Raw genomic sequence first — 71,843 nt, forward strand, 5'->3', positions numbered from 1 at the left:
TGAAACACCGACAGTTGGCGCGCCAGGTAGGGGATTTGCGCGTTCCAAATCAGGTCTCGGATGGCCACCCACGCAATCACCTGGGCCCCGGGCGCACACCTGCGTTTCGGCGACCTGGATTTCATCATCACATTAGGAGGAGAGCTGGCGCTGACTCACTCAGCCGCTCCGTCTCTCCCTTCCATCAACCTGAACCGTCTCAGGCTTGAGGGTCCACCGGGCAACTCCCGGGGAGACCCGTCACCCAAGGAGGCCTCTCACAACGTCACCATGTGTCCGGAAGGGTCCGTATGGAGCGCCCCGACAGCGTTTCCGTTTGGTCTCCGCAACGTTGCGGCAACCGCTGGCCGCCTTCTGGCGCTACGTGTGGTTCAACCACCCACGGACATCGAGTTCGTGGGGGCGATTGAGCAGGATACGGAGACCCTCTACGAGCTCCTCAACGAGGAGCCCGTATCGCTCTCCAGCTCAGATTCCAGTAGGGGGAGTCACCACCCTTCCCGGGAATGCTACATGACGCAGACCCCCGAGGGTCACGCTGAAAGCGCCTCCAGGGAAGTGGCCACCCCTACAAACAATCTTGACAGCAGATCCGGGGAGGAGGGGACAGCCCCATCTCACTTGAGGATGGAGCAGCTAAAGGCTCGTCAACAGGAAATCAATGAGGCCGGGCAAGGGCTCGCACGGGAATACGCGGACATCAATCGCGAGATTGAACGCCGCAAAGACGGGGGGCGCACGCGCGCCACAGCCCGCACCGTACATCAAAGGATCCTCACCGACGATGGGGCCTTTCCTCACTTTGCTCGAGCCAGCCAGAACATCGCCGCAGCAACCGCCTTGCTGCATGGCCTCTCGGAGGCCGCGACGTCCGAGGATCGACGCGCTCATCGGGAGATTCGCACGTTGCTCGAGCGTGCAGCAGCGCAGCAGGCGGAAAGTTCGTTGTCTCGACGACGCGAACCCGACACCAGCCAGCACGCGCCCTCAGTGCGTCCCACCAAAGACGCATCCGTACACCAAACACCGCCAGCCGGCGGGCAGCCCTCCGTTGTCCCTGTACATCAACGCCTCGGCTGTGGCCGCGATGTACGTAGCATCATCGACGCCCGGAGACGTGCCCACGGCGACGATGGAGAAGCAGCGTGCCACGGCTACCATCCCCGACGTGGCGGGCGCTACGACAGCAACGAGGACCGAAGCCCGAGCCCCGTTCTGCCAGGCCCTTAGGCCTTTGGCCGGCACATCCTCAACGCTGCGTTCCCTCTAAGGTATCGACCGCCTACGAACATTCCTAAATATTCTGGCGAAACAAATCCCAGGCTTTGGCTCGAAGACTATCGGCTTGCATGTCAGGCCGGTGGTGCGAGTGATGATAATTTTATTATTCGCAATCTCCCGCTGTTCTTGGCCGACTCGGCACGAGTATGGCTGGAGCACCTACCGTCCAATGCTATTCAGAGTTGGGCGGATCTGACTGAGATCTTCGTGGGTAATTTCCAGGGCACATACAAACGCCCTGGAAACCCATGGGACCTCAAGAACTGCCGTCAGAAGGCCGATGAAACCCTCCGCGGGTACATCCGGCGCTTCTCCCGACAGTGCAACGAGCTCCCGAACGTCGCCGACGCCGACGTGATAGGAGCCTTTTTGTCCGGAACAACCTGCGAATCCCTGGTCCAAAAGCTAGGACGCAGGGGCCCGCGAACTACCAAGGAACTTCTGGACATCGCCACCAGTCACGCCTCTGGAGAGGAGGCGGTCGGAGCCATCTTTGATCGCTTCGACGGAAAGACAAGGCGGGACGAGGACGCCAGCGAAGGCGCCTCCAACCGTCCCGCCAAAGGGAAAAATAAGAAGCAACGGCGCGACAACTCGCTCGCGGCCGCTGCCGACCGCAAAGGTGGCCGGAAGCCCGCGGAGGGCACTCCGAACCACTTCGAAAAAATGCTCGAGGGGCCATGCCCAAACCACGCCTTTCCGGCCAAGCACCTATACAAGGAATGCGGCCTTATGCGCAAATACTTGGCCGGGGGTCTAAACAAGGAGGAGCAGGGGAAGGAGCCTGTTCCCACCACTAACGACACGGAGGAGAAGGACGACACCTTCCCAACTCCGACCGGTGCCCTCATGATCTTCGGAGGATCAACGGCCTACGACTCCCGGCGCCGCCAGAAGGTCGCACATCGAGAGGTCTATACCGCTGGACTGGCTATACCAGCCTATCTCCGGTGGTCAGAATCCGCCATAACCTTCGACCGAACCGACCATCCAGATACCATCCCACACCCGGGAAGGTATCCGCTTGTCGTCGACCCGATCGTCGGTCCAAAGCGGCTCACCAAGGTACTGATGGATGGGGGCAGCGGCCTCAACATCATGTACGCCAAGACGCTCGACGAGATGGGCGTCGACCGAACGCGCCTCCGCCCCGTCCGAGCGCCTTTCCATGGCGTCGTGCCAGGAAAGCAAGCCGTGCCGCTAGGGCAGATTGACCTGCCCGTCACTTTTGGGGATCAATCCAATTACCGGACTGAGACCCTCACCTTCGATGTAGTGGGGTTCCCGAGGACTTTCCACGCCATATTGGGGCGACCATGTTACGCGAAGTTCATGGCCGTACCCAATTACACATACCTGAAGCTGAAGATGCCGGGCCCCCATGGGATCATCACCATCGGCACCTCCTTCCAGCGCGCTTACGAGTGCGAGGTCGAATGCTGCGGACACGCATCCGCGGTCATCGCATCCGAAGAGCTCGCCACCCTCAGGGAGGAGGTCATTGAGGGGACACCCGACGCAAAAAAGTCGTCTGGATCGTTCGAATCGGCAGAGGGCTCCAGGGGCGTCCTCTTGGATCCCAGTAGCTCCGAGGGCAAAGAAGTCTGAATCAGGACCGCGCTCTCCTCCGCATAGGAAAGCGCGCTCATCGACTTCCTCCGCGCCAACAAGGACATCTTTGCGTGGAAACCCTCGGATATGCCGGGCATCCCGAGGGAGGTTGTCGAGCATACTCTCCAGATCCTCCTGGGCTCCAAGCCAGTAAAACAACGCCTGCGCCGCTTCGACGAGGAGAAACGCAGGGCCATCGGCGAGGAGATAGCCAAACTACTGGCCGCAGGATTCATTAAGGAAGTATACCACCCAGAGTGGTTAGCAAATCCTGTTCTTGTCCAGAAAAAGAGCGGGAAATGGAGAATGTGTGTTGATTATACTAGCCTCAACAAAGCGTGTCCAAAGGATCCTTTTCCTTTGCCACGAATAGACCAAATAGTCGATTCCACCTCGGGGTGCGAAACCCTCTGTTTCCTTGACGCATACTCAGGCTACCATCAAATCGCGATGAAAGAGTCCGACCAGCTTGCGACATCTTTTATCACGCCCTTCGGATCATTTTGCTACACCTCAATGCCGTTTGGTCTGAAGAACGCTGGGGCAACGTACCAGCGCTGTATGCTTAGTTGCTTCGGAGACCTCATCGGGCGAACCGTTGAGGCCTATGTCGACGACATCGTAGTCAAATCTAAGCGGGCTGACCACCTTGTCGCCGACCTTGAACGCACCTTTGCGAAACTCCGGGCGAACGGCATCAAGCTCAATCCCGAAAAATGTGTTTTCGGGGTCCCGAGGGGCATGCTGCTCGGCTTCATCGTCTCTGAGCGTGGCATCGAAGCCAACCCAGAGAAGATATCAGCCATCACGAGGATGGGCCCGATCCAAAACATAAAGGGGGTTCAGCGGATCACCGGGTGCCTTGCCGCCCTCAGCCGATTCATTTCACGCCTCGGCGAACGAGGACTCCCCCTTTATCGACTCCTGAAAAAAACTGACCGCTTCGAGTGGACGGCCAAGGCTCAGGAGGCACTTGACATGGTTAAACAATTTTTAACTAAGCCATCGGTCCTAGTTCCTCCATGCGATGGAGAATCTCTCCTGCTATATATATCGGCCACCACCCAAGTGGTTAGCTCCGCCTTAATAGTAGAGCGAGAAGAGGAGGGGCACGCCTTCAAGGTGCAGCACCCTGTATATTTCATCAGCGAGGTGTTATCCGACTCCAAAACCCGCTACTCCCAGATCCAGAAACTCCTCTACACCGTCCTCATCACCAAAAGGAAGCTACGCCACTACTTCGAGTCACACCCCATGACAGTAGTAACGTCGTTCCCCCTCGGCGAGGTCGTTCGTAGCCATGACGCTACGGGAAGAACCGCAAAATGGGCACTCGAGCTGATGGATCAGGGCATTTCTTATGTCCCCCAAACGGCGATCAAATCTCAGGCATTAGCTGACTTCATCGCAGAGTGGACCAAGGTCCAGATGCCACCCGCAGCCGTCGATCAAGAGTGCTGGATAATGTACTTCGACGGATCGCTGATGAAGAAGGGCGCCGGAGCAGGACTAGTCTTTGTATCCCCCCTCGGGGTCCACATGAGGTACATGGTTCGGCTTCATTTTCCCTCATCAAACAATACTGCAGAATACAAAGCGCTCATCAACGGCCTACGAATCGCCATCGAGTTGGGCATCCGACGCCTTGACGTCAGGGGCGACTCTCAGCTGGTCGTCAACCAGGTCATGAAAGAGTCGGGCTGCCACGATACCAAGATGGAGGCATACTGTCAAGAGGTCCGACGTCTGGAGGACAAATTCGACGGCCTCGAACTCAATCATATCCCCAGGCGCCTCAACGAAGCGGCCGACACACTCGCAAAAGCGGCATCCAGCCGAGAGCCGGTTCCAACAGGCGTCTTTGCCAGTGATCAACACAAACCCTCGGTATGCTACGCAGGGTCAGAATAGGCCGACGATGGCCCTTCTAGTCCGACCCCCAAGGCCGATCCGCCAACTGTTCCTCCTGACCCCGAGGTCATGGAGCTTGAAGAAGACCCAGCAATGGAGTCCGATCCTCCCAACGACTGGAGAACGCTTTACATCGACTATCTCCTCCACGACGTACTACCAACCAACAAGACAGAAGCCCGACGGCTCGCGCGATGCGCCAAATCCTTCGTTCTTGTAGAGGGCGAACTCTACAAACGAAGTCACATCGGAATTCTTCAGCTTTGCATCCCTGGCGAACAGGGAAAACTCCTACTGAGCGACATCCACGGTGGGGCATGCGGACACCATGCCGCACCAAGAACCTTGGTTGGGAAGGCATTCCAACAGGGTTTCTATTGGCCCACCGCAGTAGCCGATGCCGAGCAAATTGTATGCACCTGCGAAGGGTGCCAATACTACGCTCGGCAAACACACCTCCCGGTCCAGGCTCTCCAGATGATCCCCATCACATGGCCCTTCGCGGTCTGGGGGCTTGACCTGGTCGGGCCACTTAAAAAAGCGCCCGGAGGCTTTATCCACCTGCTTGTCACCATAGACAAGTTCACAAAATGGATTGAAGCTCGGCCAATATCCACAATCAAATCCGAGCAAGCTGTGTTGTTCTTTCTCGACATCATCCATCGCTTTGGAGTACCGAACTCCATCATCACAGACAACGGCACGTAGTTCACCGGTAGGAAATTCATTCGTTTCTGTGATGAACAACACATCCGAATCGATTGGGCAGCCATCGCGCACCCCCGGACGAACGGACAGGTCGAGCGCGCAAACGGCATGCTTCTTCAAGGCCTCAAACCCAGAATTTTCAACCGGTTGAACAAGTTCGGCGTGCGTTGGCTCGCTGAGCTCCCGGCTGTGCTCTGGAGCCTAAGGACGACTCCTAGCCGGACCACCGGCTACACACCCTTCTTCATGATCTACGGCTCCGAGGCCGTTCTCCCGACGGACCTCAACTATGGAGCACCAAGAATCAGAGCATATGACGCTAAGGGAGCCGAGGCATCTCACCAAGACGCCATGGACCAGCTGGACGAGGCCCGCGACATCGCCCTCCTCCGTTCAGCCAAGTACCAGCAAGCGTTGCGGCGGTACCACAGCCGACGGGTGCGGGGTCGAGCCTTCAACGTCGGAGACCTCGTCCTCCGCCTTGTACAGAGCAACAAGGATCGTCACAAACTCTCCCCGCCCTGGGAAGGGCCCTACATCGTCGCGGAAATACTTCGCCCAGGCGCCTACCGGTTGAAAACCATCAAAGGGGAGGTCTTCACCAACGCCTGGAACATTGAGCAGCTACGTCGTTTCTATCCTTAAAATAAGCTTACACTTTTCTTTATCAGTTTTTGTCTTAACAGAACCCCGATCCTTAGTGATTTCCGACCCCTACAAATCGCGAGGGGTCAGACCTCACTTGGGGGCTGGCATGTGATCGTAACATATGTTATGTGTAATACAAGTATCGCGCTTGCAAAAAATCCCTGTGTTATACTTACAAACATTCTATAAGTTTTCCATTCACCTCGTAAATGAGTCTCGAGGGCTAAGATCTTGGGAACCAATTCTGAATACAACTGGTAGGACTGCGAGACACACACGCCCCAGCGGCTGCAACCTCTTTGCTCACCAGTTCAATCAGAATTAGTTTGCCCACGTTCCTAGCTTCCTATGACTTAGACCATGAGAAGAGTTGGAAAGCGCTAAAATGACTTGCCATAAGCAAAGGATGTAATTTTGTTCATTTTTTGCACGAATTCACCACTTACAAAGCGATGTCATTACAAAAAAGGAACAATATACTCTGAAGACTGTTTACTCGGGGGCTTCCCCACAACGTTATTTCATCACAGTCTCGGCTCAGCTCTACCACAAGTGCTACTACGATCGCCGCGCCACGCTCTCCATCGGCGACGTCGAGGGCATGTACACGGGCCAGTTCGTCCACTGCGGCCGCCGCGCCACGCTCTCCATCGGCGACGTCGAGGGCATGTACACGGGCCAGTTCGTCCACTGCGGCCGCCGTGCCACGCTCTCCATCGGCGACGTCGAGGGCATGTACACGGGCCAGCTCGTCTACTGCGGGCGCCGTGCCACGCTCTCCATCGGCGACATCTTCGCTGGATCCTCGAAGGCGCCACCATCTATGACGCCTCCGCCGGAGCGTCCGGGGACTACGCCATCGTCGTCAGCCGCAACCCCGGCAGCAACGCCACCGTCATGGCGTCTGGGGACTACGCCATCATCCCCAGCCATAACCCTGACAACGGCGTATGGGCAGGAAACGCCTCCCGCCAAGGGAGGAGCGCAGCGAACGACGGCGCAGTCAACGACGTACGACGCCCACCGACGCCTTTTCTCCTTCAGCAGCAGCGACTCCTCACCAAGGGCCGCGCGCACCATCTCATCTACGTTGGATAACCTCCGGCTCGACATCACGCACCAGACTCACGAGCAAGGTCGTAAGTTCTCTATCTCCCTCTGGCATTACTCTTCCTCACTCAGGAACCACCGCGACGCACGGACGCGTTTGGCGGAAAGGAAGAAGAAGGAGAGATAGCGGCTCGGAGGCAGAAGGGGAGGTGGGAGGAGAGCTCCTCTCCCCCTCCCTATTTAAAGAAGAAGCGCTGTAACTGAGGAAAGGCGAAAGGTCGGACGAAAAACCCTCTCCCTTCCCTCTTTTTTAATATGCAATCAATGCTAATTGATATCTGAGGGGACGCGCCAGAAGTGACGGGACGAACCCCGGTCTGCGAGGCGTCCCTCTTCGGTCAAACTAAACACTGCCTGGGTATGGCCCGCCACTGACCCGCTCCGGACGCGGCGATTAAGGCACCCACATAGGCAGACAACTTTTCGCCTCCCCATGCAGGACCACAGACGACCCGACGACGGGACCTTTCAGATCTCCTGGGTCGACCGTTCGGCCCAGAGGACACGACAAACGAACGACCGAAGAAAGATAAGCCTCTCAGCTTTCTCACTTTATGCGTTAAAATTCGTTCGCAAGATTCCGACCCCGTCAAATAGCAGGGACGCGAGCATCACTCGGGGGCTGCCGAGGATGACTACCAGTCTAGACATCCTCTTCACCCGACCCCTCCGTACGTCTGAAACTAAGAGCGCGACATACAGGCACAAAGCCTTGAGTAAAACTGGACGAACTAACAAACCCTACGCCCCAATAGCTACGGTGTTTCTGTTTACTAGAAAAATCCTACTCAACGCCCCTCGCGTCTCTAGTTTCGACGTCTGCCTTCTCAAAGAAGGGATCGGAGGGGTCCGCCTACAGAGTCTCCCCCAAAGGAGAAGCTGTCAGGCTGCCCAAGTTAACCGAACGGCTCGAATCGTCACCGAGACACGAAAACAAAGAATATCAATTCTTACGCAGGTTTTTTCAACCTCGTCACAAACGTCAGGGCCCGAACCCATCTGGTAGGAGCTTTTCCGCCACTCATATCACCAAGGTAACGTTACCGACCCCGCCTTTATTTTCAATTAAATGTTGCATTCAAAACATTTCATATGCAAAAAATTGCATCCCAACGATTCGTGTCACACCACGAAACGGCTGTCGCCTCATTCGATATAGGAAACCATAGGCTGAGGTTCGAAGGTCGGCCCGCGAAGGGCTCGAGGCCGCCTCACGCCGAACAGGGCCAGGGAGAGATAACCAAGACGAGCCCCAGCGGCCCTGCCCGATCCCGCTCATAAGCGAACCGGGACGTCTCGACCTTCTCTCGTTCGATTCTAACCTCGAGCCAAACCCACAGAATCTCCATCGAGGAGAGGCCATCGGCCCCCTGAGCTTATCGAACGACTCAGGCATCTGCCGGGAGGCGGGTTAAGAAGTTGTGGAGTGCCACCAGAGGGCTCTGCCGACCCCATCAGCAAATGATGGACCCGGATTCCGCACGAACGTACCCGTTAGCGAGCTCGTTGAGCGCGGTACTCAAGCCGTCGAGGCAAGTGTCGTTCACGCAGCCCCTCCGATTGCGAAAACCGAGGACGGGGTAACACGCAAATAACGGCCGACCCCTATCAGACCCTAACAAGGCTCGGGGGCTCGGGCCAAACAAATGCAGGGACACAGGTTCAGAGGCCCCACCTTGCCGAGCCCATAGAGTCCCCAGTTGGGATTTCTGTTGGAAGACAGGATGGGGATTATTGCGACGACATCCATTGTCACCAAAACCACGATTCCGATCTCCAGTAACACCCGACCCCAGCAGGTGCGGGGGTCGGACCTTACTCGGGGGTTGTTAAGGTACGGCTACCTCCTCAATCTCCTCGCATTATAATCAGCGGCATAATTCAGGGGAACATATTGGTAAGACCGTAAAAAATCAAATCGCAAAAAAATCAAACAAAACGAAATTAAGACGCAAAAGCACGAAAGGCGTCCAGACTCGAAAAGTACCGACACTTGTCCACATATTACATATAAGCTGTTCTCAAAATTGTTCGATTAATTACTCCCGCGAAGGGAGAACCATTTCTTTCAGACTGTCTGCCAGGTTCTTCGCAAGGGGAGCGACCATCTTCTCCATTTCCTCCAGCTCTTCATCCTCGTAGGTGGACGGAAAGCCTTCGCTCATCACCCTCAGGTTTATTTCCTTCTCATAATGGGCGTGGGCGACGGTGAAGGCCTGGGTAATCCCGGCGTGAAAGGCACTCTCCTCAAGTTGGCCCACCCGAGCCGTGATACCTCCGACACGAGCTGCGAGCGGGCCGATCTCCACCGGCTCCGTCACATTCAGGGCGTTGAGGACCACCCCGACCGCGGCTTGTAGACGATCGTGCTCATCGCTCTCAGCCTGAAGGGCCCTTCGCGTATAGGCAGCCTCTTTCTCCAGCTTGGTGGCGACGTTCTCAGCACTCAACCTTCCTTCCACCGCGTCACCAAGCTCCGCCCAGAGAGAGCGGACCACCTCGACGTCCTCGTCCACCTTCTGCTGGAGGGCTGTGGCCCTACTCTCGGCCTTCCGCCGGAGGTCCCGCTCCATCTCTAGCTCCTTCAGGACTTCGCTGGCCTTCTCATTGGCCGCGGTATTCCTCTGCAACAGCTCCTCTCCATCCAGCTTAGACCTCGCCGATAGGTCCTCAAACATCCCGTGCGCCTCCTCCGCATCCTGACGCGCCTGGGCCTCCTGCTCCTGGACGATAGCAAGCTGGGCGGCCATGTTTGCTCGCAGCCAGGCCTCCTCGGAGAGGCGATCCCGCTCCGCCTTCTACTCACGGAGGAATTGGGATTTTTTCCGGCTACGAGCAACAAGAATCTGAAGAAGAAGAAGACTAATATCAGAAATGCGAGAACACATAAACATACGAAGAAAGAAGAAAGCCCAGAAAATACCTGAGTGGTAGGGATAACGATTTCACGGAGGGCCCCTCTGGCCTGGTCCAGGGCGTTCAGCATGGTCGAGATCCCGACGTCAAGACCCTCCCGCTCCATGCTCTCGGAATGATCATCGAGCGAGAAAAGAGCCGACGACGGGTCCTGAGCGGCCATCCATTGGAGCGGTGGCTCCCCCCGTGCAGGGGAGCGGCTTCCTCCCGACAAAGGGGCCGGTGGCGGCTCTCTTCTGACCCTGTGCGGCACCACCGCCGCACTCAAGGACCCTCCGGCTGGACCCTCCTCCGTCTGGACCGCTTCGGGCGCCACGGGCGGATCCACATGGGCACCTGGCGGCGCGGATTGCACCACGCCCTCGGGTGCCACCACGACCGCGCCCGGCTGATCCTAGCTCGGCGCAGTCACGATCACCTTCACCGGCGGTATGCGGTCCTCGGCCGACTCTTCCACGCCCGCCACGGAAGAAGCCGCTCGCTCAGTAGCCTCCGCGGGCGTGGGAGCCACCATGGACGCCGTCGGTTCGGCCAACGCGGCCCCAACGTCGGCACCACCCCTGCCCGAAACAGGGGTGACCCCAGGCGACGCCGTCTGTCCCACTTGAAGGGCGAGACTCTTCTTGGGCGCCAGCCCCAGGGGGTGACCCGTCCGCAAGAACCTACGCAAAGGTAATAACCGATAAGTCAAAATAAAAAAAAGAGAAGAAGAAAACAGAGGAGTCAAGAGCTTACGTTGACGTCCTCGGCCGGCGGAAGCGTTTTGGGGACGGATCCCCAGACCCCTGCCCTGACTCGTCCGGACGGGACCGTTTCATGCCTGCCCCCTGCTCTGGGGCAGGGGGGTTCGTTTCGTCGGGCGCGGCGCCGGAGTCGCTCCCCTCCATCGTCTTGTCGGGCGCGGCACCGGAGCCATCCCCCTCCCTCGTCTCACGGGGCGCAGCACCGGAGCTGCTCCCCTCCATCACCTCACGAGGCGCGGCACCAAAGCCGGGCGCGGCTCTAGTACCACCCCTCTCCACGATCGCCTCAGGGTCGGCGACAGCAAGCCCGGCGTCCCCCATCCATCGATCCTCGGCCGGCACGCCGTGCGAAGCGGCGGACTCGCCGGCCTCCACTGACCTCATTGATTCACTTCCCTCTGCGTGAAAAGCGAAGGGCCCCTGCACGGGTGGGTGGCCACTTGTCAGCGTTTCCTCATCCTCCAGGACGCCCCAATCCACGTCGACGGCTACCTCGTCGTCGTCGTTGTCATCATCATCATCGTCGTCATCCTCACTGCTCACGTCCTCTCCCCGATCCCGTGCCTCCTGCTTCAGTCGTTTCGCCTTCTTCATCTCCTCCTTTGCTTTCTTGTCCCGCTCGGCCGCGAGTCGATTCGCCGCCGCCACAGCCCTGTCCTTCGGCAGTGGAGCCGGACTATCCATGAAGACTAGCCCCCTCGGCTAGCCCCAACATCACAAAAGCAAGTATTAAAAAAGGGAGATTCAGGAGAAAGAAAAGAGTACAGGGAGAAGAGGGCTTACGAATTCGAAGAACCCAGGCTCCGGCCGCATTGGGGGATGCCCGGGCACCGGATACACGATGTCGAGGACCATGCCGGCAGAATCCTTCGTCGGCTCCGTCGCCTCCTTGACACGCTGCGCCACTTCCGAATAAGGGAGTGCCTCGTCAACGAGCACCGTCCCCTCGAACGATATCCCTGGCATCATCCGATGCAGGGGAAGCACACGCGCCATCAGTGGCGCCACCCTCCTCGCGTGGTAGGCACCGATAATCCCCGACCCCTTTACACCCCGACCCTTCAGGGCATGGAGGGCGGAGAGAAGGTCGGAGATGTGCTTCTTGTCTTTAGCCTGGACGCCCCAGCCCCATGACGCCGGAGCATCCACAATAAGACGTCCGGTGTACTTCGGTAGGGGGGCACTCGCATCATCCCTAACATAAAACCACTGCGAATGCCATCCCTTGTTGGATGTAGCCAGACGCATGTACAGGTAACCCTTCAACCGGGTATGGCGCAGATGAATGCTGGCACACCCCATCGGCGCGTTCACTTCTGTCCCCCCAATCTTCCTCTTCGACAGACTAACGCTAAAGAAATACCGCCACAGATCAAAGTGGGGATCGATCCCCAGGAAACCCTCGCACAGGGCAACAAACGCTGCCATATGTTGTATCCCATTGGGAGTTAGATGCTGCAGCTCTACCTCATAGTAATCTAATAGCCCCCGAAGGAATCTATGCGCGGGAACCCCGAACCCCCGCTCATGGAAGAGGGCAAAAGAGACGACATACCCTTCAGGCGGTACCGGCTCACCCTCGTCGCCAGGAAGCAACCACTCCTGGACGGCGGACAGTGGGCGGAGAAGGCCACGGCGGACGAGGCCCTCCAGACGCCGGGAGGTGATGCTTGATCTGCCCCACAACTCCATTGAGGCAGTAGGGGGGAAGGGCAGGCGCGAGCTTAACGGCGGCTGGAGCACGAACGCAGGCCGGTCGACGGAAGCGATGCGGGCGCGAGAGGCTGGAAAGATTGGCGGCGGATGTTTTAGAACGCAAAGGAAGGGGAGCGAAATACGGGATCCTGGGGGCGAACCCCGTGGTTTTATAGGGGGCGACGGATGCAAGAAGGGCAACCATCCGCCTCGATCTCCGGGCCTGCCACGCGCGCCACCGCGTCACGTCGCGGGACACGCGCCCGCAGTTCCTATCCTCTCACCCCAAAAATCTCGGCGGATGGTTCGCCTTCCCCAAGTGAATCCGGACTCTCTACCCACTAGGGAAGCGCCAGCCACAAAGGCCTGTTCTTTTTCTTTGGACCACCAAGGGCCCAGACACTCGCCGACCGGCCCAACTAAAAAGGAATCCACGAACGATCCACCTTCAAGGGCAGAAGCACCAGTTATGATAGCTCCAATTCAATCCCCAGCGAACGGGACGACACGACCCACTCGAAAAAACACCCGGTTGAAGAAAAACTAGGTCCTTCAGCCTTACCCACGAAGGGGCCGATACAACCCCCCAGGCGACTCAACTCGAGTCACCCGGGGGCTCGGGGGCTACACCCATCGGGTGCGCTCGCGCGCACCCTCCGGCAAATTAGCTTCGGCGAAATCAAAAACACCCTCCAGGCGGTTCTACCCGAATCACCTAGAGTCTCGGGGGCTACTGTCGGGGACCTAATACCGGGGTACCCCAGAAGGCGGAACCGATAAACACCAAACGTGAAAAACTTCCGGACGCATAAAGGCGTCATGTCATCCCTTGTTCGAGTAACAGGAGTTCGGTTCCGCCTCGCCCGACGCTTATAGGGCGGGCTCGGTCTCGCCCGAGGGCCGAGGGATAAACTCCGTCTCGCCCGACACCTCGAGGGCGGGCTCGGTCTCGCCCGAGGGCTAAGGGATGAGTTCCGTCTCGCCCGATCCCGGAGGGGCAGGGTCGGCCTCACCCGACGCCTTTGTGGGGTAACCCTGTCTCGCCCAAAGGCTCAAAGCCAAACTCCGTCTCGCCCGACGCTTATAGGGCGGGCTCGGTCTCGCCCGAGGGCTAAGGGATGGATTCCGCCTCGCCCGATCCCAGAGGGATAGGGTTAGTCTCGCCCAAGAGATAGGGATTGATCTCCGCCTCACCCGACGGCCCAGAACGAGCCTCGCCCTGATCGATATCTATCCCTCATAATGATGGGTACAGGACGAGACAAGACATTCGGGTCAACCATGGCTCCAACGACCATACCCTGCGCCCTGGCAGGAAAAGGACTGCCAGGGAACGACAGGACTGATGCTTTAGACCCTTCCGGGCGCCGCAGAGCCCAAAAGGTATTACAGGTGTGTACGCCTCACCCTGTAGAGTTGTAGGCGCCGCCTTCAGCTCTGGGACACGGAACCCAACAAAGATATACGACAACCGCTACGCTCCAAGAACGGATTTGCTATCTCCACGGACGACGGGTATTCCGTCACCACGCTGTGGACCCGAGGGAGCGGCGCCCGCTTCCCGACCCCTCAGGTCCTCCCAGTCGGAAGGCCTTGGCCACGGTGCCACACCGGACCCCGACCCCGAACTCTCCCAACAAGGAATCATGGGAACCAGAAGGCACACGGAGCGGGGCTGGGAGAGGCTCATAAGTCAAAACCACCGTACTACAGCCCATACCCTGCGCAGGGCAGCGTTCTGTGACTAGCCTGACATCCTACAGAGACATCGACAATATCGTAAGCACTTATCTTCCTTCGCACTCATCAGGATGGAGGACCTGATCGGATAGACGTAAGCCACAAGACTAAGTAGAATACGCATCCTGGAGTCCTCACCCTTGTAAAGCCACCCCCTTCATCTATAAAAGGGGATGCGCATCCTCCATCGAAGGGACGGAAAAAATAGGACCGAACAATAGAACGCACTCATACACACGAGCAGCTACGAAGCTCTCGACCATCTTTCAATCCTTCGATCAGAGACTTGGGACCAGTCCCTCTCTCGGCAGTTTGTATCCCTTACTACAGACCGTTCACGGTGCTAATAACACAAGCAGCAACAAACTGGACGTAGGGACGTTCCGCCCGAACCAGTATAAATCCTGTGTCCTTTAGCGCACCATCCGAGCCTAACGCGCATTACTATAAATTTACTTGCCGGTGCTTGTACGAAACACCGACAGTACATACCTCGATCCCTCCGGTACAAGTTAGGCGGTCACACCACACACGATTATTATGATCTCATAAGATTACAAGTAGTCCCTAGTATATAACAATGGTACGCTCGAACACCAAGTGGCAAGAGATGCAAATCTCACTAAACATTAAGCTTAAGCCTAGAGCAAAACACCAATTTGATGGTCAAACAAGCCTAAGCACTCGGCACTAATCGTCTAATATTTCCACTTCACATATATGCTAACCATCAAAGAGTGGAAATTTGTTCGCACACTTGAGACTTGTATCAGCAAAGCACCTATGTAATGATGTGGTCATTGTAGGAACATGCAGAATAAAAAGACGTGGAGATAACCGATTAGATTTGACCTATATCTAGTCACCTCAGTACCTCACCAATGTGCAATGGTGATGGTCTTAACAAAATTTAACCCATTGAGCGAGATGACATGTCTAGACAACGCTCACACACACACAAGGCTTCGATAAAAAGCACTCGTAAATGAGACTTCTCACTTCCAAGTAGTGTTCAAAGATATTCTGGAATTCACATGATGCACAAAACACAACAGAAGTTATAGGATCAGAGACCAACAATAGGGATCAGTCTAGCCTACAGTATTGTGCATCAATATACAAAACAAACAAATAAATAGTACGCCTCAATCTCCTTGGCTTTTATCCCAAAATCGTCAAATGATTATGGCATGCCAGAAACAAGATATAGTTTTGCTTTCAATCATAATACTGATAAGAACCAAGAAAGCAATTGTCATGGCGCTGAATGTTTCCAACCTATTCAACCAAAATCCATGACTCCAAAACTCATGGTGCCTCAGAAATGGGGTGGCCAGACAATAGTTGCATGAATCCCTCCAGCATGAATGCGTGATGCATCAGTTTTGTCCAGATTTTATAAATGAAGTTCTTCAACTTGGCGATTGCTTCAATCGCTCGTAGTTACACTAGTATGTTCCCATTCTCATTGGAGACAAAATTGATACCTAGGGCAAATTGGAATATTGGATATAGCCCTATACAACTACCCTGTTGCCCCTATCCACTATTGCATTGATGTGGGCTGTGACAATTTGGACAACAAAAAATTAAAGTTCTCTACCAGCAAATAGCTTTCTACTAGAAAGCAGTTTGCTTGCTAGCAAGATTGGAATTTACAGGTAACTCTCAAGCTCATTTCTTAAAAACCTCAGAAATTGGGATCAAGGTCCACTGTTGCGGAAAGGCAAGTGCCATTGGTAACAGGTACATACCACTGGTGCGGAAAGGCAAGCTCCATTGGTAACAGGTACATACCATTGGTGCGGAAAGGCAAGCTCCATTGGTGACTGGTACATACCACTGCTGCATGCTGCTCTATAGGACCACATGAGACGCTCGATGTGGAGGTTAGCAATTAGGGGAGGATGTGTAAATGCCATTTGTGCTGTCCCCGCTGACTCCATGGATTTTTGACAGGCCAGTTGCATGTTCAGTAAGGCTGTAGCCCTTCTCAATCTTATCAGCTTCAAAGGGGAATTCCTCGAGTGTCTACAAAACAAAGCTGTCAAAAACTGCAGGAAATATGAAAATACAAACAGTTAAGAAACTGTAAATACCCTATGTGCCTGTTTAAGAATTTCAAGCATTTCTTGAATACACTGCCTTCTGATAAGTACTTCGTCAGTTTCCCTCATCAATTCATTGAGCAGGTTCTCTCTGCACAACATATCATTGTTTCAGAACAATTATAATCAGAACACTTAAAGAGAACTGTCCATAAGAAAATAGACAACCAAATGTTGACTTATGCACCTGTATAGTTTGCGAATTAAAAAGTTGTGCAGATCCCGCTTCGTATGGTTCACCTGCCAAAAAACAATGCTGTCAAACATCAGTGTCCTGATTAGACAGTAATTATGAGTGCTAATAGTATACATCTACCATAAAACAAAATCCTCTAAGTAGGGTAGCTTCTAAGTCAGGCAATAAAGCTTTATCCAGACATTTGGTGGAGATTAAATATCATAACCCTCTAGAATTATTGCGTGAGGAAGTTGGAAGTACATAGTACCAAAGCAGCCTTTACTGATATCACAGCAACTGTGTAAGGTAAACTTACCAGAAAGTGCATTACAGCCTTTGGGATTGCATCCTCAATACTTTTTCTCACAATGTCATAGTAGGATTTGATCAATAGTTTCACAATGGCTACCTCTGTTGCATCCTGCTCAGTTTCTGATGGCTTCAAGGTAATGGGTGGCTAGTACAGACATGGAGAACAATCAGATATTGAGTATTAAAACTAGATGAGTTCCAATTTCCTATGCTCACTTGTGACAGTAAACTTTTACCTCTTTTAGAGGAATGATTGAGGGTAATTTGCTTGATGAATTCCCACCAACCTGTGAATTACCTATCTGACTACCACCAGTCAGACTTGTTTCTATATTTCCAAACGAAGACAATAGAATAAAAGTCAAACTCTTAGTCTTGAGCTGCAACACTCAAACCAGTTTATACATTGTAATTTGCAACTACAAAAGAAGATAGCATGGTAACTGTGAATAGAAACATACTCATTCCAAAAATATAATTTGTCCTAAGTTAAATTTCTCTAACATTGAACAAGTTTCTGGAAAAAAAATGCACAAACATCTACAGCATCAAATTAGTTTCAGTAACTCCATCTTGGGATGTCTTGATACTGCATTTATTTGGTGTTGTAGATGTTAACACATTTTTCTTCCATGTACCACTGTAACTGATTGAAACTCATTTTAGACCAGCATGGGGCTATGGAAATTTCAACTTCTTGGTAAAGAAATATGACTTACTAGCAATTGGCTGTTTCCTTCAGACACTATGAAAATCAGGAAAAAAAAAGTAGAATGCATACTCTCTAGTTAATAGCTTTAGAAATTTCCAGTAATGTGTAGGTCTTGATTTTTGCCATGTGGACATCCACAAGATTAGCTCTATCCAGTTTAGGCCCATTTATAGAGTGCTAAACAAGTGAACATAGTGCTTTGTTATTCAAAGAATATGAGGTATTTACAATTGAGTTGACCACAAATATCATTACATCTAAATTAGCACAAGAGTGGCTCCAGAGCAAACACTACTACTTTGAAAAGAACACTACGCTCAAACAGCTGCCATGTCTAGTGCAACAAAATAAACAATCAATTAAATGCAACCGCAAAACAACATTGCAATCCATAAAGAAAAACGAATGCAGGTGAAGCATGCGATTAGCATAATCACAGGTGAGCAATTTACCTGCTTCCATAGAAGCCTGCAATCCCAATCAAGCAGAAACAGGATGGACGAAGAAATCAAGCAGAAAAAAAGAAACTGTAAATACCTTCATATACGAAATCTTTCAAGAAAAACTAGTATTTCAAACTCTGCTAGCCTGTTCAGATGTTGCTCTTCTGGTTGCATCTCTTGCGAAAACAGCACGTGACTTTTGGCTTCTTTCGGCTGTTTTTTGTATCTCAGAACCAACCATAGTACCATCCTACAGTGAAGGGAAGCGAAGTGGTAACCAGCAATACTTTTGAGCCCAGAGTAAAAAAAGACAATGCCAAATAAGTAATAGATTACATGAATGATTTGAATAAGTAATATCCTTCCCCAGCCCATTCCCCTCCCTCCCTCTCTAAAGCCTGTCTACCAAGGCGCAGACAGAACCAAAGATGAGGGTAAGTGCCATACACTTGGTCCTCAGACGGTCAGACCCCAACCCAGTGTAAGATAATTTGCTGCTCCCTTTTGTTTGCGTGCTGCAGATTAGGATTAGCAGCTGGTCAGACCTGTTGTCCACTTGCTGGTGCTGTAGCAAGGATGGCAATAGGCCATCTAGTACAAGATTGTACTGGTACTGTAGCAAAATGGCAGCAAGCCATCTAGTCAAATTTGTACATATAGTGGGCTTCTACCAGCCACGTCCTAGAGGACACAGGAGTAGTACATTTTGTACCTTATATGGTACTTGTTGTATGTACATATACTACACCAAAAGGCAATGGAAGTTAGTTCAGTTGCCACATTCAGAAGCAGAGCTTCAACCAGGGCTGGTGCTTGTGCTGTGTTGTGTGCGTGTGCTGTTCTCACCCCTTCTTCAACATCCAGCTGAGTGTGTGTGGGTGTGCTGGTAAGCTTGCTGCTTACCTGTGCAGGGATCCCAGGGCCCAACACCCAGCTCACACCATATCAATACAGTAATCCACATAGGTTTCACGGTGATCATGAAAAATGATCCATTTTTTCTTTCAATGAATCATTTTCTTCATTTAGCACAACAGTGTACCATGGAATTATTAAACTGAACAAAAAAAATATGAGCAATTTTGTAAATATAAAATAAAGTATTGCACTTTTATCATAAATAAGCTATTAAAGTCCAGATCTGGATCCCCCTAACTCAATGTGCTACTTGAGGTCCAGGTCTCCCAAATCAATGTGTAAAACTGTCTATGTGGCATGTCAACATTGTCATCTCTCTTCCTATCTCTCCATTGCTGACAGTTTGCCATTGACAAAGCCGCGAGCTCGTCTCTCCGCAGCATGATGACAGAATGGACCATGGGAATAGTTTAGGGACCACTAGTGTATTTCACTCCAAAATGAACTTAAAAACTTTTGTACCAGAGCAGAACAGACATTCAGGTACAGGAGAAAATAAAAGGCAAAGTACAAGATTTTGGTTGCAAAGGTACAAGCCCAATATGTAATACCTTACGACCTGATAGTGAAGCTGATGTTTTGGGAGGTAGAACTTCATGCTTTGCAAGTTCAACGACCTTGGTGCCTCCAACAAAGCTTGGGTGTGAAGTATTTATATAATCCATCTATAAAAAAAAAGGTGCACAGACTTGTCGCTACTCAAAGAAACATAAGAAAATAAACAATACAGATATTAAGTACACGCAGAACAGCACAAGGGCAGGTTAAATCAAATGGGTTCCATATTAGCAGGTATACGCAATTTCACTAGAAAATAGCAAATAAAAAAAAAACATGACTAGGAAGCTAGTAAAACATCTGACTTATATGATTATGTCTTTGAAGTGGCAAATGAAGATCTTCGAAAAAAATGATTCTTTATGATTCAACAAGATTTATGAAAAACTGGTAACAGACTCAACCTTGCTACCTCGAAAAGGATACAGATATCCAATGGCACGCAATAAAATATTTTAATGATCAATGCTAAATAATTTTGAATGCAAAAGGAATTCAATGGTTAATGATTACCTACTGACAGAAGAATGTACTGAGGGGACAAACAAGACAATTTTTGTGGGAGCAATCCAGTAGCTACATGCTATTGGAAGATCAGAATATAGGAAAGTAAACACTTGCCTCCATTTCGATGATATGGGTTATCATTGTTTCTGCAGGTCGAAGACCATCTCTCAAGAAACTGCAAACGACTTCACTCATCCGCTTTTTAAGAACTGGAAATTTCTGAAGTTCAGAGATTAAGCAACCATGGCTAATCTGCATCAAATAGGATAACATTCTAAACATTTTAATTAAAGGTTCACAGGATACAAGCATACAAGAGTTATGAACACGTACTTTGATTAACTCATCATAGATAAATTGGGCACACTGAAGACTTGGGTCAAGTAGGCGACCTATCTGCTTTCGCACAAGAATCTCGAATGGTACCTAAAACTCAAAAAGGAAAATACAAGCATTATGTAAAAAGAACACAAGTTAGTAGAAATACCAAACATAATCTAGCGAAAGACAAACCTCGGGCAGAAACATAGCCCCTTTTGGACCGCCAGAATTCTGGATGGTTGTGCAGATATCTTCATCAGTAATACTCTTGCAAGGGTCAATTTCCTGCTGGTATGAGTAGGTAATTAAGAGGTGCAAATTACACAAACACCAGACAAGGCAGAAGGACAATGCATATTCTTGCTAATGAAATTGTGGAGATAAATAACGGTTTGTTGGATAGGAAGGCATCAGAACCAATTAATTCAGAACAACAGGAAACAAAGATCATTTTTCCAACACATCCTGGTACCAAATAAAGGTTAAAGTAGTTTGTTGTGCTAGTAAGGTACATCAAATAACTTGACAGCACAAAAGTATGAATGTATGATATTGGGAACCTAGAAATAGACAGAGAACTTTTGTGGCAGGAAAATATTCTTCGATCACACAATGCACTGCACACAATTTTTTTTTGTCCCAGGGCATGTTAATAAGGGAGGCAAGAGGCATAAAGTCAGACTTAGCAGCCAAAAGATACTATGACCGAAGCTTAACTGCTGTTTGCCTGAAGCATAACTTTACTGAGATATGTCCAGTACTAGGACAGCAGGAAACTTTTTTTTAAATGCAATGGCAGGAGCTCTGCCTTTCAGTTAAGAAGAAATAGAATTGACCCAATTTATTAGGAAAACCAGGCCTAAGAACATCAGTCGCGGTTTAGTAAAGGAAAATAGGCGAAAAACCTAAACACAACAAGCCAGACAACTAGCCCTAAGCAACCCACATACACACAAAGATAATACACAACCGACAGAGCCCACCACACGTCATCATCACAAGTTATAGCGATAAGAAGCTCCGGCTTCCCACAACAAACATCAGCCAAAGCCCTAACATGCTGCCACCTACTCATTACTCACAACAAGCCCCAGGCTCCAAAGAAAGTGAACACAGCGTGTCATCGTTGCCAAGCTTTGTTGCACCCCCACAACGAAAGCAGCTCCAACTTCGCCACTGATCCACCCTAGGAAAGCCATAGCTGTGCCACAAGCATGTAGCGAACCCGAGGCTTACAGGTAAGAGTAAATGTCCCACGCGGACGAGCATCCATCAAGGCAGTGCAGGATCTTCTAGGCGGCGTCTGTAGGAAGGATACGACGCTGAGCGCCGCCTTCACCTACCTAGGGACCCTAGGTGGAGTTTCCTCAGAAGAAGAGGGGAGGCGCCTCAACAATGCTTCCAAGGAAGGAAACGATACTCAGAGGTGTCGCCACCGTCGGCTCTGGCTAACATCGGCCAAGGCTTTTGCCCAACACATCCCTCCTCACACCTGCACACAACGGCCACACCACTGCTTGCCAGCTGGTCCTGCAAGCACCACGGCACGTGGTCACAGAACACTGCGTGCGGTCAACACAGCTGCTCCTCCGAAGCCAGGAGAAGTTGCCCATCGTCCGCAACCGCATGCAGCTCGCAAGCTAAACATATAGCCATTGCAGATGAAAGGCCATGGGCAGAACAGGGTCGTTGTGGCCGGCCATCAGGGCCGCCCAAAGACAAACCACGCCGACGTCGCCACCTCCTATGCCACGGTTGCAGGCCTAGTGCTCGTTCGGCTCACCGACAAGAATGTTAGTCGCTGAATTCTCACTCTTGGTAGTAGGAGAATTCTTACTCTCATCGAGAGAGGATGACACTAGGAGTTGGGGCAATTTTTTCTTGTCTATTTCTCACACAAGCTCACACAAATGCCATACCAACCTGAGGGGTTGGGGTTACATATTTATAGGCTGCTAGCCAGCCAAGCATATGCCAAGATGCTAGTCTAAGATGCTAGTCTAAGATGCTAATAGGCTGTCCTAGCTAAGATGCTGTCCTCTAGTCTAAGATGCTGTCCTCTAAGATGCTGTCCTCTAGTCTAAGATGCTGTCCTAAAAACAGAAAAACAGCCACAAGGACCATGTGGGCAGCATAGCCCTACAAAGACCAGCCACACATGAGACTTATCCATCATTCTCCCCCTAAGTCTTGTGCGTCGTCTTGTGGGAGAGTTGAACCATCCCGGTCCTGGAGCAGAGCTCAAGGAACTTGATCCTCCCAAGGGGCTTGGTGAGCAGGTCTGCAAGCTGGTCCTTGGTGTTGATGTAGCTCGCCTTGATGCTCCCTTCCTCCAAACAGCCTCGGATGAAGTGGTACCTCACCCGGATGTGCTTGCTGCGTTCGTGGAACACGGGGTTCTTTGCCAGGGCCAGAGCGGACTTGCTGTCCACCCTGAGCTCCACCGCTCTAGTGTCTCTGCCGAGGAGATCACCAAGCAGTCGAGCGAGCCAGAGCGCCTGAGTCGAAGCGGTGGAGGCTGCTATGTACTCGGCCTCGCAGCTGGACAGGGCCACCACCTGCTGCTTGACCGACTGCCAGCTAACGAGGCACTTGCCGAGGAAGAAGAGGATCCCGCTCGTGCTCTTGCTGGTGTCGATGTCGCCGGCGTGGTCGCTGTCGCTGTACCCGACGAAGTGTGCCGCCCCAGGGCACCTCGGGTAGTAGAGGCCGTGGTCGAGAGTCCCCGCAACGTAGCGGATGATCCTTTTCACAGCCTGCTGGTGCTCCGTCGTCGGTCGCTGCATGAACCAACTAACGTAGCCGACGGAGAATGCCAAGTCTGGCCGTGTGTGGGTGAAAGTGCATCTAGCCCTTTAGTGGGTTTTGGATGATTGAATGACAACGTGATTAAAGGACTAACCCGTTTGCTAAGTGTAGACAGGAAATTGATTATCTCACAGATACTTGATGAAATTGTATAAAGCCAAAAATGATGTATTGTTGTATAAACAATCTAGTTCAAGCATAAGACAACAATGCAAATGGAATTCATGTGAAGGCTTATTTATTGTGGGATTTCAATGATCTATGTGAAAGCAAGCACGATAAAAGTTAATTAATGAGACATGAGGGATTGCATATGGAATGGTCTCATATTTGAAGCTTGCTAAATTGAAAAGAAAAAGACAACAATACAAATGAATGGATGATTCAACACAAGATGTGACTTGATGGCTTGAGATGGTGAAGATAGCAAGGAAAGGCTTTGAGGTACTAAGCAAGGGTGAAGGGCAAGCGACGGCTTGGCGGCCGAAGAACCTAGCTAGGGTGAAGAAGGAAGTACTTGCATTTAGTTGAGGTACTAATCAAGCTGCGATAGTCATATTGATGTGGAGGATCAAACCTATATTAGACAAAGCGTTGGAAGTGACTTGATGCATTTGGAGTTATTCATATTTGATGAATGGAATCAAGTCACGTGCTCAAGATGGCTATGCTCAAGTGAAAAGATCAATATCAACATGATTGGCACCCTCACTTGATGAAGATTGGAAAACACGGCTTCGGTTCAAAGAGATCAACTCAAAAGGTTTAATTTCCTTATACTTTTAAATTTGAGTTAATAGGAATGCCGTACTATTAAGAGGGATGCAAGTTTAGGTGGTCTGAGGAAGATAGAGTGCTCAAGCATAATAACTAAATCAATAATGAGACACTCTAGCACTTCACGAGCACATAGAATAATTTTCTGTGACTGTCGGTGTCGGAAGTCCCGACGTAAGCCGGAACTCCCGACAGTCGGAAGTCATGACTCTTGCCGGAAGTGCTGACTCTCAGTCACAGCCTGCGCGGTGACTGTGGACGTCGGAAGTCCCAACGTGTGTCGGAACTCCCGACAGTCGGAAGTCCCGACGTGTGTCGGAAGTCCCGACAGTCAGAAGTCCCGGCCTCAGCGGTGTTGGCTGTTTGTTTAACTGTGCCCGTCGGAAGTCCCGACGTACGTCGGAAGTGATGACCGTCGGAAGTCCCGACGTACGTCGGAAGTGATGACCGTCGGAAGTCCCGACGTTTGTCAGAAGTTCCGACACTGACTTGCACACACGGACTTCTGACCTGTTGTGAACAGTGTTTTCTTCATACGTCGGAAGTCCCGAGATCTGCGTCGGAACTTCCGACGTAGATCTGAACGGTTTGATTTTCACTTGGGGTATAAATACCCCTCTCCTCACTTCTAACCGTTGCCCACTCATTTCATTGCGACAAACACTCGGCCAAACAGCCCCCAAGCATTCTAGGCTCCCCTCTCTTCACTCCCTTACTTCCAACTTCGATTCCCAAAGGGTTTGAGTGATTGGAGAGTGGATTGAGTGAGAAAAACACTTGGAGCAAGCTTGAGCACTTGATTTCTTCGTCAAGCCGGTTTGATTTGCATTTGTTACTCTTGGGGATTTTCCCCTAGCCGGCTAGGCGTCGCCCAAGAGCTTCCATCTTGTGGAAGAGCCTTGGGAAGTTTGTATTACCCTTGTTTTCTAGTGAAGAAACTCAAGTGACCTTTGTGGTATCCTTGAGTGAGGCAAGGAGGTGGAAGAGACTCCGACCTAAGTGGTCACCTCAACAACGAGGACGTAGGAACTCCTTTGTGGGGCTACCGAACCTCGGGATAAATTCTTGTCTCCCGCGTGCTTGTTGTTGTTGTGATTTGCTCGAAATTACTTGTATTTGGTTGTCTCCCTCTCTCTAGCTATTTCTTAGGGTTTGGGACTCGATCTACGGATTGGTGGCTTATCGACGTCAAGAGAGTGACCCAACACCTTACCTTACCACTAGGAAGTGGGTTTGTAAGTTATCGGCATCGCAAAGTTCATTTTAGCACTTGTAGTTCATTTCCCGCAGGGGTCGGAAGTGCTGACAGTTTGCGTTGGAAGTTCTGACTCAAACTGTTGGGACTTCTGACACGTCGGAAGTTCTGACCCAATCGTCGGGACTTCTGACACGTCGGAAGTTCTGACCCAAACGTCGGGACTTCCGACATTAACAGACTAGTGCATTTTGATTCAACTCTTTGGTTGCCGCTGTTTGGCTCCCTAGGTTTATCTAGTATCTTTTATACACTTTGTGGCTAACTTGTGAGGGGTTGTATTACTCTGATTTGGAGTTTCCATTTTGGAAACTCCTATTACTAATCGTTTCCGCTTTTAAAGGTGTTGATTTTTCAGAAACGCCTATTCACCCCCCCTCTAGGCGACATCCTAGGTCCTTTCAATTGGTATCAGAGCGAGGTTCTCACCCAAAGCTTCACCGCCGTGAGAAAAGGATGTCGACGCCTATCGAGTTGGAGCCAATGCTTCTCCAAAATGATGGTTCAAACTTTCTACCTTGGTCAATTCATGTACTCAATGCTTTTAGAGATATTAGTCCTCTTGTTGAGCATATTGTGTTTGCAAGCATACCTCTTCCTATAGTTGATTGGAGCAACTATAAGAATTTATCAAAAGAGGAAGAGATATGCGTGCAACTCAATGCTCAAGCTATTAATATCATTTTGAGTACATTGAGTGCAGAGGTTCAAGATGAGGCAATATTCAATGGACAACCACCTCCGGAGAGTGCTCATCTCATTTGGAACAAACTCATTGAGTTATATGGAAAATCCAAATGTGATGATGCACTTGAGGTCGATTCAATGGAAAATATGTCCATTATGTCTTCATGCAGCGAAGAAGCCTCACAAGATCTCAAGAGCGCCGAGCCGGAGCAAGAGGTGCAAGCCGAGGTGACTGCGCTGTCTACAAGCGCATGCCGGACGTGCCCGGTATCCCTACCAGACACGTTCGGTATGGCTGAGGCAGCCGGACAGCAGGCAGTCTATGATGATGAGGCTCAAGCCCGGTGGCGGCCAAGTGATGAGTCAACCTCAGTATCTCATGATACTCATCACTTGTGTCTCATGGCCAAGAAAAGCAAGAAGAAGGCTAGCAAGAAAGATCAAGCCAAGGAGATAGCACGAGTAGATGATCAAGAAGAGAGTGATATTGAAATTGAAGATAGCTACACTCTTGATCATCTAAGCAACAAAGACAAGCTCATTCTCATGAAGCTAGTTGAGAAGAATGATGAGCTAGAGGAAGAGAATGAGAAACAAGAGCAATCTCTTCAAAATCAAGAAAAGTTTCTCATCTCCAAATTGCAAGAGCTAAAGGGCATAAATGAGAGGTATGAAAAATTATCAATTGAGCATGCTTTAGTTACTAACTCCTCTTCTAGTGTTTCACAACTAGAGAAGGAAAACTTTGAGCTCAAGGCAAAATTAGATAAACTCTCAAGCAAATATAATGTGCTACAAGCAAACTATGTTCATCTCAAGTGCTCTCATGAAGAATTAGTAGAATCAAGCATCATGCTTGAGGTGGCTCATGAGGTTGTGATTACAACGGTAAAATTATCTCAACCTCCTACTCACACACTCACTTGTACACAATCTCAATTGAATATTTCTTGTGCTAATGAGTGTGCTTCTCAAGCAAGCCAATCTTCGATTGAGCAAAAATTTATAGAAAACATAGAGCTCAAAGAAGAGGTGAAAAGATTAAAGAAAGATGTGATTCGATTGAAGGGTAAGGAGAAAGCACAACCTTCTCAAGATAACCGTGATAACATGGTGAAGAAGCTTGAGAAGGGTTCAAACCTTGCTTCCTCCAAAACCCAACAAAAGAATCACATTTCAAGCAAGGCCAACACAACCAAGAGCAAGAAATATGAAAAAAGGATGTGCTATGGTTGTGGATTGTATGGACATGAGTGGGCTACGTGTCCACATAAGAATTGGGCCGACAAGGTTGAAGCCGCCACTCAAAAGGTTTCAATCAAGGAGGCCAAGCAAGTGAAGAGTGATGGACAAAGCGCTTGTCTCATGAGCAAGAAATTGGGGCATCCTACCAAGAAATGCCCTATATATCAAGAGTCAAGAAAGGAAGCCCAAGTTGCAACAAGAAGATGCTATGGATGCAATGAGATGGGCCACAAGGTTGATGGATGTCCATACAAGCAAAACAAGCATAGAGCAAACAAAGGTCGCATATGCTATGCTTGTGGAAGAAAGGGGCATCTAAGCTATGATTGCCCAAAAGGTAACATCCCTAAGCCGAACACATTTGTTTATAATAATATGCTTAGGAAGACCTCAAATGGAGTTAGCACTAGCAAGGTGATGTGTTCACCACAAACTAGTACTAAGGCCATTTGGGTGCCTAAGCACTTGTTGACTAACCCAAAAGGACCCAACAAGAGTTGGGTACCAAAATGTGCTTAGGTTGATAATGTAGGTACTTGGTGGTGAGATGAAAGCTTCGGGGTGGTTGAGCAAACAATTTGACAATATTCACTCAATCTATCAATCAATTCTTATCATAATCTCATATATGGTTGACCCGAAGATAAATCAATGACCATATCATTTACTTCATCTCTACCATTAATAACAAGTACCTAAAAAAAAAAAAAAAAAAAAAAAAAACCTTATAGGATAGCCACTTTGTGTTTAGTGCTCAATGGCTCACAAATAAGCATATTTGTGAAATAATTGGAAGTGGCTAATTAGTTTCATTTAATAATTATCATGTTTGCCATGTGATGCTTTTAATGGCTCTCTAGTAGAGCAATGCATTTGTTCAGATGCAGGCATACAAGAAGTACTAGAGCTAAAACGAAGAATCACAAGCAGCGCTTCAATTGTTTCTGTCCTGCACCTACCGGACGTGTCCGGTATGTCTACCGGACGTGTCCGGTATGGCAGGAACCAGAGCACTAATTGGGATGCAATTGAGGTTTGATCCATATGATTTCATATATCCTTAATTTGCTCAGAAGCTTGTGATCTATCAAACCTAAGTGGGTTGTGAGTATGTCTCAACGAAATTTAAATATGGCAAATTACTTTGTGTTGGTCAAAATAGAAAATTGACTCCCAAATTCTTAAAAGAATAAAGTGCTTGTTGAAAGTCATTCAAATTACTTGTGGTACTTATTTAGGGGGAGCTCAGTTTCTATTTTGCACCATTGTGGACTAATAAATTTATCTAGCATTATTTGTAGTCCTTTAGATGAAAATTGATTTCATATATGGTATGATTATTTGACAAGTGAGGTCAACATGATGTTGTCATGCCATGTATTATCTCAATGGTGATATTGTGGGCTCAAGGCAAAGGTATGTAGTTACATACGTGCATTGTAAGTGCATCTAAGGCCCTTTATATGCTAGTGTGTGCATTTGTGTGATATAGGATAGATGTTTTACAAAATCCCTAACTAGCATGTGTAGGTGGTGTGGTTTTTGAAAATCATGTGGTTTTTGGGTCTTTGTGACCTAGTCATGTCATATTGTGATTGTTGCTACCCTTGGTTGATTATTTGCCTAATCACATGTGACATGGTTCTCTCAAGTCTACAAATATCCCTATGTCCCACTAAAATCTCTCTCAAGTTTTGAAAAACATAAATTTGACAAATATTCAAAAAAGAGAAAATCAATTCTTGGCTAATTTATGTCCCCTAAGTGAGAATCCTAAGCCTATTTCAATTGATGCAAATATTATGCCTAGGAAGGTTTGTTATTGTACCTTATTGGTTAGTATTGCAAAAATTCTGCTATTCATACTAAGGCTATGCCTAAGTATGTTGCAGTCTAACATGAGAGGACCCAAACTAGTTTGGGGTACCATCGAAAAGTGGATGATCGTTTGTAGGTACCATGGCATTGGAGACTTGATTCAATAGAATTATTATTGTTCATCTTATGTTGAGTCAAGTATTGAAACCTAGTGCAATTCTATCCCAATGCCAAGTCAAAATTGAGTGAAGTCCATATGCTATCAACATACAAGTGTCATATTCAAGTTGTGGGAATTTATTGATATATTTGAAGGCCTGCAAATAAGTGGAGTTGAAGCTTGCAAAGATGATCATAAGCTATCAAGGTATATCTCTTGTTGATCAAAGTTTATTTGGGTGCATATGAGTTAATTGAATTGGATATATATGCATATGTTGCTTGCTATGAGATGTTTGAATGGATTAAATGCTTAAGTAATCAAGTTTGAAGTTGGTTTGATTGAATATGTTCATAAGATTTCTTCTAGTAAGTGGTTTGAATGGACATATGTCTTGTGAGAGTATTCAAACAAGTTGATTTCAAGTTTGGTTCAATTTGGAGAAAAATAGGCTCAATTATTGAAATCTGTCCAATATTGAAAATCTGAGCTAGCAGTGATCATAGACATGTTTGAGTAATCAAATCTATTTGTATTGGCTTGAAATTTGGTCTGCATGCTCTACACTTATGGTATTAGTTGCTGTGCAAATTTCATGAGATTTGGATAAGTGATACTTCGGATTTGGAGTAGATCTGGTCAGCTATAGTGCAGCAGTTTTCAGCATGTAGCCTGTGTGGAAAGATATGAAATCTAGTAGCAATATAGAAGTCAAAAGAAGCTAAAATTTTTACAGCTACTAGAAGGCTTAGTGTGTCACATCTTCACCAAATTTTGTGGTTTTTGGATATGTACTTTGGGAGATATGATTTATTCTTTGAAGAGTACAGAATCTGCCAGGAAAGTGACAATTATTGGATTGATCAAAAGTCACTTAGATTCAAAGGTCCTCAAATTAGAATCATATCTATAAGTGATTGAGGTACCTATGTTTTGGTTTTGGTTTGAGATAGAAGCATGACAAATGATGAGTACAAGACAATTTGTTTGAAGAGTGTATCTGGTACACATTTGGTACTCAAGCTAGAGATCAAGACCAAGATCAAGATGAAGATGAAGTTTAAGTTCTAGTGATAATTGGAGATCTTTTGATAGAAAGAAAAGAACTTAAACAAGTAGAAAGAAAATGACTTAAAGAAGGATTCAAAGTTATTCATCAAATTAAGTCCAACAATATGGATCAATCAAACAAAATCCTTCAAGTGGATCAAGTGATTTTCTTTCAAGTTATTTCAAGTGAGCATCAAGGATGGTTCTTTGGAGAGAGGTCACTTCACCCTAGGCTTGGATGGCTAAAATCGAAGTGGTAATCTAAAGGAATATTTGAGGTACTTGGTTGAAGAAAATCAAGAGATTGGTCTAGAAAGCAAGCAACACCCAAAAGAGAACAAGTCATGAAATTTCAAGTGGTATTACAAGTGGTGCATCTTTTAGTTCTCTCAAGCAAGCAATGATCAAAGAAGAAGCAAGCCAACCACAACAAGAAGAGTGCACTTGATCATTAGTGATTCTCAATTCATAAGGGTGAAGAATAGGAATTTAAAGAATTGGTATCTATTGGTCTTCACCAAGCTTATAATTGGACTTCATGGTGCTATTGGAGAAATGAATTGAAATCTATATGACTATCTTCCTCTCCAATATAGCAAAGGTATCATTGTATTGTGCATGATCATTTTTCATCCCTTACTAGTATGCGGTTAGTGCATATAGTACATGCTTATAGGATCATGCATTACAAATGAAAATTTTTTAGATTCATAGACTACCACTGTTGCTTGAATGGTTATATAATCTAGTGGTTAGTGTATGAGTTTGTTCATGAGCTAGTAAACCCATGTACTTGATCTATTTTAAATTGCAAACAAGTGTCAAGTACAACCTCTTTAAGATGACAAAGGGGGAGAGGTTAATACAAAGAGGGAGAGATTAGTACAAAGTTTGTACCTTAAACACCCTTTATGCTTTGTGTGACCCTTTTTGGCGATAGATGACAAAGGGGGAGAGATATGATTAAATCTTAAGGAGGAGAGAGAGATGAAAGCTTAAGGGGGAGAGATATGGGAGAGATATGCTTAAAGCTTCAGGATAGTCTCATTTGCTTATCTTTGTACCTGAAGATATGTACTGCAGGCTGTCGTTTCTTGTTTTTGAGCTTCTTTGATGTATCTTGGATTTGAGATAGATTGTATCATGTGAGAGATGAGACTTACTTATGCTTTATCTATATATCTCTTGAGACATGATCTTTATCTATATATATCAGTGGTTTCTGGACCTGAGAAAATTTGTAATGAGTGCTATGTGTGAATTACATGTGTCATATTTATTTTCATAAGGACTATGCATGCTAGAATGAAAATATTTGATGTGATGCCTTTATATTTATTCTTGTATGATATATCTTGTCATATGCATCACAGTTTCTCTTTGTCACACACACATGCACCCCACGGATGCAATGATTTAGGGGGAGTCTCCTATTTGTTTTAATATGTGCAATTGACATTTGAGGTCAGTTTGTGAATTCTAATCATAAGCACATATTAAGGGGGAGCCTCTCATAAATCATTGAACCCAAAAGTTTAAATGTTTATATCATTTTGTAAGCTTTAATCAAGTTGTCATCAATCACCAAAAAGGGGGAGATTGAAAGTGCATCTAGCCCTTTAGTGGGTTTTGGATGATTGAATGACAACGTGATTAAAGGACTAACCCGTTTGCTAAGTGTAGACAGGAAATTGATTATCTCACAGATACTTGATGAAATTGTATAAAGCCAAAAATGATGTATTGTTGTATAAACAATCTAGTTCAAGCATAAGACAACAATGCAAATGGAATTCATGTGAAGGCTTATTTATTGTGGGATTTCAATGATCTATGTGAAAGCAAGCACGATAAAAGTTAATTAATGAGACATGAGGGATTGCATATGGAATGGTCTCATATTTGAAGCTTGCTAAATTGAAAAGAAAAAGACAACAATACAAATGAATGGATGATTCAACACAAGATGTGACTTGATGGCTTGAGATGGTGAAGATAGCAAGGAAAGGCTTTGAGGTACTAAGCAAGGGTGAAGGGCAAGCGACGGCTTGGCGGCCGAAGAACCTAGCTAGGGTGAAGAAGGAAGTACTTGCATTTAGTTGAGGTACTAATCAAGCTGCGATAGTCATATTGATGTGGAGGATCAAACCTATATTAGACAAAGCGTTGGAAGTGACTTGATGCATTTGGAGTTATTCATATTTGATGAATGGAATCAAGTCACGTGCTCAAGATGGCTATGCTCAAGTGAAAAGATCAATATCAACATGATTGGCACCCTCACTTGATGAAGATTGGAAAACACGGCTTCGGTTCAAAGAGATCAACTCAAAAGGTTTAATTTCCTTATACTTTTAAATTTGAGTTAATAGGAATGCCGTACTATTAAGAGGGATGCAAGTTTAGGTGGTCTGAGGAAGATAGAGTGCTCAAGCATAATAACTAAATCAATAATGAGACACTCTAGCACTTCACGAGCACATAGAATAATTTTCTGTGACTGTCGGTGTCGGAAGTCCCGACGTAAGCCGGAACTCCCGACAGTCGGAAGTCATGACTCTTGCCGGAAGTGCTGACTCTCAGTCACAGCCTGCGCGGTGACTGTGGACGTCGGAAGTCCCAACGTGTGTCGGAACTCCCGACAGTCGGAAGTCCCGACGTGTGTCGGAAGTCCCGACAGTCAGAAGTCCTGGCCTCAGCGGTGTTGGCTGTTTGTTTAACTGTGCCCGTCGGAAGTCCCGACGTACGTCGGAAGTGATGACCGTCGGAAGTCCCGACGTTTGTCAGAAGTTCCGACACTGACTTGCACACACGGACTTCTGACCTGTTGTGAACAGTGTTTTCTTCATACGTCGGAAGTCCCGGGATCTGCGTCGGAACTTCCGACGTAGATCTGAACGGTTCGATTTTCACTTGGGGTATAAATACCCCTCTCCTCACTACTAACCGTTGTCCACTCATTTTCATTGCGACAAACACTCGGCCAAACAGCCCCCAAGCATTCTAGGCTCCCCTCTCTTCACTCCCTTACTTCCAACTTCGATTCCCAAAGGGTTTGAGTGATTGGAGAGTGGATTGAGTGAGAAAAACACTTGGAGCAAGCTTGAGCACTTGATTTCTTCGTCAAGCCGGTTTGATTTGCATTTGTTACTCTTGGGGATTTTCCCCTAGCCGGCTAGGCGTCGCCCAAGAGCTTCCATCTTGTGGAAGAGCCTTGGGAAGTTTGTATTACCCTTGTTTTCTAGTGAAGAAACTCAAGTGACCTTTGTGGTATCCTTGAGTGAGGCAAGGAGGTGGAAGAGACTCCGACCTAAGTGGTCACCTCAACAACGAGGACGTAGGAACTCCTTTGTGGGGCTACCGAACCTCGGGATAAATTCTTGTCTCCCGCGTGCTTGTTGTTGTTGTGATTTGCTCGAAATTACTTGTATTTGGTTGTCTCCCTCTCTCTAGCTATTTCTTAGGGTTTGGGACTCGATCTACGGATTGGTGGCTTATCGACGTCAAGAGAGTGACCCAACACCTTACCTTACCACTAGGAAGTGGGTTTGTAAGTTATCGGCATCGCAAAGTTCATTTTAGCACTTGTAGTTCATTTCCCGCAGGGGTCGGAAGTGCTGACAGTTTGCGTTGGAAGTTCTGACTCAAACTGTTGGGACTTCTGACACGTCGGAAGTTCTGACCCAATCGTCGGGACTTCTGACACGTCGGAAGTTCTGACCCAAACGTCGGGACTTCCGACATTAACAGACTAGTGCATTTTGATTCAACTCTTTGGTTGCCGCTGTTTGGCTCCCTAAGTTTATCTAGTATCTTTTATACACTTTGTGGCTAACTTGTGAGGGGTTGTATTACTCTGGTTTGGAGTTTCCATTTTGGAAACTCCTATTACTAATCGTTTCCGCTTTTAAAGGTGTTGATTTTTCAGAAACGCCTATTCACCCCCCCTCTAGGCGACATCCTAGGTCCTTTCAGTGGGCGAGGTAGCGAAGGCTCCCCACAAGACGCCGGTACTGCGTAGCGTCCACCTCCTCCGTCGTGCTGTCGCGGCTCAGCTTCAGCCTCTCCTCCATTGGAGTGAGAGCTGGGTTGCAGTCGGTGAGCCCAGCTAGCTCAACGACGCGCTTGGCGTAGGCGGTCTGTCGAAGCGTGATCCCAGAGTCATCCTGGTGCACCTCGATTCCCAGGTAGAAGGAGAGAGGCCCCAGGTCACTCATCTGGAAGGTGGCCTTCATCTCTTCCTTAAATGCCGCCACCTCCGCATCCTTGGTGCCGGTGATCACCAAGTCGTCGACGTAGACACCCACCAGCAGGGCATTTCCTCCATTGCCCCGTCGGTAGATGGCCGCCTCGTGCGGGCTTTGCTCAAAGCCCATCCCCTTTAGCGTGGAATCCAGCTTGGCATTCCACGCCCTCGGTGCCTGCCGCAAGCCATAGAGGGCCTTGCGCAGGCGGAGCACCTTGCCCTCCTTGCCGGGGATCGCAAATCCCGGCGGCTGGTGCACGTAGACCTCCTCCTTCATGTCGCCGTTAAGGAACGCCGACTTGACGTCCATGTGATGAACACGCCAGCCCTCCTGGGCAGCTAGCGCAAGGAGTCGCACGGACTCCATCCGTGCCACGGGAGCAAAGGCGTCGTCGAAGTCGACCCCCTCCTGCTGCACGAAACCTCGTGCCACCAAGCGAGCCTTGTGCTTGACGATGGCACCGGCTTCATCCCTCTTCAGCTTGTACACCCACTTAAGGGTGATCGCGCGATGACCACGAGGAAGGTCAGCAAGCTCCCAGGTGCGGTTCTTCTCAACCGCATCCATCTCCAACTGCATCGCGGCGCGCCATGCCGCGTGTCTCTCGGCCTCTGCAAACGACCGAGGCTCGCCGTCGTCACACGCAAGGTGCAACTGCGCCTGCAGGTCGTGAGGCACCGGTCCTGGCACCGGCTGGTCGCCGAGAAGGTTCTCCATCGTACGGTACCGCAACGGCTCGCCGTCGTGGTACGCGTCGACGCGCTCCTCGTCGTGAGAGAGCGGAGTAGCGAGCTCAACCGGGCCGTGCTCGACACGAGCTGGTGGTGGAGTAGACGTGCCCGGAGTGGTGCCTGTCGGTGCTGGAGTGCGTGGCGTTGCCGGCTGTGGTGGAGCCGGCGAAGAACTCATCGCAGCCGAGGTCCTGGCTGGAGAGCGTGGTGCTGTCGGAGTAGCAGGCGCCGGGGTCGGTGGAGACTCGGGGACTGGGGTAGACGCGCTCGCCGAAGAAGAGCCGCCTACTCCCCCAGCTCCCTCGAAGTGGACGTACTCGACAGAGAAGTCGTCGTACGTTGGAGCCGAGCCGTCGTCCACCGCGTTGTCCCACGCCCATCCTCGCCCTTCGTCGAACACAATGTCGCGCGCCGTGCGCACACGCTGTGTCTTCGGGTCGAGGATGCGGTAGGCCTTCGAGCCCTCCGCGTAGCCGATGAACACTCCCGGAGTGCTCCTGTCGTCGAGCTTGCTGATGTGGCCAAGCTCCTTGGCAAACGCGAGGCAGCCAAAGACCCGCAAGTGGGAGACCGCCGGCTTGCGCCCATGCCAAGCCTCGTACGGCGTCCTGCCGTCGAGCGCCTTGGTAGGCGAGCGGTTGAGGATGTAGACGGCCGTCACCACCGCCTCTCCCCAGAAGACAGCCGGCATCCCCCTCTGCTTGAGGAGGGCCCGAGCCATCCCCACAACCGTCTGGTTGCGCCGCTCGACGACGCCGTTCTGCTGCGGGCTGTACGGCGCGGAGTAGTGGCGCTGAATGCCCTCGTCAGCGCAGTACAACGCGAATTCAGCCGCCGTGAATTCGCCGCCGTTGTCGGTGCGCAGCACGCGTAGCTTGCGGCCGCACTCCGCCTCCGCAGCAGCCTGCGCGCGCCTGATGGCGTCCGCAGCCTCTCCCTTGCTGCCGAGGAGCATCACCCACATGTAGCGGGAGAGGTCGTCGACGAGCAGCAGGAAGTAGCGTCGTCCTCCCGGTGTGGCCGGTGTCACCGGGCCACACAAGTCCCCGTGCACAAGCTCGAGCCTCTCCTTGGCTCGAAAGCTAGCTCGCTGTGGAAAGGGGAGTCGCCTCTGCTTCGTCAACACGCAGACGTCGCAGAGCTGCTCCACATGGTCGAGGCACGGCAGGCCTCGCACCATCTCCGTGGCACTGAGCCGCTTCAGGGCCTCAAAGTGAAGGTGCCCGAAACGCTCGTGCCACTGCCACGCCTCGTCGTCCTGACGAGCAGCGAGACAGAGGGGTTGTGCCACCTGCACGTTAAGGACGTAGAGTCGATTTGCGCTTCTGGATACCTTGGCAAGAAGGCGACGACGACGATCCCAAATCCTCATGACTCCATCCTCAACCACCACGCGCGAACCGTTCTCATCCAGCTGTCCCAAGCTGATGATGGAGTTCTTCAACGCGGGGATGTAGTAGACTCCGGTGAGCAGCCTGTGCTCACCAAACACGGTGGTGAAGATGACGGAGCCGACGCCCTTGATCTCCACGCCGGAGGCATCCCCAAACTTGACGGAGCCTCGGACGCTAGAGTCAAGCTCGGTGAAGAACTCCCGTCGACCGGTCATGTGATGGGTGGCGCCGGTGTCGAGACACCACCGGTCAGTCTTGTCGTTGCCGGAGCTGTCGCCGAGGAGGGCGTGTGCTTTTGGCTCATCGAGGTGGAGAGCCGCTGCGGCCGGTGCCGCTGGAGGTAGCTCAATGCTTGCATGTGCCATGAACAGAGCTGGCTCCTCCTCCTCCGCCTGTGCGACGTGGGCCTGGCCGCGTCGTGGCTGTCGGCAGTCCTTGGCCCAATGGCCGAGCTGGCCGCAGTTGCGGTAGGCGTCGTCCCGTGCCGGCTTGTGCCTGCCGGCGGCGCCGCCCTGGGCGCCTCCGCGGGCATCACCCTCGGCACGTCCTCGCGCCCCGGCCTGGGCGTCTCTGCGCGCCTTGCGTGGCTTGCCACGCTTGCGGCCGCCTGTCGCGGAAGAAGGCTCCCCCTTCTTCCGGTCACCTTGGCTGGCAAGCCACTGCTCCCGAGTGAGAAGGAGCTTCCCGCCAGTGGTGATGGGCCCCGAGAGGGACTGTGGCTCATCGCTGTCGACGACCTTGAGGCGACCTATCGCCTCCTCGATCGACATCGTGGAGAGATCCAGCAGGGACTCGATCGAGCGAGCCATCTGCTTGTACTTCTTGGGGACGCAGCGGAAGAGCTTTTCGACAGCTCTCTCCTCGCCGTAGGTGTCGTCGCCGAACTGCACCATCTTCTGCAACAGAGTGTTGAGACGGAGAGCAAAGTCATCAACGTTCTCACCTGGCTTGAAGGCCAGGTTCTCCCACTCCTTGCGAAGTGCCTGCAGTGTGGACTTGCGGGCGCGGTCGCTGCCGATGCGTGCCGCAGCGATGGCGTCCCAAGCCTCCTTGGCAGTCTGCTTGTTGGTAAGCGAGAACTGCATCTCGGGCGGGACTGCAGCGATGAGGGCATCCAGCGCCCATCGATCTAGGTCGTAGTCGACATCGCCGTATCGGACTGCCTCCCACATGTGCCGCACCTGGAGCTTTACCCTCATCACCGCAGCCCACTCGACGTAGTTGGTCTTGGTGAGGGTAGGCCACCCACCGCCGGGACCGACGTCCCTGACAACAGCCTGGAGCCCGTGGTAACCACGGTACCGATCCGGGGAGAGAGAGCCACGCTGCCTGTGAAGGCCGCGCTCTCCATCGACCCGTCGGTACCGATCCGGGGAGAGAGAACCACGCTGCCTGTGAAGGCCGCGCTCTCCATCGACCCGTCCGCCACCGTTGCCGTGCGCGCCTCCTCCAGGAGCACCGCCGCCGTGCGCGCCTCCTCCAGGAGCGCCGCCGGCGCGTCCGCGCCTGTCTGGGCTGCCGCCGCGCTCGTGGGCGTGCGCGGCTGCCCCAGGAGCGCCACCGCCGTGCGCGCCTCCTCCAGGAGCGCCGCCAGCGCGTCCGCGCCTGTCTGGGCTGCCGCCACGCTCGTGGGCGTGCGCGGCTGCCCACTGCGCCGCCCGCGCTCGCGCTGCCTCCCTCTCTAGCAGCTCGAGGTCTGCGTCGGCGGTGTCGTCAGCGGAGATGGAGCTGCCGATGCTGCCACGCAGAGCCTCGACCTCCGCCGCCGCCGCACGCGCTGCATTCGCCGCCGCCGCTGCCTCCGCCTCCGCTCTGGCTGCTGCCAGCTCCGCCGCTGCCAGCCTCGACGCCCTTGCCGCCGCCGCAGCAGTCTCTGCCGCCGCTCGCTCGCGTTCCTCTGCCGCGGCAAGTTCGGCCTCCTGCCGACGCCGAGTGCTCGAGGCGACCGAGCGCTGAGACTGCTCTGCGGACATGACGCGCTACCGGGGGACTGTTGCATGGGGAGAGGGCTGCTTCAGACGAGCTGGGAGAGGAGTGAACAGGAGCGGCCGGAGAAGCTGCTGCTGCCAACAGCTGGGGCTGTTGTGGGGTTGGGAGAGAAGATGAGCAAGAAATGCTCAGGCTACAGGATAATACGGCTCTGATACCAGTTGTTAGTCGCTGAATTCTCACTCTTGGTAGTAGGAGAATTCTTACTCTCATCGAGAGAGGATGACACTAGGAGTTGGGGCAATTTTTTCTTGTCTATTTCTCACACAAGCTCACACAAATGCCATACCAACCTGAGGGGTTGGGGTTACATATTTATAGGCTGCTAGCCAGCCAAGCATATGCCAAGATGCTAGTCTAAGATGCTAGTCTAAGATGCTAATAGGCTGTCCTAGCTAAGATGCTGTCCTGTAGTCTAAGATGCTGTCCTCTAAGATGCTGTCCTCTAGTCTAAGATGATGTCCTAAAAACAGAAAAACAGCCACAAGGACCATGTGGGCAGCATAGCCCCACAAAGACCAGCCACACATGAGACTTATCCATCAAAGAACCCACCCCCAAGAGCAGCATCAGCCACCGCCCCCCCCCCCTCCCCCCCCAACACACACATACACACACACCACCTCGCTATCGCACGCCCGCCATGAGCCTCACACTACTGCCAACCCGAAGCTGACCGAGTCGCTAGAACCACCTGGCAGTGCTCATAGGTGAAACCGGCGACACAAGGGACGCCGCCCGCGGTAGATCTGCCCTTCACCGCCTAAAACTAGAGCTGAGCATGGCGGCATGAGAGGGAGAGGGGGGACACAGTCGCTCCACCGCCGTTCAGCCACCATAGGTCTCACCGGCGCAAGTCTAGCCCGAGGATTGTCGGCCGGGATCCAGAGCTCGGAGGTCAGCCGCTAGAAGGAGCAGCTCTTACAGCACCATGGCAGACAAGAGCTCGACGGCGCCGATAAGCACGAGGAAGAGGGGAGAAAAGGCCCCGTTGCCGCCTTCCTTGTGAGCCTGCGCACCGGTGGCGCGCTCCGGCGACAACCAGGGAAAGCGGAGGAGGAAGACGGCGCGGCGCTGGCTTCTAGTTCCACCCGCGAGAAAGAAAATCCAAGGTTCAAGTCTAAGTGTCTAACCCTACGGCAGGAAACTTTCTCAATAGCTATGGCAGGTATCAAGAGGGGGACATCTCATTAGAACTATATTGCCTATAATGTAAAGTTGTAAAGCCCTTAATCTATATTAACATTAAAAAGGAAATAATGCATTATTAACCAAAATAAGAATGGATAAACATCGCCATCCATGGTGGTTTTGTGTTATTCAAAAAAATAGTATACTACTTCAATGTCCATTTCTCACTCGTCGTTATAGAATTCTTATCCCCATGGTCTTGGTGACTAGTGAGTCATCCTTACATTCACATGCCTGCTAGCTAAATATTTAAAGCTGTTTCTTTCACAAACCTCCAGACTCTTGACAAATATTGACTGAAAAATGTAGTGAATCCTTGCTCCACCCGAAAGTTTATCTGTAGATACCCTATTTTTCCCCTCCACCATTGAAGAAAAAGCTGAAAGTAGGAAAACAATAAAATGTTAGAATAAGGGTCCGTTTGGTTGGGCTTTTGGCTTTGGCTTTTGGCCCCAAAAGCCAAAAGCCCAACCAAAGGGGCTGCTTTTTCAGGTGGCTTTTTCAGAAGCAACTGCTTTTCCGGAGTACAGTTTTGAAAGCTGGTTTGACCATGCTTTTGGCTTTTGGCTTTCTGCTTTTCAAAATTGGTGGAATAAAAAGCTCTTCCATAGTTGTTTCAAGAGAGATAAAGATAGAAGGTATATTTTATACTTGTTTAACCAAACAACTTTCAGCTTTTCTACAGCTCACAGCCCACAGCCACAGCTCAACCAAACACACCCTAATATAGTTTTGAGAGAATTTAAACCGAAAGATAGAGAGAAGACATCATCTTGCATGAGAAATGGCCTTATAAGATAAGCATCAAATTTCAATGTAATGCAATCTAAAGAGTTACACAGTAAGAACAAGTAAACTATTCCTGTTTTCTTAAAAACACACACATATGATTTTAGTTGTTGCAACCAGAAGTAAGACCAATTTTAAAATCTTTAAATAATGAATGCGAGCACAAATTGCAACCATCATAATAGAAATACAAAATGTTGTCATTAAGGTTTTAAGGCAGAACAAATTATTCTTCACCTTCACAATATTTTCTCAATATATTCAACAGTTGGACTCCCTGACCAGCCTGCGTCCACCAAGATAAAAAAAAAATCTAAGATTAAAAGGGTAATAATGTAAGTACAGTAAATTTCGAAGGTTTCCACATATGTGCTGAAAAAATATCATAAAACCACGTCAAGAAAATATTCTAACTTGATGTTATCAACTACACTTTTAATGTCCTTTTGTTGTCATCAAGAAATATATTAACATCTACAAGTGCAAATAAATGCACAATAAAACCATATCTCGTGGAGAATTTGATGAAACTAATTTGATGTTGTAGATGTTGGTGCATTTTTGTGTAAACTTGGTCAATGTTAGAGAAGTTTGACATAGGACAAAACCAAAGTGAACTATAATTTGGAATGGAGAGAGTGTATCTCTAGTGCTCCATGATAATCCATCATGATGCATGCCTTACAGTTTTTGAAGTATGGAGGCATCTATCAATGTAATTACCGCTGATTCTACAGTATCACCATAGGCAGCATGTTCCTTCGCAACTGCTACCAACTGAGCATTTATGCGAGTTTTCAAGCCTGGAAGCATATTTGTGATGTGCTTTAGTAGAATCTACAAAAAGGACCATGATAAATCATAATCAGTTGAACAGATAAAATCATTAGAAACATACTAATATTATTTGTAGAAACATCACAACTTCACAAGTGTATACAAAGGTGGCTACATACAGAATAACCACAGTCGGTCAAGTTGCAGTACCAAACTCTTGAAGTAAAAATATAAAGCATCATAATAAATTCATTAAGCATTTTGTGCTAATTATAATCTAAGCTTCAATACTTTTACTGTATTTTACTGTGTTCCTGACTATGGCATATAGCATTGCTCATTTCAATTAAAGCATGAGGCATGAGAATTTAACTTCGAGTCATTATCCTGAACTAGTTGAGATTGATTCATTCTTCATCATATCAAAGATTGCAACAACTTTTCCAGGAAACCTGAAGTTTTTAATGTTTCTGCAGGAAATTAACAGATAAAATCCAGAGGGTGGAAAGAAACATGGTATACAGAGGCAAAGTACAATGAGCAGATATTTAATAGTAATATACCATATTTAGCTTTTTGGCCAATTGAGGAACACCACAACAATGTGCCAGACCATGGTAAGCCTGTTAAACACAAAACGATGAACAAATTTTTTAAGCAAGTGTGCTTGATCTACAGTAGAAAATGTTGCACAGATAAAAATTAATTTCCTGACATACAGGTAGAGTCGAGAAGAATTTTTCCTCAAAAGCAAGCGCATCTTGGACGCTTCGGTTGAAGTTGATATCCTGTTGCAATCAGCTAGTTAAAAGTAAGAACGTAAAACTTCAGAAAAACAGCTAATCAGGTACCAAAACCCTGCTTCTAAGGTCAAGAAAATAAACAGAACAAAATGTAAAAGCGAATCAATACTTGTAATATCAGAAATTTCATTTTTCTCATTAATACAACATAATGATCTCCTATTTTTGTTCGTTGTGATTGCAGACATCAATCTAGCGTTATGTGAGGCCATAGAAGCAATGAACCAATAACAACAAAGCTTTTTATCCCAATCAAGCTGGCATTGGAAGGCTATAGAAATAACTACTATTGAGAGATAACACAAACTGACAATCAAATATTACAAGGCCTGTAGTTCGGCAAAGAATATACCTCTTGGCTGCGATTTACAACACCTACATAACCAAACTTGAGTGGAATCACATTTCCCAGCAAGAAGTTACGAGCATCAGTGCCCCTGTCCATGATATCTAACTAAAGGCATTGAAATGAGGTTATCAAAATGACCATACACTGATCGAAGGACTATACAACATTAGTTGTGTACAGTAAATAAATACCTTGGTGATAACACCAATTGTACGAGACCCTGCCAGTAAAACAGCAAGCAGTTAAAGGTTTACACTTAACTAGCTGTCCACTACAAAGGAAATAGTAATCAAATGCATTATTTAAGTTGATTAAGTACCATCAGGATCAGCAAGCCTTGCCAGTTGGAGCGCATCAGAATTAGCTAAATCAGCATTTGCAGGAGAAACAGCCAAGATAATACAACTTGGATGCTTAATGTATTGCATGATCATTGCTCTTATTCTTGACTCAATATCACTGGGCTGGTCTCCAACTGGCACCCGTGTTATTCCAGGGAGGTCAACCAAGGTGATGTCTAGGACATTCGGTGAAAAGATTTTCAGACGAATTTGTTTCTCAGAAACCCCTTTATTATCTCCAGCTTCTTTGTCCGTTTCAAGCTGAAATAATCAATTTCTTTCATCACATGAGAACATAAGAAGGCATAAAAGAATTTTTTTTCAAACATGCTACCAATGTAAGAATAGAATAAGAAAGAGTGGCATGGGAGTTCAGTAATAGTGTCCAATAACTGTAAGAGTAGATAAACAAAAGAGGAGTGAAGTAAAATGTTAAGAATTTAACTTTTTATTGTAGCGACTCAGAAAAAACTAAGGAACGAAGTACATTCAAAACTGATTCAAAATGCAATGGACAATATCGATACTAAGCAAGTAGATTATCGCACTGGAGAGCAATTTTTTGTTAACTTTGAGTGCATCATGTAGTATTCCTCATGAAATGCACAATCAATAACAGCACGTGGCTGTCGCACACGGCAAAGCACATTTCTTAAGTACTAAAAACAAAATGTGCACCCTTGCCAAACATCAGCAGCACAGGATAGGTTCTAGGTAAGCAAGTGCACGAGAGACTGTTGGGAACACTCCATAAAGGGTAGCCTGGCAAAATTCTCATTATTATATACTATGACCAACTCAGATAGTAACATCAAGTCTTTAGCATTTTAGTAGAAAAATGGCTAATAAATGTAACTGTGTATATAGTAATTAAGCAATCCACAGTAATGCGAATGTATGCTATAATGGCTCATGTTGTGATCCTAGGCAAAAATCAAAACAAAGTGTCAAGTTTTTACATGGTCATCATCTTTTCCACTAGGGATCTCTTTCCACTATACAGCCTTGACTATAACTATGCTAAAAGTTCACAAAAATCTTCATATTGAGGTAGTACTGAAAAAAAAAAGCATCATAGCACCAAGATTTAACCAAATTTTCCTTCTGTTAGCTTTTGCCAATAATATTGGCTGTATCGATATGCTATCGCACAGCGTCTCAAAAAGCTCCTTAAAAATTACTTGAAAAGTCAATGATTCTGCCGAGTGAGCAAAATAAACAGGGAGCTCTATGTTTACCTACCTCCAATAGTTTCTGGTAATTAACTTTACTAAAACTCGAAAACCGGGTGAGAAGAAAAACCGGGCAGGAAAGGAGGAAACCATGGCGGAGGGGGCACCCAGACGGATAGCAAGTGTGGAACGCACGTGTATATATATGAGTTGAGGGGGGATTTACCAATTGCTTATCTTTAGGGAGTTCAGATACAAAATTATTGGAATGCTGTTTTTTTCCTTTTTGGAAAAAAAAGGGGAGCTGTTTTAAGGAGCTCTTGGAGATGCTCTTACATTTTTTTTTTAGAAAAGAGGATCCGCTAGAGTTGCTCTAAATCAGCACACTATATGAACTACAAGTTCAGAATGGTTTTATGGTTGCAATTGTACCCAAACAAATACCCTTTCAGCTAAATAGGAGTAGATCCCTATTGTCTCAAGCATTGGACCAAACACAGCCTATATGCAGCCAAAAAAAAACGAAGCTGAAGAAACCACAGCATCGCACTTACCTGGATCTCGCGCTTGATCTGTTCGAAGTCGTGGAACTGGCGGCCGGGGGCATGGAGAAATTCCCCCCATTCCTCGGGGGACGCGTGGCGCACGAGCTGGAGCACGAGGGGACGGCGCGTGCAGATGTCGGGGCCCCGAGGGAGGAAGTCGCGGCCGACGAGCGCCTCCAGCACACTGGACTTGCCGCTGCTCTGCCCACCGATCGCCGCCACCTGCGGCAGCTCCAGGCCAGCAGCGGCGTCGCCATCCAGCCGCGCGATGATGTCCTGCAGACTGTTGACCAGCGGGATCACCGCCTGCCCCACCGTCTCCGGTACCGCCGCCGCTGGCTTCGGCATCTCCACCGGCAGTGTAGGGTTTTGAGATGGATGATTGACGGGGGAGCGCCGGAGCGGGGTTTCTGCTTGTTTTCCTTTCTTTGATTTTTGTATGGGTTGGTTTGTGTGGGATTTCTAATTATTTGCTGCTTTGCTAGTTAACATTTTATACAACTAAAAGCACACGGATCGTAGGATAAGATAACAATACTGTAAAATTAAATACTAACGTTAAAGTGATATTTAATAAAAAAACAAAATCTGTGAAATTAACACAATCACGTAGAACGCGACATCACACGCTCACAAACCCTATTGTATAGACCTTTCCGTGATGCGACTTAAGATAATATTTTATATCGGTAAGAACAAATCTCCGATATTCATTTCTTTCATGCAACAATAAATACATGAATAAGTTTTGCCGCATCTCCATACCATCCTGTACACATATTAGAGTATATATGTAAATATTAGTGCCCACCGCATGAGTAATACTGCGTGTCTTGAAAAATCTCTCTCAAAACCTTAAAACAAAGTATGTTGTACTCACCGTATAAATATGTGTGACTTCATCTATTCTACGCAGACATATATTATAGAATAAGATATCCACTTAAGTGTTTGTGTCGACAAAATATGGTCGACAGTCTACCTAGAGGGTATGCCCAAGGTAGTAGATTATCGGCAGACAGGTGCGCAAGCTACGAACGAGATGGTGACGCAAGACAGACATGAAGTTTTATCTAGGTTTGGCCACCGTGAGGGCGTAATACCTACGTCCTACATCTGATTATATTATTGTATGTCAATGAGATTATTTTTTGAGAGGGGTCCTACTGCCCGCCTTATATAGTCTGGGGGGCAGGGTTACAGATCTAGGAAACTAATCCCAATCGGTTACAATTGCCATAGGTGGCTGGATAAGGATTCCTATTCTAACCGACCAGGATCTTGCTTGATCTCCAAGTCTGCCTTGATTCCTTGCGCGGGACTCCGAGCAGATCGGCTGGGCCGCGTGTCGTCTTCTAGTGGGCCGGAGCCCCTGGTCCTGGGCCGGCCCAAACCTAGCCGTAAGGGTATAGGGGTTAATACCTCCACAGCTAGTCCCCGAGCACCATGTATTATGTTGCAACACGTCGTTTGATCTTCTTCGGCTAATGCGGTCTGTCTTCATGTCATCTCTAACTAGTTGAAACATTGACAAGCAAATGTGCCAGTATTCTGGTCAGCACAGAGAGCAGTCGTCGGTGTTTTGGACCGGGGGTCCTCAACTAACTAGTAAATTTGTATTGCGTGTTCCCAATCCCGGATGGTGATGCAAAGAGACACAAGGTTTATACTGGTTTAGGCAATAGGTGCCCTACGTCTAGTCTGAGAGATCGATCTTGTATTCCTTGCATCGAAATGCTCGTAGTAGGGGGTTACAAGCAGGGCGAGAGAGAGAGAGAGCTAGTCCCAGGTCTCTGCGCGGAGCGGCGTGGATTGCTTGAGATGTTGATCTCAGGCAATGAGGAAACTCGTGTGTTCGTCCGTGCGTTTGTGAGTGAGTTCGTCACGTGGGCATAGGCCTATTCGTAAGTGTCTCATCTTAGAAACGGCCATGGTCCCTCCCTTTTATAGTTGAAGGGGGGACAAGGGTGATACATGCGCTAGCTACACGACGTCGTGCGAACGGAGGCGGCATGTCCGAGCCTTGTAGCCTGTTACTATGGCGACGTGGGCGACGGAGTGGTCTCGTCCTTGAAGTACTGGGGCGACGTGCCGGTCACACCGCGTTGTTCCTAGGGGTGGGGGTTAGGTGGAATAGCGTAGGGCGTGCGTCTATAGGGCACAGTAACCTCTGTAGCGTCAGTAGGGGATGGTGAAAAGGAGATTTTGACCGTTGTCTCATCGCCCCTGTTGTTGTACCCTACCGGTCGTGGCTGACGTAGCGGGTGCGACCGGACGCATTAAACGGATGGGACAGCCTACCAGAGGGACGGTTGGGGTGGAGGCTGACGAGGATGCGGGACGAGCCCGGCCTCTGGCGAGGCGGAGCAGGAACAGTATGTCCGAGGCCCTGCCGGGGGGTCTCGGGCGAGGCAGGAGAATGAGCAGTGCGTCCGAGGCCCTGCTGGGGGGTCTCGGGCGAGCCAGTAGATTTGGTCCGAGACCGTATTTTGGTCGAGCTAGCCTCGGGTATCACCGCGGACTATTTCCTTAGTCTGACTAAGTGGGCCTCATTGGGGTCTTATGAGTGTTTTCGGTCTTTGCTTAGGGTACCCCTTTTTATGGTATCCGACAGTGGCCCCCGAGCCTCGGGGGGAGTGCGAGCACTCTCCCTGAGATTTTGTCGAGACTAGGCTCACAGCAGCTCCAGTCGAGATTGTGTTTTGTGCTCGAAGGTTCCGGTGGGTGCGCGCGAGCGCACCCGCCGGGTGTAGCCTCCGAGGCCCTGGAGGAGTGGATTTACTCCTCTAGGGGCTTTTTCCTATTGTGTAAGGGGTTTTATCGTGTTTGCCGAGCCCTCGAGTACAAGACCGGGTCGCCGGGTCTCAGCTTAGTTTGCAGGAAGAGCCCTCGAGCCTCTGCTCGGAGCAAGAGGGCGGTCAGGAGTTCCCCCATCTTTTTTTGTGCGGCCCTCGTACATCCTTTTCGTTCAGAAGGAGGGGTGGAGTGTGCTGGGCTACCCTCGGTGGGCACGAGCAGTGACACCTCCGGTGAGCTGTTATCGGGTAAGTTCGAGTGGAGGCCCGTGCCCCATTCGATAGGGGTCAGCTAGCGGTCTAGAGACGTGCTCCAAAAGTACTAAGAGGGCTTCTCTAGTAGGGTCCCAGGGCCGCTCGATTGGCCCTGGGGGCTCGATGCCTCCCTACGGTGGGATCCCATTTAGAGACCTCCGTGCTGGTCTCGGACACGACTTACGTCATGGCAGAGGACGATGAGAAGGTCGAGGAGGAGGTGATGAAGCTTGGTGGAGGCGGCTGAGGCCCCTAGCACGGCGCTGGCTCGGCTGTTCAAAGAGGAGGTGGTTCCTCCTACGTTGTCCGTCGACGCTGGCGACCCCGTATTCTAACCTAGGCCAAAGGGGTCATGTAATAGATTAGGATGTACATCAGTGTACCATAATGTTTGTGGCTGTCGAGGCCTTTTCAGTACTTGTGTATATATGTTTTTTAATTGTTTTCTATTATGTTTCCCAGCCTTTGCCCTCTGCCTCGTTTCTAGACAAGTCCTTTGCAAAAACTTCCTACGGAGCCTAAGCTACCCCTCGGGCGAAAGGTGGTGAGGGAGTTGCCGTAGCCCTAGAGGCATAGGCTGTCTCGCAGCTCGGCCTGACCTTTTGGCCTCGAGGCGAACTTTCGGTCCTTAGGTTTTTGTAATCGACTTGTCAGAGTACGTGAGAGAGTTTGGCGTAGGAATTTTTCGAAAAGACGACTAAAAACTGGTGTTCCCCTATCTCGTTCTTAGACAAGTCCTTTGCAAAAACTTCCTTAGAGCCTAAGCTGCCCCTCGAGCGAAAGATGGTGAGGGAGTTGCCGTAGCCCAGAGGCGTAGGCTATCTCACTGGCTCGGCCGACCTTTTGGCCTCGAGGCGAGCTTTCAGTCCTTAGGTTTTTGCAATCGATTTGTCAGAGTTCGTGACAGAGTTTGGGATTTGGGGGGGATTTCCCCCTAGCCCCTGAGGGAGGCTCGGTTCTGCAAAGGCAGAGTCGAGTCTCCCCCTAGCGTTATCGTAACGTCGAACCCAGTACCAATGGGCTCGAGGAGTTTCTCGAAAATTTAGAACAATTAAAGAACGCTTCTTTATTGTATTTCGAGGAAAATTGTATGACGCTTGGGAATTTAAGGGTAGAAGCGACTGTATCTGTTCTATGTTCCAAGTGTTGGTGAGGATTTCGCCCTTCTCGTAGGCTAGCTTGTAGGTCCTAGGCTTTAGTACTAGGGCGGGCCACCAACATCTAGGTCGTCGACGAGGTCACTGGCCTTCCTAGACTTGTCCTCGATGTTGTCCAGGCAAGCCTCGACGGTTCGCCTGATGTGCTCACCAAAGACCTGGGTGGAGCACCGCTGGTACGTGGCCCCTATGTTTCTGAGACCGAATGGCATAGTCACATAGCAGTACATGTTGAATGGGGTGATAAAAGAAGTCGGCTCCTCAGGAGGTGGCGGGGCAAGAGCTTGATGACGCGGCGTCGCTGCACGCCACCAGCGTCTTTCCCTTGCCTAGGCTCAGGCTAGACAGGCCTCCAACCAGGGACCTTGTGCCAATAGCTGGGCGTGGGATACCGGTGGAGCACGGCGCGTCGCCTCGAGCTTGCGCGGTGCCGGGGTGGTCCCGCTCGTGCTGTGCCTGGCGAGCGTGATAGGGAGCGGACGACCTAGGGCTGCCAGGGCGTGACGTCATCGACGGTCAGTGGGACTCTGGGTGTTTGGAGTACCATATCGTACTCATGTCCTAGAGACATGAACTCTAGGCTCCCGAACCAGATTATCATGCCGAGACGCGGTGATCGCACGGGGTCTGCCATCCAGAACTTATCGAGATGACGAAGATGACACGTAGTAGAGCCCCTACTTGGCGCGCCAACTGTCGGTGTTTTGGACCGAGGGGTCCTCAACCAACTAGTAAATTTGTACTGCGTGTTCCCAATCCTGAATGGTGATGCAAAGAGACACAAGGTTTATACTGGTTCAGGCAATAGGATGCCCTACATTCAGTCTGAGAGATCGATCTTGTATTCCTTGCACCGAAATGCTCGTAGTAGGGGGTTACAAGCAGGGCGAGAGAGAGAGAGCTAGTCCCAGGTCTCTGCGCGGAGCGGCGTGGATTGCTTGAGATGTTGATCTCAGGCAATGAGGAAACTCGTGTGTTCGTCCGTGCGTTTGTGAGTGAGTTCGTCGCGTGGGCATAGGCCTATTCGTAAGTGTCTCATCTTAGAAACGGCCCTAGTCCCTCCCTTTTATAGTTGAAGGGGGGACAAGAGTAATACATGCGCTAGCTACACGGTGTCGTGCGAACGGAGGCGGCATGTCCGAGCCTTGTAGCCTGTTATTGTGGCGACGTGGGCGACGGAGTGGTCTCATCCTTGAAGTACTGGGGCGACGTGCCAGGTCACACCGCGTTGTTCCTAGGGCGGGGGTTAGGTGGAATAGCACAGGGCATGCGTCTATAGGGCACGGTAACCTCTGTAGCTTCAGTAGGGGATGGTGAAAAGGAGATTTGACCGTTGTCTCATCGCCCCTATTGCTGTACCCTGCCGGTCGTGGCTGACGTAGCGGGTGCGACCAGACGCATTAAACGGATGGGACAGCCTGCCAGAGGGATGGTTAGGGGCGGAGGCGACGAGGATGCGGGACGAGCCCGGCCTCGGGCGAGGCGGAGCAGGAACAGTACGTCCGAGGCCCTGCCGGGGTGTCTCGGGCGAGGTAGAGAATGAGCAGTGCGTCCGAGGCCCTGCTGGGGGGTCTCGGGCGAACCGTAGATTTGGTCCGAAGACCGTATTTTGGTCGAGCTAGCCTCGGGTATCACCGCGGACTAGTTTCCTTAGTCTGACTAAGTGGGCCTCATTAGGGTCTTATGAGTTTTTTCGGTCTTTGCTTAGGGTAACCCCTTTTTATGGTATCCGATAGCAGTAGACCACGATTATAGCCAAAGATTCCGGTTGTCCGAAGAATACATGGTGCTCTAAAGAAAAAAGAAAAAGATTTCTTTCCTGATCAAGTGTGCCCACTTGTATTTCTAAAAAGAAATGTAAGTGACCTCTGTACAGGAATAGTTATGGCCAACTGGTCAGAGCGTAGAGGTCGATAAAATAAGCACATTCACCTGCAAGGTGAAGTAGTGCCCACTTAGTCCCCGAGCCTGGTAGTAGATGACGTAGGCACATGGTGCCAGGGTCTAAAAAGAATTCCCAGTTAAGTTGAGAATCCAATCGTCGTACAAGCGATACGAGCTGCACCAGCAGGTGCATCGTACCGATGTAGTCCCCGAGCTTGTTAGAAGACGAGGTATTAGCCTTGTAGCAAGGTCTAAGTGAGAAAAAATATCCCAACTGTATGCGGGTCACCAGTCGCATGTAGTCGAGACGTGAAGGCCTCGAGCTATGGTCGGAGAGTGGTCGAGGCAGTCCCCGAGCACAGGTCGAAGAGCGAGCAACGAAGTCCCGAGCTGTGGTCAGAGAGTGGTCGAGGCAGTCACCGAGCACAGGTCGAGGAGCGAGCAACGAAGTCCCCGAGCTATGGTCAGAGAGTGGTCGAGGCAGTCCCCGAGCACAGGTCGAGGAGCGAGCAACGAAGTCCATGAGCTGTGGTCAGAGAGTGATCGAGGCAGTCCCCGAGCACAGGTCGAGGAGCGAGCAACGAAGTCCCCGAGCTGTGGTCAGAGAGTGGCCGAGATAGTCCCCGAGCACAGATCGAGGAGCGAGCAACGAAGTCCCCGTGTGTAGCTCGAAATTCCTGCAATATAAATATGTAGAATGGTAGTACATGATGTACAAAATAATAAATTATAGAGAAAAAAATTAGCGATGAAGAAATAGCGTATGACGCTCAGCAGTCATTTGCAAATGAGCATGATGTGATAAAGCAGTTGGTGCTTTTGTAAACATCAGTGTTAATATGAAGTTTGTGTTTATACTTAATATAAACTGCCTCGACCAGTTAGTCTGTAGCTGAGTCTCCAGCCCTAGCTAGCCCGTTAACCATAACGCGGGCCGCGAAGCCCGTGCATGTGTAGGAAGAACAAAGCGTCGGTAAGGAGCCACTGTCGACCACCCATAACGCAGAGGGCAGACGCTCGTGCACGTGTAGGAAGGAGCCGGAGACAGGGCCATTTCTGGAGACATCGAGCGTCAACATGACTGGTCGAGGATTTGCATTAAGTATAGCTGTACGTTATATTTAAGATTGTATACATGGGACAAACGTTATTTGAAGAATAATCATGACGAGAATGTTGTGGAGAAACGTCGTAATGAAAATTATATTAAATATAAATATTAGAAGTGTACTTATCTTTGGATAGAAATCTAGTCGATGGCGATAAAGTTGTCCGGTCCTCGTGCTTTTCGGCCTGTTGTGACGGTGGTCGCGGTTGTCATAGCGCCGTTCTTTGTGGCGATCATCATTGCGACGTGGTCTAGTGGTCGAGGTGGTCGAAGCTCGGTGGAGCCGCTCGGGACGTGGTCGACGTGGTCCGTGGTCAATGTGGTCGGAGCTCGGCGGAGCCGCTCGAGATGTGGTCGACGTGGTCGGAGCTCGACGGAGCCGCTCGGGATGTGGTCGACGTGGTCCGTGGTCGACGTGGCTGCTCGATCAGTTCGGTGGTCGGAGGGCATATACCTAGTTCCATCGCATGGGGAGGCAAAAGCCCTCAGGCATGTCCTAGCCGAGGTCGGGTGCAGTCGGAGATCTTCCTTGCTTGCGTGAAGGTTACGGAGTAGCCTGATGGCGGTTTAGTAGATCGTATGTGGTCTTCATAGTCAGAGAAGCACACGGAGCCCTTCCAGGTTGTTGCTGTACATTGTGTATGAATACATACATAACACGAACACCCATAGTTGGCCCACTTGCTTGTACTCCGTCTTCTTGCATGGCTGCTTGACGTCATCTTCATCGTGCATGTAATGGCAAGCCATCGTGCAAATCTAGGTGCCGTAGCTCCATGTGGATGCCGCGTGGAGACCAAAAAAACCAGACGCTTGAGTCAAAACGGGACCATCTACGCCACCGGGCCGGATCGAGATCAATCCGATCGACTCTTGTGATATGTCATAGATGTTAGGGCTGCTGCTTGTCTTAGTGCACCGTTACTTCTTAATACTCCTCAATTCAAACCATGTTGACGAAGTTGCGTGGCTTTGGCCGAGGTCGATGTATAAAACGTAGATCCGAGCAGCAGTTGTATATTGTACGCATAGTTGGAAGCAGTGTTTCGTAGGCCGTAGGGCTGAGCCTGGTAATTCTCCATCAAGGCTTCGCACTCGGAGAGCCAGAGACCCGTTGCAGGGGCTGGTCGGCGACGAACGGAGCACCCTTCAGGAGTAGACGTGACCACAAGATCCGTACCGAGTCGTGCAGGACGACTGGCCCGAGCTGGTCGGGTAGATCTGTTGTGGGTAGTGGTTACCTGCTCGGTAGGTTGATTTTGAATCGAATCTACCAGAGCCTTGGTTTCAGCAAGCTTGGTGCCGACCTGATCGATGGAGTCGAGCAGGTCGGTGTTGTCGATCTGCCTCCCTTTGTAGCGAGGAAGCAAACGACGGGTTGTCGGCGTGGCTGAAGACGATGCTGGTGTGGCCGGAGCCAGATCCAACGTGGTCGGAGCCGTAGCTGATGCTGGTGAAGCAGTGATCGACGTAGATTGGATCTGCGCCTCCTCCATGGTCATGGCGATGAAGTTATCGGAGCTAGTGGTCCAAGTGATCTAGTCGATGGTGAACGTGAGGCTGTTCGACGTAGCCATGGAGCCGGGGATGATGACCATCTTGTTCGTCTGGGGAGCAGTACGCACACCCCCTACCTGGCGCGCCACTGTCGACGAAATATAGTCGGCAGTCTACCTAGAGGTATGCCCTAAGGTAGTAGATTATCGGCAGACAGGTGCGCAAGCTACGAACGAGATGGTGACGCAAGACAGACACGGGGTTTTATCCAGATTCGGCCGCTGTGAGGGCGTAATACCTACGTCCTGCGTCTGATTGTATTGCTATATGTCAATGAGATGATTTTTGAGAGGGGTCCCCTGCCCGCCTTATATAGTCTGGGGGGCAGGGTTATAGATCTGGAAACTAATCCCAACCGGTTACAATTGCCATAGGTGGCCGGATAAGGATTACTATTCTAACCGACCTAGGATCTTGCTTGATCTCCAAGTCTGCCTTGATTCCTTGCGCGAGACTCCGAGCAGATCGGCTAGGCCGCGCGTCGTCTTCTGGTGGGCCGGAGCTTCTGGTCCGGGCCGGCCCAAACCTAGCCGTAAGGGTATAGGGGTTAATACCCCCACAGTTTGTGTCAAGATTCGGTATAAGGTGTCCACGTGGTTGCTTGCCACAACATAGAGGAGGAAAGGTTCTCTCCGTTCGGGATCGACGAGGATTGGGGCCAACATCAGTGACGCTTTGAGGCTCTCCAAAGCATGCTGTGCTTCCTCACTTTAGACTAACGCATCCGTCTTTTTGAGAAGCTTGTAGAGAGACATCCCCCGCTCGTCTAGCCGAGAGGTGAACCGGCTCAGGGCAGGCCAAACAGCCGGTGAGTCTTTGTACACCCTTGACGTTGCTATAGATGAAAAACTATGTTAATTCAATTTGTTGCTCTAGTAAGAAGGATTTTCAAAAAGATGTTGATACCAATACTGAAGATAAAGTAGCACATGATCTATTAATTTGCATCACTGGTATACTCCCTCCGTCCCATATTATCTGTCGTTTCCGGTTTTCGTGCCACAAGTTTGACTCGATTTGTAGAAAATACGTACAACATTTGTATCTCCAAATAAATTTATTAAAAAACTAGATTCAAAGATCTTTCCAATGATACTAATTATGTATCATAAATATTAATATTTTTTAATATATATTTTGTTAAAGTTGTTTCTCGGGAAGCGAGAACGACAGATATTCTGGGACGGAGGGAGTAAGTGGAAATGAAATATTAATCAAACTAAAACTAGATAAGGCATGTACATCAACAAAATGCACAATTGTCGAAATACTTACGTTGCAACGGGAAGATGTAATGGCACTGTTATAAAAAAAATAATACTTCGAGCGTGATGGTGCTCGGGAGTCTGGAGCTCAAGTGGCAATAATACAATATAACCCAGCACCGGTATCACAATGCCCAACTCAAGCAACAAGAACACAGTGAACCGAGAGAGAATTATTGTAATTTAACACAAAGGATGATGGTGCATGTAGTGGAAGTCTCCTCCGCGGTTGAGTCCTAACCCTTACAAGTTGCAAGTGGTAGTACTCCCATGCAGTCTTCAAAGTATCACTTGCCTTTATAATCCCATATCCAACTATGATTATGTCACTGCCCCGTAGTTTATCACCTGAATTGCAAATCCAAGATGAAAGTGACATGGTGTATCAGATAATGCAAAAGTTACAGAAAAAATAACGGCTCAAATTCTCTTGAGCGTTAAAGGCAAGAAAACCTCCAACTGAACCATATATCAAGATTTGGACATTCCAAAAGGAGAATAGTCTCTGCAACAACAATATGTAAATTAAAACTTGGTACTAAACAAAATGACAGGGATTTTGACTTGAAAGGGATTTAAACCCCCTCAATCACCTCCAACCCCCTTGGATTTATTTGCAACCGAACAAGGCCTAAGTGGTTAAATAGTTGAATAGTGCATAGAACCATAAGAATGTCTGAAACATTGAAGACCTGCAGGTGTGAGCAGTGAGCAAAACAGTACTAAAATCAATGTTGCAATGGGCCATGTACACAGCCTATTATCAGTAGCCCATTTACGAAGAGCGGTAAGAACTAAGAACTGCTTAGTTTCGACTAAAATTTTGTCACAAAAAATATCTCCAATAACATATTGTTTTGTGAATTTGAAGTTTTTTTTACATATTATGTTTTTATAATCTGTAAGAAATGCAAACAAAATGGTTCCTGTAACCGCATATACTTCCTCGATTTAGGACTGATTCAGGTTAACCCTAAGAAGCTACATGAAGTTGAAAACTCAACCACAAGGATTACATCAAAAGAATTCATACCAAATGTTGTTTGTTGCAGTAGTTAGTATCCACTCCCTGCCCGATGTTGAATGTAGTAGCATTCCTTTAAAACAATCAAGATGACAAGATCAGACAAGAAAGAGAAATTATAAAAATATTAGATTACACAGAAGCCTACTTCATGAGACCAGTTGAATGATGAAAAATAGAGAAAGAGAAGAGCACACAGAAAAAAAGAACTTAACTCCCCACTTACTTCATAGTCAGGAAACTCTATCTTATTATTGCTGCTATTGCACATCAATCCAATATTATTGTTGCCGCTGTCGAGAAACCACTGTCACCAGTCTAGGTTCGAAGGCTGGCACAAACTTCTTAATTGCCTGAATGATGAAGATGGGAGAGTGCAGCAGGCTGGCGTGCATGAACCTACACCATGATGCTGGGTTGCTTGCTATTCAGTGACCGGCATCGTGGGTGACTTGTTTTGCCGATGATCTGGCACACCTTGATGGCGAGTTGCTTCCTCTTTGGTGACTGGTGTGGTGGGTGACTTCTTGTTTCTTTGATGATCCGGTGACGCTGCGTTCATCTGTAACTGAATAATTTTAGATGTTAAAAGACAAACCTGTAATAATCATCTAATTCCAAAAGAAATACAGAACACATTATTCAGATAACTATAGGTAGTCCCTAGTTTATAAATAGAAACAAAACCAAGAAAGATTCCTACAGGAAGAGGACATATAGAAGCAAATAGCAAATGACTTTTTCAAGTGATAAATTAGAACATTGTGCTAATTTCTATATTGTAGCTAAAACTTACCTTGGCTGAAGGACAAAGGAACTGTAGCAGGAACCTCCAGTGCCCACATAATCCATGTCAGAAATAACTACTTGTAAGATGGAAATTACAAATTCTTAATAGCGTTCAGGTGTACCATATAGGCTCAGAATGATATCAGTCTCCCAAGACTATGGAGTTGCATCACATAATTTATTGTAAGGGACAATTTATAGAACTATGAGCATCAAATGTATTCAAATATTTATTTAGGCCAGATAGCCAAAACAAAAAAAATCAATAGTATTTAATGGTGTAGCTTCTATTTCAGCTAGACTACACAAACACTATTCTAAAGTCTAAACAACAAAGTCAATCTAAACTGAATGATCGGGCTAATTCATGTAATCGATTCTTGCGTAGGCAACCACAAAAATCAGGAAGATGGCTCATCACGCAGAGTAAGAAGATGCAGAAAAGGGAACTAAAAGGTACCACCCAATTGGCTCATCAAGGCAAGGACTTAGTATTGGTTCATCACACAGTTCTGTAGGGAAGTGAGTCACTGCTTCTAATAGCTTGTCGTGCTCTAATCTGAATTTTCTCAAGCAAATGTTTTTCTCTGAAACTTATCTCAAAGCAAAGGTCTGAAGATCCAATTTTTTCCCCAGAATCTGAATAACGTCCATTCACTTCCTTTCATAACTATGTCAGGACCTGCTGTTTATTTGATGAAACTGAAAATTCTGAACATTGTCCATTCAGTAACCCAGAACAACGGATCAATTTCAGTACCTGCTGTTTATCTGCTAATTAATTCAGCAATTGAATCATCCTATCTGATTCATCCGTTCAATAGCTTAAAAGTATGCACAGTGAATCCGGTCAGCTGGAGCACGAAGCCTGCACCTGCCGGGACCGTGCGGCTGCCTGGAGCCTGGTGAGGTGATGCCGCAACGATGCGACTCGCCACTCGCCAGCCGCCAGGTGCCGCCGCAGCCCGCAATGGAGTGCTCGCGGGGCCGGGTACTCGCGGTCGCCGTCTAGAACTCTAGATGCGGGCCCTAGGGACTCGCGTCTCCGGGGGAAGTCGCGCCGCCGGAGGGAAGTCGAGTCCGTCGAGCTAGAGCTTGGTGTTGGCGTCAGGGGGAAAGTGCCGCCGGGGAGTCGCGCGACGTGGGGACGCTCGCGGTCGCGCGCAGAGAAGGGGAGCGGGCGATGGGTGGGAGCAAGTAGGACACAGACGGCCGGCTCGCCGACGCTGGGCGAGGGAGAGTGGAGGAGGAGGTCGCCGGGGGAGGAGGATGGAGCGAGCGGTAAGGTTTTGTTTCGCACAAAGGTAGCGGGGGCGACCGATGATCTGTTTCGCACGCCTGTCGACGATTCTCTCACGAATATTTTAGTTGCAGATATATGTGTTTGCTAACTTTACCGTATCAACTATAATTTTGCTCCAGTAAACAGTAACTTAAATAATTCTTGCCGTTTTTCTGACCTTCCGCACACCGGCGTCAGACTTAACGCCACCGTCTGTCTCCGTCTCCTAGCCCCAACGGCGCGTCTTACCTCTTCCTTTCATCTCGGCCACACATCAATGATGCACGGCTTAGAATAGTTGCGGTTAAAATACGTATACTTGTATTTTCCAAAGTATTTATTTGATATTTTTTCAAAATAAAAGAGAGTATATGATAACATCATGACATCATGGCTCAAGCGAGAGCACCGTGCGTGGCTCAGCCACGCGGCTTCGCGCGTGTGTGTAGACGGGGGGCGAGGCCGAGCCACGCGGCAGCGAGCGCGCCCGAGCCGTGTCGGCGAGGCCGAGCTCTGCGCAGCGCCGCACAGCCGCCGCAGCTCGTCCCGCGGCCGGAGCCACATGGCCGGCGCAGCGTCGAGCTCCAGCGCCACCACGGCCCCACGCCCGGTCTCCCGTCCACCAGAGCCGGCCGTTCCCCGTTGCCTGCCTTGGCGGCGGCCACCGACCGTCGAAGCCAATGTCCAAGTCGACCACGTGCACGCTGCGTCGAAGAGCGCCTGCGTACATGAAGCTCGTTCCTCTGGCGAACTAGACGGTTGAGGACGCGGCCGCCAGGGCCCTATGCGCAGCGAGCTTGAGCGCGACGTCGAGTGGGGTCAAGACGGAGGTGCGCGAGAGGGCAGCAGGCGCGGGTGTGACAAGGAGACGCATGTCCTGCAGAAGCCGCTGCGGCGGCGCTGAGCCGCGTGGACGTGCTGTCGGAGGTGCTCCCGTTCATCCAGCGGTTCATGAGCAAGACGGTGGTGGTCAAGTATGGCGGCACGGCGTTGGCCTCCGCCCGGTGCTCGTCCACGGCGGCGGACCCGAGATCAACTCTTGGCTGGACGCCGGAGCCAGAACGGGCTCCTGCTCCCACACCTTGGACGCGGACGCCGGGGCCAGAGCGGGCTCCTGCTCCCGCACCTCGTTGTCTTCGTCGTTGGCCGCCGGCGGTGGAGACAGACCAGGGGGCAGAGCTCCGAGCTGCTGCATCGCCGTCCATAGATAGAAGGTGGAAGCCGAAGGAGGAAGAAGGTACCGACAGCCGGGCCCCACAAGCAGTGACGAGCGGAGAGGACGAGAGGCTGGGCTGACGGGCATCTGTTTGCTCCGTTGGGCTGGGCAGACAGGAGTGGCGTCAAAGTTCCACGCTGTCCCGCTGCAGGGGCGTGCCCCGTTAGAAAAAATGGTAAAAATATAGCCAAATTATTGTTTTCTAGGGTAAAAATATAATTGACACGGTAAAACTGGTAAACGGAGAGGTGGCCGTACAAGCGGCAAATAATTAGAAATCCGGTGTGAGGCACTGGCTCGTCAAAATTGCTACATACTCCTTGTCTCCTTCCGTCATTTATAAAAGTAAAAAAAGTCAAATATATTCAACTTTAACTATATAAATATTAATATTTGTGATATATAAAAATATTAATATTTATAATCCATAATTAGTATCGTTTGATAGATTGTCTGAATATATTTTTATAATAAATTAATATAGATATACAGATGTTACTAATATTTTTTATAAACCTAATTAAATTAAAAAAAAATATGAACAACACGAATAATATAGCGACATTTAAAAGAGAGAGGAAGTAAGATGCAATTTGGTAAACTTTGAATTTATTATCAGGGTAGCTTTTTTTTGACAAACTCTCACCATTTTCCCGGTATTTTTCATACAATTAATCAAGTTTACAATTAAATACTTTATTAACTATTTTCTTTTGCTGAATACCTAGTGTGACATGGTCACTAATTTTGCTACAACATTATCTCGTACTCTCTCCACTCTAAATTATAAGACGTTACGGTCTTTCTAGATATATAACTTTTGTTATGCAGTGAGATATACACTATGTCTAGGTATATGGTAAAAACAATATATTAAACAAACTAAAACGTCTCCTAGTTTGGAACGGAGTAATAACAACTTTATGTCATCTCCTTCCTATTAAGATTAAAGAACATTATTGTTTATAGTATATTGATTTGTGAGTACAATACTTCGTCCCTTTCGAATAGTCACTCCAAGTATAAAGCTATCCAGATAACATGGGGTGGTTTGGGCAGCGCCCAACGCCGGTAGGTAGCAGGCGTGGGGCTTAGGCGGATCTGTTGGCACGCTCGCTTCCTAGCTTAGGTCGAGGACGCTTGTTGATTTGGGAGCGAGAGGCCCGAGGGGGAGAACGATGGGCACTGTCGGGGACCAATACTAGTGTACCCGAAGAGGAGAAACTAATAACCATCAACATTGATTCATTTGAGAAGTCAAGAGCGCTACTACAGCTCCAACCGATCCCCAGGTGCGCAAGCTCCGCCTCGCCCGACCCCTAAGGGTGGACTCCGCCTCTCCCGACACCGAGGCCGCGGGCTCTGCCTCGCTCGGCCTCTGGGGCGAGCTCCGCCTCGCCCGACATCGAGGCCGCAGGCTCCACCTCGCCTGACCTCTGAGGGCTGGCTCCACCTCGCCCGCCCTCTAAGGGAGGGCTCTGTATCGCCCGACCCTTGGGTTTGCGCTCTGACTCACCCGACCTCTGAGGGCGGGCTCCACCTCGCCCAACACCGAGGCCGCGGGCTTCACCTCGCTCGACCTCTAAGGGCTGGCTCCGCCTCACCTGACCTCTGAGAGCTGGCTCCACCTCGCCCGACCTCTGAGGGCTGGCTCTGACTCACCTGACCTCTGAGGGCGGGTCCTGCCTCGCCCGACACCGAGGCCACGGGCTTTGCCTCGTCCGACATCGAGGCCACGAGCTCCGTCTCGCCCGACCTCTGAGGGCTGGCTCTGACTCGCCCGACCTCTGAGGGCAGGCTCCGCCTCACCCGACACCAAGGTCATGGGCTCTGCCTTGCTCAACCTCTGAGGGCTGGCTCCGCCTCGCCCAGCCTCTGGGGAGGGACTCTGCCTCGCCCAGCGGAGACCCAGGCCACCACCAAACCACTCAGGGTCTAAGCAAATGGGCCTAGGTCAAAGCTCTAACACCAGGGAGGTGACCGACACACCCCAATATAACATGTGGCTATGACAGGCCATACCTGGGGATTCACATCAGGAACAGTGTTGGGTGTACTGGTGTTGTTCTGCCTAACCCTTATATGGGGACTGATAGGCACGTTAGTTTAGCACGACATCTACCAGGATGGAGTGGAGCGCCATGACCGGAAGATGACGCCTGCGCATGACACTAGTGACGGATAGGGTCGCGATATGGAGCTATCCCTATTGGTGTCTATAGGGTCGGTGGGACTCGCGTGAAGGAAAAGAAGGACCCAACGATCCTGGAGGACTTCTTTCCCTTCTCATTCTCCTCTTTTCCCTCCACTGTAACCCATGCTTTCCCTTGGCCTATAAAAGGTAAAGCACGGCGTCCCATGAAGGGGACTCGACTCGAATGCATCACAGCACATCACATCAATTCAGACTCGAACCGTGAACCGATCAGAGCACACAAGCGCATAGCAGGGAAGCAACTGTACTCTCGGCACCCATTCGTTCCTCTCACTAGAGACTTGGGACCTATCCCTATCTCGACCGTTTATAACCCCTACTATGAACTTTCAGTGCTAGTAACATGAGCAGCAGCAACAAACTAGATGTAGGGACATTCTGTCTGAACCAGTATAAACCTCATGTCCTCTTAGCACACCATCCGAGCCGGACACACAATATTAGAAATTTACTTGTTGGTAGCAATTCGAAACACCAAAAGTTGCATGCTAGGTAGGGGTCCTTTTGCGCGTCTCGACATCCACACTAGGTCTCGGATGGCTAGTCACAACCTTAGCTGGGTCCTAGGTGCGCACGTGCACTTCGGGGACCTAAACTTCATCGTCATGATGGAGGGAGAGTTGGCGATGGCTCCTGCCGCCGTCAGACCTCTCCACTCTACCGACCTCGGCGCGATTGCCGAGGCACTTAAGGAGCTACAGCTGCACGCACCGGGGCCCACACCCTTGGAAGCGACCAACTCCTCGATTTCGACTATGGGAGGTTAGAGCGCTAGCTCAGCGCCTTTCTAGGACCCAACCTACCTAGGAGAACCTACGCCACCTCACCTTCTCGTTCACCAACATCATGGTGCAACTTGCCAGAGGGGTGCCACTCCTTTCGGAATACCTCATCCGGAGCGCCCCGACAGTGCTCCCGTTCGGTCTCCGCAACGCCATTGAGATCGATGGCCACACTGTGGCACAACACACGCCTCCATCCCCCATGAACGACGAGTTCGTAGGGATGACCAAATATGTCATGGAGTCTTTTCATGACCTCCTTGCAGGAGAATCGGAGTCGCCCTCCAACTCTGGTTCCAGCAGGGGGAGACATCACCCCTCTCGTGAGTGCTTCATGGCGGGTACCCCTGAGGGACACGTTGAAAGCATCCATGAGGAAGAAGCTACCCCAACAAATGACCTCAATGACGAGGTTGAGGGAGGGATGCAGGGGCCCCGCCTCGCCTACAGGTGGAGCAGTTGAAGGCCCGACACCAAGAACTCGAGGAAGCATGACTCTAGCTCGAGCAGGAACCCACGGAGCTCAATCAAGAGATTGAGCACCTCAGAGGTAGTGGGCGTGCATGTGCCATGGCCCGCGACGTGAACTAGAGGATCATCGATGACGATGAAGCACTCCCGCACTTCACCCAGGTGAGCTAGAACATTACCGCTGCGGTGGCCTTGCTCCAGGGGCTTCTAGGGCTCGCAATGCCTGAGGATCATTGAGCCCATCGTGAGATTCGCATAGTACTTGAGCATGCGACAGCGCAGCAAGCCGAAAGCTCATTGTCTCGACAATGCGAGCTCGACACCAGCTAGCACGTGCCCTCGGAGCGACCCGACAAGGAAGCATTAGTCCACTAGGCGCTGCAAGGCGGCAGGCTACACACCATGATCCTAGTGCAAGAGCATCTCAGTCACAACCATGACGCGTGCTACACCCTCGATGCCCGTAGGCGTACCAGTGGCGATGCGAGGGAGGGAGCTATCCACGGCTACCACCCTCATCATGATGGCTGCTACGACAGTGGTGAGGACTGAAGCCTGAGCCTTGGCCTACCAAGACCTTGGGCCTTCGGCCAACACATCCTCAATGTCGCCTTCCCGCCACGGTACTGACCACCAACCAATATCCCAAAATACTCTAGGAAAACGAACCCCAGACTATGGTTCGAGGATTATTAGCTTGCTTGCGAAGCTGGTGGAGCGAATAATGACTACTTCATCATCCGCAACCTTCCATTATTCCTGGCTGATTTGGCACAAACATGGTTGGAACACCTTCCGCCCAACAGAATCCAAAGTTGGGCAGACCTAAAAGAGATCTTTGTGGAGAACTTCTAGGGCATGTACAAGCATCTTAGGAACCCATGGGATCTTAAAAACTACCGACAGAAGGCCGAAGAAACCCTTTGTGGGTACATCCAGCACTTCTCCTAGCAGTGCAATGAGCTGCCTAACGTCGCCGACGCCAATGTTATAGGAGCTTTCCTGTTTGGGACCACCTACGAGTCTCTGGTTCACAAGCTAGGATGTAAGGGCCCACAAACCACCAAGGAGCTCCTCAACATCGCCACCAGCCATGCCTCGGGCGAGGAGGCTATCAGAGCGATCTTCGACCGCCTCAAAGGCAAGGCTAAGTGGGACAAGGACGCCGGCAAAGGCGCCTCCAACCTCCCATCAAGAAGAAGAACAAGCAGCAACGTGAGGGCTCGCTCGTGGCCACCACAGACCGCAAGGAGGGCAGAAGCCCACGGAGGGTACCCAAGACCACTTTCGAGAAGCTGCTCAAAGGGCCATGCCTGAACCATTCCTTCCCCATCAAGCATCTATACAAGGACTGTGGCCTCATGAAGCCAACCGTGGATGACAATGAGGGGAGGGACGGTGGCTTTTTGATGCTAGATGGTTGCCTCATGATCTTTAGAGGGTCGGCGCTAATAGAAGCTCGCGTGCCGCAAGGTCTATATGGCCAAATCGGCCATGCTTGTCTTCCTCCGGTGGTCGGAGTCCACCATAACCTTTGATCGGACCAACCACCCAGAGAGCATCCCACAACTAGGGAGATATCTGCTCGTGGTTGACCCAATCATCGGCATGAAGCGGCATACCAAGGTACTAATGGATGGAGGCAGCGGCCTCAACATCATGCACGCCAAAACACTTGACACCATGGGCATCGACCGATCACGCGTCTGACTAACTGGAGCACCTTTCCACAGCATCATGCTTGGAAAGCAGGGTGTGCCACTTGGGTAGATCAATCTTCCTATCACCTTTGGGGATCTATCCAATTATAGGACGGAGACCCTCACCTTTGAGGTGGTTAGGTTCCATGGAACCTACCACGCCATCCTAGGACATCCATGCTACACGAAGTTCATGGCTATCCCCATCTACACCTATCTAAAGCTGAAGATGCCAGGACCGTACGGGGTCATCACCATCGGCACCTCCTTCCAGCATGCCTACGAATGTGTGGTCGAGTGCTGCAATCATGCCACGGCAATCGTCGCCTCCAAAGAGCTTGCGACCATCAAGAAGGATGTCACTGAGGAAGCACCTGACCCCAAGCAGTCGACCAGATCTTTTGAGCCAGTGGAGGGTGCCAAGGAGGTCCTCATCAACCCTAGTGGCTCCAAAGGCAAAGCGGTGCGCATTAGCACCACGCTTTCCTCGAATAGGAAAGCGTGCTCGTTGGCTTCCTCAATGCCAATAGAGACATCTTTGCGTGGAAACCCTCGGACATGCTGGGCATTCTGAGAGAAGTCGCCAAGCATGCCTTAAAGATTAGGCTAGGCTCCAAGCCAGTGAAACAGCGCCTATGTCGCTTCGACAAGGGGAACACAAAGCCATCGACGAGGAGATCATGAACCTATTGGCGGTAGGGTTCATCAGGGAAGTATACCACCTAGAGTGGTTAGCCAATCCCGTCCTTATATGAAAGAAGAGCGAGAAATGGAGAATGTGTGTTGACTACATGGGTCTCAACAAAGCGTGTCCAAAGGATCCGTTTCCTTTGCCATGCATAGACTAAGTAGTCGACTCTACCTTAGGGTGTGAAACCCTTTGCTTCCTTGATGTGTACTCCGGGTACCATCAAATCGCGATGAAAGAGTTCGACCAGCTCGCGACATCTTTCATCACTCCATTTAGATCATTCTACTATGTCACAATGATGTTCGGTCTAAAGAACACAGGAGCTACATACCAGCGTTGTATGCTCAAGTGTTTTAGAGACCTCATCGAGCGGACCATTGAGGCCTACATGGATGACATCGTGGTTAAGTCCAAATGAGCTAACCAGGTCATAGTTGACCTTCGCTAAACTCTAAGCAAATGGGATTGAGCTCAACCCTGAGAAGTGCATTTTTGGGGTCCCGAGGGGTATGCTGCTTGGTTTCATCATCTCCGAGCGTGGCATCAAAGCCAACCTAGAGAAGATCTCAGCCATCACAAAGATGGGCTCAATTTAGAACATGAAGGGGGTACAACGAGTTATAGGGTGCCTCGCCGTGCTCAGCCGCTTCATCTCGCACCTCAGCGAATGAGGTCTCCCCCTCTATCAGCTTCTAAAGAAGGCTGACCATTTTAAATGGATGCATGAGGCCTAGGAGGCTCTTGACACTATCAAACAGCTCCTGACGAAGGCTTCGATCTTAGTTCATCCGATTGATGGAGAATCGCTTCTGCTCTACATTACAACCACCATGCAAGTGGTCAGCGCTGCCCTGGTGGTGGAGCGAGAGGAAGAGGGACACGTCCTCAAAGTATAGTGCCCCGTGTACTTCATTAGCGAGGTCCTGTCTGATTCCAGGACCCGCTACCCTCCAATGCAGAAGCTCCTATATGCCATCCTCATTGCCAAGAGGAAGCTACACCATGACTTTGAGTCACATCCGGTGATGGTCATGATGTCCTTTCCCCTTGGTGAGGTCGTCCAAAACTAGGATGCCATGGGAAGAATCGTGAAGTGGGCACTCGAGCTGATGGGACAAGGCATCTCGTATGCCTCTTGGACGGCCATCAAGTCCCAAGTGCTAGTTGATTTCGTTGCAAAGTGGACCAAGGTCCAAATGCCAACAACAGTCATCAACCAGGAGTACTAGATGATGTACTTTGACGCATTGCTAATGAAGAAAGGCGCTAGCATAGGGCTGGTCTTCGTTTTGCCCCTTGGGGTACGCATAAGGTACATGGTTCGCATCCATTTCCCCTCCTCGAATAATATGGCCAAATATGAGGCACTCATCAATGGCCTATACATCACCATCGAGTTAGGTATCTGACGCCTCGACGTTCAGGGTGACTCCTAGCTAGTCATCGACCAAGTCATGATGGAGTCGAGCTGCCATGATGCCCAGATGGCTATATACTACCGAGAAGTCCGCCAGCTAGAGGACAAGTTTGATGGCCTCAAGCTTAATCACATCCCGAGGCATCTCAATGAGGTGGTCGATGCACTAGCAAAGGTAGCATCCAACCGAGAGCAGATGCTAGTAGACATCTTTGCCAGTGATCAGCACAAACCCTCGGTCTGCTATGAGGAGCCAGAACAAGCTGATGACGGGCTACCTGCCCTAGGCTCGGGGGCTAACCAGCCATCAGCTCGATCTGACCCCGAGGTCATGGAGCTTGATGAGGATCCAGTGACAGAGCCCAACCCTCTGGCCGACTAGAGGATGCCTTACCTTGACTACCTTCTCCGTGAGGCGCTACCAATGGACAAGACGGAGGCTCGACGGCTCGCACGTCACACCAAGTCTTTTGTCCTTGTTGAGGGTGAACTCTACAAGTGAAGCCACAATGGGATCCTATAGCGCTGCATCCCCATCGAACAAGGAAAGCGGTTGCTGAGCGATATCCATAGTGGGATCTATGGTCACCATGCTGCGCCTAGAACCCTGGTCAGAAATGCATTATGTTAAGGCTTCTACTGGCTAACTATAGTAGCCGACGCCGAACAGATTGTACACACCTACGAAGGGTGTCAGTACTATGCTTGGCAAACCCACCTACTAGCCCAAGCACTCTAGACAATCCCCATCATGTGGCCATTCACAGTCTGGGGGCTCGATCTAGTCGGACCTCTACAAAGAGCACTCGGTGGCTATACCCTCTTGCTTGTCACTGTAGATAAGTTTACAAAGTGAATAGAGGCCCGACCGATCTCCGTGATCAAGTCCGAGCAAGTTGTGTTGTTCTTCCTTGATATCGCCCATTGCTTTGGAGTACCAAACTCTATTATTATGGACAACAACACATAGTTCACCGGGAAGAAGTTCCTCCAATTCTACGATGAATATCACATCCACGTTGATTAGGCTACCGTAGTGTACCCCGCACAAACGGGCAGGTCGAGCGCCCAAATAGCATGGTCCTATAGGGCCTTAAGCCTAGGATCTTTAATCGGTTAAACAAGTTTGGCGGATGATGGGTCGTAGAGCTTCCCACGGTGCTCTAGAGCCTGAGGACGACCCCAGCCGAGCCACCCGCTACACACCATTGTTCATGGTCTATGGTTCCAAGGCTATCGTCCCGACTGACCTTGACTATGGAGCACCAAGGGTTAGGGCGTATGACAAACAGGGAGCCGAGGCATCCCTTGAAGACACCATGGACTAGCTGGATGAAGCGCATGACGTTGCCCTCCTTCGCTCAGCCAAGTACCAGCAAGCGTTGCACCGGTACCACAACCATCGAGTACGAGGTCAGGCCTTCAACATCGAAGACCTGGTCCTCCGCCTTGTCTAGAGTAGCAAGGACTGCCACAAGCTCTCTCCACCATGGGAGGGACCATATGTCATCATGGAGGTGCTCCAATTGGGCACCTACAAGCTCAAGACCATCGACGGTGAAGTCTTCATCAATGCCTGGAACATCGAGCTGCTACATTGCTTGTACCCTTAATAAACGCACACTTTCTCTTATCAGTTTCACTATCTAACTCCTTAACCTTTAGTGACACCTGACCCCAGCAACGGTGGGGGGTCGGGCCTCACTCAGGGGCTAATGAGAGCATGCCTATCAAGTAGACATTCTCTTTGCTTGACCCTCTCTCACGTTAAGGTCTAGAAGCGAGGTTTGCGAAAACGAACGCTGAGTAAAACTGGTCGGACTATGAGAGACCTACGCCTTGGTGGCTACGACGTTTTTGCTCACCAGCGTGATCAGAGTTTTTTCCACACCCTGGGCTTTTTTGGCCTTAGTCACGAGAAGTGTTGGTGTGCGTCTAAGAGTTTATCCACCTGGCCTACTTTCTCTATGCTCGACCCCCTATCACATTAAGACCTAGGAGCTAGGGTTGTGGGAACAAGCTTTGAGTATAACTGGTTGGACTTCGAGAAACCTATGCCCCAATGGCTACTGCGCCTTTGCTTACCAGCGTGATCAGAATTTGCTCACCCACCCCCCCCGAGCTTTATGACCTTAACAACAGAAAGGATCGGAATGCACTAACCTTTTTATACAAAAGGGGAGAAGGGTTAAAAAGCTATTTGGCTATAACTAAATTTAAGAGCTTGTCCATTTATTACAAGTTCGCTGCCTGGCTTATCTGTCTAACTAAACTCTTGCACGGGATGTTCTCATCCTCTATCTCCGTAGGTAAGTCCTATCCCAGTAGGGCAATACAAGTGACCAGATGGCTTAGCCGCTACCGAGGGATGGGTAGGGAGCAGCAGGGTGCCCCACATGGGTTACGCCGACCCCATTACGAATGATGGACCTAGATTCCACTCGAACATATCTGGTAAGAACTCCCTAAACCCGTCACCCATGCCATCGAGGTAATTCCTATGCCAGCGGGTCACCCAAGTCGATCGAACGATTTGGGCCGCTGCTAAGAGATGAGTCGCCCTAACTTTACGTGCATTAATTTTGCTATCGAGCCCCCGACCCCAGCAATGGTAAGGGGTTAGGTCTCGCTCGGGGGCTAGCAAGAGTGTCTATTCAGTAGACATTCTCGATGCCCGACCCCCTTCTCACGCTAAAACCTAGAGGCAAGGTGTGTAGAAACAAACTCTGAGTAAAACTGATCGAACTGCTAGAAACCTACACCCCAGCGGCTACAACATTTCTGCTCACCAGCATGATCAGAGTTTTTGTCCCCACACCTCAAGCTTTAGCCTCCACCTTCCCTAGAAGGATTTGGAGGGACCCACCGGTGGAATCTCCATCGAGGAGAGGCCAGTAGGTCGCCTAGGATGGTTGGACAGCTTGGGCTACAGCTGAGAGATGGGCATGGAGAAGTGGGATGCCCCATGCAGGTTACACCGGCTCTGTCATGAACATTGGACCTGAACCCCACGCAGACATCCGGTAAGAGCTCCCTGAACCCATCACTCGAGCCATCAAGGTAACTTTACCGACCCCACTTTTCTTTTCCATCGCATGATCATTCATTCATCCATTCTCATGCATTCATTCATTCATCCATACATTCATCCCATACATCCAAGCATTGCATATGCAATTGCTGCATCACTATGCTTCGCGTCGCATCATGAAGCGGTAGTCGTCTCATTCGATATGAGCAGCGACCGACCAAGGTTTAAAGGCTAGCCTGCAAAGGGCTCGAGGCCGCCTTACGTTAAATAGAGTCAAGGGAGAAAACATAGATGAGCCCCAATGGCCTTGCCCGACCTCGCTCAGAAGCGGATAGGGACATTTAGAGCTTTCTTGTTCAATCCTAACCTTGAGCCAAGCTTATAGAATCTCCATCGAGGAGAGGCCAGTAGGCCACCTTAGTCGCTCTTCGGAGTGACACAGGCATCTATTAGGAGGTAGGTTAAGGAGCAGTGGAATGCCACATGAGGACTATGCTGACCCTGTCAGTGGATGACGAACCTAGATTCCACTCAGACATGCCCAATAGCGAGCTCGCTAAGTGCGATACTCGAGCCATTGAGGTAAGTGTCATTAGCTTAGCCCCTCTGGTTGCAAAAACCATGGACAGGGTGATGCATGAAACACTGCTGACCCCCACCGAGCCCCATGGGGCTCAGAGGCTCGATCCACCTGACCCAAACTCGAGAATCCACCTGACCGGGGTTTGAAGGCCGACCTATGAAGGGCCCGAGTCCACCTCATGTCGAACAGAGCTAGGGGAGAAAACATAGATGAGCCCTAGCTATAACACCTTAGATGTTTGTCACCAGTTAAGTAGTGGGTTTGAGCTCCAATATGGTAAGTTCAGTAGTAACAAAGAGCTCTAGTTCAAACTTGTAAGTGGTGACAAAGGTGTTGGGATCAACTCTCTAAGAATGAGCCCCAACTTAAACTTGGACAACACACCTTTGCTTACATGTTGGCCCCCTTTTAAGATATACACCTAAGTAATGTTGAAGATGCTTCTTTCATGTGCCTCACCTCAATTTTCACCCACATTGATGACTGGAAAAGTTCATGAAGTTTGGAGCCAAAATGTCACATGAAATGATGAGTTACATTCTTACTTCAATTGCACTATTAAGTGAATGGAATTATAGGTCATCAACCAAACCACACAACTGGTCTCAAACAACTCTACTTACACTCATGAACAAAGGTTATGAAGGGTTCATGTTGAGCAAGTGGCCAGAAAATGCTTCAATAGATCAAAAAGGATAATTTAAGCTTTATCGGGATGCTACTTTGACTTGGTTTGAACTATGGCTTAAAGTATTTGCATGGCTATAGAACCTAAATAAAAGTTGTAGTTCATCTTATGTAGAACAAAGTTTGTTTAATGGTCAAGAGTTAAATAAGTGCCTAGCTTAGCCAAACAGAGCTCACAAAAATCAACAAAATGCTGTTTTGGAATCCTGAAATTTGGCTAAGTCTAGGATGACTGAATCTTCGTGTTTCTATTTTCAAGTACCCTACTTTGGGAATTAATATCTCACAAACCATTTTGATTTGGCCAAACTCCTTTAATCAAGGTTGTAGTACTCACGTACAATTACAACAAGGAGAAATTGGTTGATTGAATCATCAAATGGTTTGGGAGATATCAAGGGGAGAAGTTGGAGGTTTCAGTCGGCTTGAAACTGAATTCAGTTTTCATGTTTTGTGAACCCCACTTTGGAACCTTGTATCTCTCCAACCAGGCCAAATTAGACTTTGACACTTTAAGCAAAGTGGGAGATCTCGCGTAGCTCTACAACATTTGTTACTACCGCTTGTGCCAAAACTAAATGGATTCAGAGTTAAGAAGGGATGAAGATTGATGTTTCAGTGTATTTTTGGGGTGGTATTGGATTTTTTTTGAATTAGGGAATGATGTCATGGCCTCACGGCCTCATGCGCTCGCTGCATGTGCCCCACCTCGCCCTCGCTCGTCGTTTTGGAGAGGCCGGGCCCAAGCCCTGCCCCCTACCCTGTCCATTTTTTCCCTCCCTCTCACTATCTATCCCTCTACACACGCTTGCCATGGCCAAGCAGAGCTGCTACCACCATTCCTCCATCTCGCATGCTTGCCTCTAGCTCCACGGTCACTCCACCAGCCTGATGAAGCTCTAGCACCACCGCGCCGGCCTTCCCTCCACCATCACAGCTCGTCGTCGTGAAGCCGTCCTGCCGCCAGCGCCTATGCGCATGGCCAGCTAGCCTTGGGCCATCGTGGAGCAAGATAGGGACACCCGTGGATGCGTGCGGACCCCTAGGTGCTCCCCTGCCTCTTCCCCCCATTGCCGGCTGCTTCCCCGTCCGGAAATCGACCTCTTCCCTGATGTCCTCTGCTCTGTTCATGTGAGGGACCTCGCACGAGAATTTGAAGAAAGGGAAGGGTCTATTTGCAAAGTTTGTGACTCATTTGAATAGTGTCTAGAAGGACCCATTTGCTGAAATTTGTATTAGTGAAAAGTTCAGGGTCCTCGATGCAAGATCATTTTTCCTTTATGCTTTTAAATCGACTAAATTTTGGAAAATCATAATAAATCATAGACAAATCATAAAATAGCAAATGAGCACTTTTTGGAATCCTTGTGAGTAGATCTACATAGT

General features: G+C 49.6%; 1 protein-coding gene and 1 long non-coding RNA gene across 4 annotated transcripts; both read right to left on the reverse strand.

Moving 5' to 3' along the window:
* Positions 1-15,369: 15,369 nt before the first annotated feature.
* On the reverse strand, positions 15,370-44,980 carry LOC136496396 (dynamin-related protein 3A-like). 3 transcript variants are annotated; one of them, XM_066492061.1, is made up of 20 exons: positions 44,558-44,980; positions 42,810-43,092; positions 42,682-42,710; positions 42,494-42,595; positions 42,058-42,126; positions 41,902-41,961; positions 41,285-41,398; positions 40,799-40,847; positions 40,045-40,151; positions 20,613-20,705; positions 20,433-20,525; positions 20,214-20,351; positions 19,586-19,699; positions 18,262-18,366; positions 18,126-18,141; positions 17,198-17,289; positions 16,966-17,106; positions 16,659-16,711; positions 16,463-16,562; positions 15,370-16,394 (listed from the first exon to the last, which is right to left on the reverse strand). In XM_066492061.1, exons 1-20 carry the CDS (start codon positions 44,894-44,896, stop codon positions 16,254-16,256), a joined length of 2,238 nt encoding a protein of 745 aa, XP_066348158.1. In that variant the 5' UTR covers positions 44,897-44,980; the 3' UTR covers positions 15,370-16,253. The 3 variants fall into 3 exon arrangements, with proteins under 3 accessions (XP_066348158.1, XP_066348156.1, XP_066348155.1); XM_066492059.1 differs by having other exon boundaries at positions 20,613-20,708; XM_066492058.1 differs by having other exon boundaries at positions 20,214-20,525.
* An 8,735-nt stretch (positions 44,981-53,715) lies between these two features.
* On the reverse strand, positions 53,716-57,722 carry LOC136496784 (uncharacterized). Its single transcript, XR_010769114.1, has 4 exons — positions 55,820-57,722; positions 55,603-55,666; positions 54,580-54,917; positions 53,716-54,139 (listed from the first exon to the last, which is right to left on the reverse strand). It is a non-coding gene; the product is annotated as an uncharacterized lncRNA (long non-coding RNA).
* Positions 57,723-71,843: the final 14,121 nt, after the last annotated feature.

The sequence above is a fragment of the Miscanthus floridulus genome, chromosome 12 (genome assembly GCF_019320115.1).
Source record: "Miscanthus floridulus cultivar M001 chromosome 12, ASM1932011v1, whole genome shotgun sequence".
Taxonomy (NCBI): domain Eukaryota; kingdom Viridiplantae; phylum Streptophyta; class Magnoliopsida; order Poales; family Poaceae; genus Miscanthus; species Miscanthus floridulus.

Bases quoted from the DNA above. Each gene is read 5' to 3' on its own strand.
- LOC136496396 (XM_066492058.1), bottom strand. From the start codon at position 44,896: ATGCCGAAGCCAGCGGCGGCGGTACCGGAGACGGTGGGGCAGGCGGTG. The intron at 40,152-40,798 runs GTGAAGAATAAT...TCCTACTTTCAG, and splicing joins ATTGAGAAAATATTGTGAAG to CTTTTTCTTCAATGGTGGAG. The intron at 16,563-16,658 runs GTGCATAAGTCA...TATGTTGTGCAG, and splicing joins TTAATTCGCAAACTATACAG to AGAGAACCTGCTCAATGAAT.